Source organism: Galeopterus variegatus, unplaced genomic scaffold (assembly GCF_000696425.1).
Source record: "Galeopterus variegatus unplaced genomic scaffold, G_variegatus-3.0.2 Scaffold10483, whole genome shotgun sequence".
In the NCBI taxonomy this organism is placed as follows: Eukaryota; Metazoa; Chordata; class Mammalia; order Dermoptera; family Cynocephalidae; genus Galeopterus; species Galeopterus variegatus.
This window is the reverse complement of record NW_007736594.1, coordinates 1-62519: the sequence shown is the minus strand read 5'-3', so window position 1 is coordinate 62519 and position 62519 is coordinate 1. Positions and strand designations below refer to the sequence as shown.

The 62519-nt window shown below is 35.3% G+C and overlaps 1 protein-coding gene across 1 annotated transcript; it reads left to right on the top strand.

Moving 5' to 3' along the window:
• Positions 1 to 4713: 4713 nt before the first annotated feature.
• LOC103610023 (BTB/POZ domain-containing protein 10) lies at positions 4714 to 52259 on the top strand (the record flags this gene model as incomplete). Its single annotated transcript, XM_008594263.1, has 5 exons — positions 4714 to 4870; positions 26157 to 26314; positions 47179 to 47375; positions 49233 to 49518; positions 52157 to 52259. Coding segments are annotated over exons 2-5 (687 nt in total), but the record flags the coding sequence as incomplete, so codon positions are not given.
• Positions 52260 to 62519: the final 10260 nt, after the last annotated feature.

Sequence of the window (62519 nt, the reverse complement as noted above, 5' to 3'; positions counted from 1 at the left end):
ATTTGTGGGGTACAGAGTTGACTATCAATACTTGAGTACAATATGGGATGATCAAATCAAGTTAATTAGGACATTCATCATTATAAAACATAATCATTCTTTGTTACCATTAACCAATTTCTTGCTAACCCTCTATATTAGTCCATTTGTGTTGCTTGTAACAAAGTACCTGGAACTGGGTAATTTATGAAGAAAATGAAATTTATTGTTTATAGTTTCTGAGGCTGAGAAGTCCAAAGTCCAGGGGACACAGTTGCTGAAGGCCTTGGTGGTGGCAACAGTGACAGCAGGGTATCACACTGTAGAAACTGGTGGAGCAGAGAGCCTAATCTCCTCATTCACTCTCCTTTTAAAGCCTTCCAAACCACACCCATGACCACCATTTTTAAACCATTCACTAGGCACGGTCCTCAGAATCTAATCACCTCTTCAAGGCCCCACCTTGCAGTTACCATAATAGGATTTCCCACCCTCTTAACAGTCACAGTGGGATTGCTGGATCGTATGGTAATTCTATCTGCAGTTGTTTGAAGAACCTCCATACTGTTTTCCATAATGGCTATACTTACAGTCCCACCAACGGTGTACAAGTGTTCCTCTTTCTTCATGTCATCACTAGAATATGTTGTTCTTTATCTTTTGGGAGGTAACTCAATGTGGTTTTGATTTGCATTTCCCTAAAGATTAGTGATATTGAACATTTTTTAAATACCTGTTGGCCATTTGTATGTATTCATTTGAGAAATGTCTATTCAGATCTTTTGCCCATATTTTAATTGGATTATTTGGTTTTTGTTTGTTTGTTTCTAAGTTGTTTGAGTTCCTTGTATATTCTGGATATTAATCCCTTGTTGAATGTATAGTTTGCAAATATTTCCTCCCATTCTGTAGGCTGTTTTTTCACTCTGTTGATTGTTTCCTTTACTGTGCAGAAGCTTTTTAGCTTGATATAATCCATTTTGTTTCTTTTTTCTTTTGCTGTCTGTGCTTTTGAGGTCTTATTCATAAAGGCATACCAAATTTAGAATTGGGAAATTTCACTTGTACATTTTCAATTTCCAGAATTATTTTTTTAAAGAAAACTAGAACAGAACGATTATCAGAAATGGGATCCAGGTCTGGCTGGTCAGCTCACTTGGGTGCTCACAGGTGCCAGAGGATCAGCCTTTATGTGCACATCCAGGTGGACCAAACAATTACAAATGTTCTTTTTGTCAGTGGAGCCCTATTATCTTATACATGAATCTTATACCTTATGGCCCAGATCAAACATCCTCCTTTGCCTCCTCCTTTCCTGCATCATCTTCATCTCTTCAGTTAGAAGTAATCTTTATCTCTCACCTCCCATAGCACATTACTTCTATCTCCTTATGACCCAACTTGTTTTCCTTCTGTTATTTAATTATACATCTCATTTTTTTTTCAGTAGGATATCTATATTAATAATGTATCTCTCTCTCTTAGTATTCTTCACAGGGTCATGATCAATAAATATGTTTGGTGAACAGGGCTTAGAGTTCTTTTTGTGTATGTGATTTTCCTGTTCCTCCCGTAGGTGGCAGTGCTCAAACTTTGTAGTACAAACAAATTCCAGGCTTTAAAAATCACATAGGATTCTGGGTCTGTGGCTTATCATCAATTTTTCGAGCAAGTATTCAGACAGAAGCTTATCTTATCCTCTGCTTGAAACAATCTTGCCTTAGCATGCTATAATGTAGACAACCAAAGGAACTTATTTGCTCATTACTTCTAGATGAAACCTCTATTTCTGTAATGGCCTCTTTGGTGTGTGGATTGATATTGTGGAGGAAAGACTTTCATTAAAGGTTTGAAACTTAACCCATGCAGTTAGTCAGCTGGCATTTACAAATTATTGTGCAGAGCAGATTTATGGTCTCAATCAATGCCATTACCTATTACACAATATAGCTGTTACCAATACTACCATATTAATATTTGAAAGGTTAATCTCGGGCCAGCCCAGTGGCGCACTGCTACAGTGCGCCGCTTGGGAGCATGGTGGCGCTCCCGCCGAGGGTTCGGATCCCACATACAGACCGGTTCCCGCTCACTGGCTGAGCGAGGTGCGGGAGCAACACTGAGGGTTGCGATCCCATTGCCAGTCCCGGTCCAGTACGAGCANGAGCGAGGTGCGGGAGCAACACTGAGGGTTGCGATCCCATTGCCGGTCCCGGTCCAGTACGAGCGTGACACTGAGGGTTGTGATCCGTTGCCAGACACAAAAAAAGACAAAAAGGAAAAAAAAAAAAAGGTTAATCTTATTTAAGCAAAGTTTAGTGGGAACTTTTATTAGGTTTCTTTCTCTTTTTCTTTCTTTCTTGAAGAATAACAATGAAATGAGCTCCAGGACCTGTCAAAGAAGGGTTTGATGGTTTGAACAGATTCCAGCACGCAACAGTTTTCGTATTTTGTCTGAAATTATTCACTAATATGATTCTTCTATTGTTTCTTGTAAAACTCCTAGAACTTGGACTAGAACTTGTAAATCAGGCTAAACAGAGCATCTGATTGGCCTACAGAAGGATTAGAACCACTTTTTTGTCGTTTTTTATTGTGCTGGGTTTATTTGTAGGGAGAGTAGGGCGAGCCTAATGAAACTATAGAATACACAAATATATGGAATAATATATAAGTAATATGTGTCTAAAGGGAGATCATGGAAACTCTATAGTGAAATACCAGTCTTTCCTTTGAAAGTGACAGCTTCTATTTTGATATAAGAAAATTATTCATGTTTGACAGACCTCATTAACCATAACTTGGATGATAGAATTACCTCCTTTGAGCATAGCTTATGGGACAAAACTTTGATAATAATTCAAGATTGGTGAAGCTTTTGTTGTTGTTTTGTTTTTCGGCCTGAGGTTTTTCTTTAAGTCTCTCCGTGAGATTACCTGTCAGTATCACAAAATCCCTATTAGATTGCTCTTTTTAAACATCTTCAAAGGGTATTGGCAATTTCCAATTTAGCAGAATTTTGGCTATACTAATAACTTGGTATACTAAGACAATAACCTTTGTTTCCCTTAGATCTCTGACACCTAAGTTTTCTTAGAGGAGGAAGAGGATGCTCGCTATCTTTTAATTGTCTAGCTCAACTTGCTCATCTCCTTAGCATAAATATTCGTTAGGAAAACACTTTGAGTATCACACATGGGAGCCAAGGAATTTTCTCTTCCGAACTAAACAGATTAAAGGTTTTTCAAGGGAGTTCTTTCTGCCAGATCTGTTTTCATACCAAATTACTCAAACCAGGTCCTCTTCCTCTTTGCTTCCTCCCCTTGCAACGCCCCTCCCACTCTTCAAAACCGGAGAACTCTTAAATTTCAGCTGAAAAATCACTCCTTGGTGAAGGCTTCCGCAACATGGAAACGTTAGTTAAAAATTATCGGCGGTGATTGCTTTGCACTAACTTCCTGTGCTGGGCCCCAACAGACCAGATTAAAATTAAAATGGAGTCACCCCCGCTAAGTTCCATGTTACTTAGGTTGTGGTCTGACCTTCGGAGAAGTCAGGAGAAAGAGATAGCAGCCAATTTCTCAAGCAGGCCAGTATTCATCTTCTATAGGTATGATAATAAAGTTCCCTCTGCTTTAATTCTTACACAAAATAGCAGGAAGCAATCTGATGTTAACTAGTCAGCCATTTTTCTATTGTTCTGTCTTCCTGCCCCCACTTTACAAGGAAGGTAACTTTGAAATGACCAACCCACTTTTTGTTTCTGCTTTCATCAGTCTTTTTATGTCTATAAATATAATTAACCTCCTCTGCTAGGCTCTTTGGAACACTTATTCTATTATCTGGAATAACATGTTGCCAGATTCTAGAATCACAATAACGCAAATCGAGATCTTTAACTAAATTTGTTGTAATTTTATTCTTTGACAGCAGGTAGAGCCAGCCGGTTCCTCCCTCTCTGTTCCCATAGCTCACTGCCAGCAGCTCGGCTTTTATCACAGAATAATGGGATTATCTATTTTCATGAGGATCTTGCCCCCAGGGTGTGAGTTTGAGGGCGGAGACCATATCTTTTTAATTTCATCCGTTTTTATAATCCAGCATTTGGCACATGGTAGGATCAGTGATGCTGAATGCCTGAAACTCATCCTATCCAGGTTATTCTCGATGTTCCGTAGGCGGCTAACACAGCTGGCACACCTGTTCCCGCCAACCGACAGTTTAAAAATAAGCAGCGGTGGACGCTGAGGAATAGGGAGTGTCTCTCATGACAACCGCCTCTTATCAACCCCAGTCGGTCCATGCCGGCTTGTCGCCGGCAGAGACGACTTTGGAGTCCGCTCAGTTGAGGGAAACGCTTTCCCCGAGCAAACTTGAGTTCCGGAGGTATTTCCCCACCTCTGGGCCACAGACGCTGTCCGCTCGTTTCTAAGGGTGACAGGAAGTCAAGGGGAAAACGTAGGGTCCTAAGGTTTGGGGGTAGGTGCTCGCAGCCACTCAACCTCGAGGCTCACTGTCGATGCGGCGCTGACGTCCGGGAGGAAGGGTGGCGTGGCGCCCCCGACTCAGCCCCGCCAGCCCCCAGGCTGAGCTCACACTCCCGACCGCCGCTCCCTCAGCTGCCCTCGCACTCGGCGCCCCGCCCACCCCGGGCGGAGAGCCGCCGTTCTCGCGAGAACGCAGCTAGCCTTGCCTGTTTGGATTGCGAGTTCTCGCGAGAAGAGTCTGAGGAGCCGGCCTAAAACCTGCTCCGGCGGCTCTGGTAACCGCAGCCGCCTGAGTGGCCTCCTTCCCGGCCACCCCCGCAGGGATCCGGCTGAGGAGGAAGCGGAGGTGTCGCTGGCCTCGGCCTTTGCCTTGATCCTCGCTGGACATTCAAGGGGTACTACAGGTTCGAGGGTGACTGGACTCAGCTTGGGGAAGTCTGTGGGGGCGGCGCAGGAGGCTGGGCTTGGCGGGGGCTGAGGAGGAAAGGGGAGATGGGCGAATCTGGACGTGAGAGCCGGGCAGCTGTGGCGGTGGTCCGGGCGGCTGGACCCTGCTAGAGGAGCGTGGGCGGCGTTTTGGACTGCAGCCACGGGCACTCAGTTTGGACAGGCAGGGATGGGACTTGGGTTTCGAGGGTGGCTGCTTTTGGGTTGGGAGTCCGGAGGCCTTTCCCCAGGCGATACCCTCATCCCTCCTTTCCAGGGCTGAGTATCTCTATGCCTCACCCCTTTCTTGTCATCTTTGGCTAACGCAGCGACATCCTGAGGAGGGCGCATCACAATAGGGGATAAAGTAGTAGGTAGTCTCTCTTTGGGTAAAGAGGCGAAAGACCCCCAACAATGTGCTGCGTGGTTTTATGCTCTAACAGTATCATCTATGGTAAAGCTTTGTTTTCCCAAAACTTTTACAGAAAAGGTTCTGATTTCTTTCTTCAGATGCAGGTCCCCTAACACTCCCGATCTTTGGGGATGGGGAAGGCAGAGGTGAGACCTCGTTTAGTCATTTGTTAGTGTGGGCCATTGTGACCATCCCTGGGCCTCACAGATTTCCTACTTCTCTTTTCTCCTCACTGTTTTGAGTCCGTGATGAAAAGTGACTAGTCCACACATGCTGAAGATAACAGCTTCACTTTCTTGTCACTTTCTGCACTTAGCAAATAAAATTATTTTACAGATGTTTTTATCTTTAAGTCTTCATGATTTTTACTTAAATTATTAATCCGAATGAAGCAGCGCAGTATATTGATTTTCTTTGGACAATTGGGTTTCTTTACCCTTTGTTCCCTCCCCCCCCCCCAGATGTGAACAAAGTTTTTTAGAGAGGGGGTTAGGGATAAATTTTGAAGGAGACTGTAGAAATTGGAGTGAAAGATATAATAAAGAATGCAACCATAAGGGCCAAAAGAGTTTCTGTACTGGAGAGCCCCATCCAGGACTAAAGTCCAGGCCTTGAAACTGAAGGCTCTAGTTGTCATTTGAATATAAAGCAGAAAGCAGGAGAAAATTCGTGGGAAAGAACTTGATAGTGGATTAAGACTGATAAAAATAATGTATGAGGAGAATTATACATACAGAGAAAGTAGGAAGGGAGGTTCTGTAGCATGGAGTGTTGTGAGAAACCACAGAGTAAATATAGTGTTCAAACAGTAGAGCTTTTAGTATCTCAACAATGATTTGAGTTCTTTTACTTTTTTTCTCACTCCTAAAAATACTTTCAGATGAACTTGTTCTGCTCTCCAGTTCAGGAGCTCTGTTATACGTCAGAATTAATAAATTTTACAACTGGAAAAAAAAAAAAGGTTTAAAGCAAGTGTGCTAATTAGTTTGGAATTTCAAACTTTAGGAGTATTTGGGAAAAATATCAAGTCTAATTGAAACCAGTGGTTCAATAGCTTTTAAATACAGTGGAACAAACTGAACTGGTACTTACTATTAATATTTTAACTGTGGAAATGACTGAAGAAAAAACCTCTTCGTATTTATGGTTTAATAACTCAAGAATTCCGAGCAAAGCTGATTTATAGGTATTTTTATAGGGAAATCGATTTATTTAGAAACTCTATTGCACTTGTAGCTACTATGTAAAATTTAATCCAGGAGACACTGTACAGTCCATCTGCGGATTTGAATGTTTATTGTTTGCTATGCCATCCCACATCGTCTTCCCAGGTATTGACTTTTACTGGAAGAAATAGATATCTTGGATTTTATTTCCTGGCAGATGGAGGGTTGGAGGGGTTTGGCAATGGGATGGAAAAAAATGGGATGGAGAAAATGTGATGTGAAGCAGGTAATATTGTACCTCTTCCCTACATTGTCTATTAAAAGGTTGGTTTGGGTTAATTAGTTTTTCTTGTAAAAGGGATAAGTACTTTGATTCTTTTCTTCAATATTTTTAAACTTAGTGCTCTATACATGGTAGAGCATAATGACACTTGTAGAATCGCACCTTGTGGATTAAACCTCATTTTCCCATTAATGTGAAGTACTTTAATCACATAATCTGATTCATCCCTAGTTGGGCTGTGGGGAACGCGAGTTTTAGATGTCAGATCTAAGAAGTGGTTCTTAGGCATATGGAAGGCAAAGTAAGGGTCCTCACTGGAGGTAAGGGTCAGAGAGGAGGTTAGGTGAGGGAGAGAGTTTTGAAAAGGAAGAGGAAATAGTAAGTACCCTTTTGTTTATTGTGCAGTTTTAAAAAGAGGTCTGCCTTTTATAACTAAATTTATCATAACTCATTCAAAGACTACATAGAATAGTAGTTTTTAATCAGGACTGCTTCGGGAGTTTGTAGACTTGATTTTCTTCATTTTAGTCTTGTTTTCTCGGGTCAAGCCAGCTAATACCTTCTTCATCAAATCCTGCTTCTCTGTGGAATAGGAGATGAAAGAGGAGGAGATATGTATTCCGTTTATGAGGTGTTGCTCTTTGAGAGTTTTAAAAACATTTCTGAGGGATTTGTTTTGTATTTGTAGAGATTGTGCTTGTTGAAAGGGGAACCATCAGTTTCCTCTCCCCATGTTTCTACTGTGACTCATAAAGTAGGATGTTGTCTCTTGGAAGTAACTTCCCCCCTTTTTCCAATCCCCTGTGATACCTTTCCAAAGAAGGATTAGGTGAGGCTGGGAGAAGGTATGGAGTATACTTTTGCTCTGTGTCTTCTGGTTCTATCTTTAGAACCAGTTCTTAGTAATAGAGATTCATCTGTATGGTAGCTTATCTGACCGGATTGGACTCCTATGAGGGAGAAGGAAATGAACACTTACAGTTCTAACGGGGTATGCTTAATTTACAATCAATGTAATAAGCTTTTTTAGCCATTAGTTTAAGTTATGTTTTTATCCTCATTCATGTGACTCCTTTATTTTGTTCTTGTTGGTTCTGAACTGAAAAGGGGAAAGAGGTACAGATTTTCATTAATAGAGGAAGAATATTAAAATTTCCCACACTCTTTAATAGAATCTTTATTAGGATTCATGCTAATGTTGTGTTTCCCCAATATGGGTTGCTCTGGTTTACTTTCGGATCTTTGAAACTGACATTTACCTCACTAAGAAGGTAGCAATCTAAAACTCAGAGATGGAAGGTGAGCAAGCAGAGTTCAAGGAAATGCTCTCTAGGAGAGGATTAAGAGGTTGGTAACTGTTAGTTGTAGGCAATGGTGATACAGTGAGCTGAGTATTTGAAATAGTAGAAAGTTGAACATAAAGAGGAGAGATTTTATGTCAAATATGTGACCTTACGTCACAGTAGAATTCTGAAGATTGTAAGATATCTTTGCCAATAAAAGTAACTTTCTTCACCCTGTTAATAGTTTAATTATATTAATTCTGTTTAAAAATGAATGTAAGGTATCTGATTACATGGTACTTATTTTTATCTTCATAGTTGAAATGATCTATTGGTATTTGGTCACAAACTGAAATTGACATTTAGCATTTAGCTGGAATTGAGAGTCTGTCATAGTGAATCACTGAAGTATTTGATTAGAAACTATGAATAATACTTTTCTAAGGATATTTAGGTTCGCTTTTTTTTTTTCCCCCTCTTTGGCGGCTGGCTGGTACAGGGATCCAAACCCTTGATGGGCTTCAGTGTTACAAAGTGGTGCTCTAACCAGGTGAACTAACTGGCCAGCCCCAAAGGTCATTGTATGTTGTAATCATACTTTTCTGCTTAGAATGCCTTATTTGAAATCATTTAAATTTGAGTTTAAAGCCCCCTGTTAGCTCTGTGATATTAAAGTTACTTAAATTCTCTGAGCCTTTGTTTCCTCACATGAAAAATGTATATAGAACACAATTGTCAGGGATTTAAGGATGAGAGGAAATAAAATATTATTAAAAGTGCCATGTAAATAGTAAAATGTTGTATGAATATGAGTTGTTAGTACTTTGTTTTGTGTATATGCTCAGAAAATATCATCTTGGCATTATTTCCTCTTCTCCCCTCTCCCAGTGGTCTTGACATCCATCAGTTAAATTTATGTTCACATTTGGCTGTCTCATTTGGAGGGATCAAATTCAAATAACTATTTACAGCCTTGGAAATATGACTCTTCCACTGAAAATTACAAAGATTTTTTTTGCTCTTTTTAAAATTTATTACAGTAAGCATTGAACAATAGGAAGCTCCCTTTCTTGTTTTTCATCAAGCCCTCTAAAGCACTGAATGCCTAAGAATATTTTATTATGTCCTCACGTTTAAATGACAATTTGATATACTTAATTCTAGGTTCAAACTTCTATTCTTTCAATGCTTTAAAAATATTACTTCATTACCTTCTTGCTTCTAATGTTGCTATTGAGAAGTCTAATGTCAATCTGATTCTTGTTCTCAGTAAATGTTTTCTTCTTTTGCTCTGGAAGCTTTAAAGTTTATTTTTTTTTCTCTGATAGACATACAGTTCTATATGTGGTATCAGGGGTGTTTTTTTTTTTTGTCTTTTGGTCTTTTTCCGTGTCCGGCAACGGATCGCAACCCTCAGTGTTGCCCCCGGACCGGACCAGGACCAGCAACGGTATCGCAACCCTCGGTGTTGCTCCCGTGCCTCGCTCAGCCAGTGAGCGGGAACCAGTCTGTATGTGGGATCCGAACCCTTGGCGGGAGCGCCACCACACTCCCAAGCGGTGCACTGTAGCAGTGCGCCACCGGGCTGGCCCTGATACCTAGTATTCTATGTAATTTGAATGCCAGGTAGAAAAGTAGACAAAAGGGAAGAAAGAGTAGATTGAAGAGAGAGATGGTATGGCTTTTTAAAGATCATCTATTGGGATACTGTTATCTACTTCTAAAAATTTTTTTTTATTTTTATTAATGTGGATTATTTCCCTTTAAGATCTTTGACTATTATTGCTTCTAGGAGATGAGTAGAAAATTATTCTGAATTTTCTAACTGTAGACTACATTAAATGTCCGCTTTAAAATACATTTTAGGGCCGGCCTGGTGGCGCACTGGATAGTGCGCCGCTTGGGAAGCGCGGCGGCTCTCCCGCCCGAGGGTTCGGATCCCACATACAGACCGGTTCCCGCTCACTGGCTGAGCGAGGCGCGGGGGCAACACCGAGGGTTGCGATCCCGTTGCCGGTCCCCGGTCCAGTACGGGGGCAACACTGAGGGTTGCGATCCGTTGCCGGACACGGAAAAAGACAAAAAAATAAAAAGACAAAAAAATAAAAAATGCATTTTAAAGCTCAAGATACCTGAGAAATACTCTCAGGTGCAAAATTATGCAACAAATGTTTTTTATGATTTTCTGATTTTCAGATGGGCATACAAATAATGCTGAATTATTTTAGAGGTAATTATTCCACTCAGGGCAGTTTGTTTTATGCAGTGCAAGCTTGACTTTGATTTTTCTCATGTCTAGAAAAGCAAACAATACAGTCTGTGCTCCTTTCAGCTCTTCATTTGTTCATTTAGAATTTTCCTAAAGAAGATTTATGCAGTGCAAGCTTGACTTTGATTTTTCTCATGTCTAGAAAAGCAAACAATACAGTCTGCGCTCCTTTCAGCTCTTCATTTGTTCATTTAGAATTTTCCTAAAGAAGATTGTAACTTCCTCTAAAATGTTAACTGTGGCACACTCTTGTTTCTTTCCTGTTGAATTTTCCAGAGTGCCTGAGTTTCTATTTTAAAAGAGAATATTTAGTTCTTAGAGACTAGTGGGATTAGAAAACCATAATACTGAAAGTACTTTATTTATTTATTTACTTTGTGGCAGGCCTGTACAGGGATCCAAACCCATGACCTTGGTGTTGTTACCAGCACCAGGCTCTTCCAAGTGAGCTAACTGGCCAGCCCCAGAAACTACTTTAAAATCATTAAAACTTTAAGCTTTGGAAGAGGAAACTGAAGCACAGATCAAACCTCTTAACTGATTTTCATAAAAGGTATTGACTGCTAGTAGTAAGTGTGAGACTAAAATACAGATCCCCAAGTCTCCTGATTCTGAGTGGTTTATTCCAGTAACCCCCCTAGTGGATTGCATGTACTTCTGGGGGTGTATGAAAAATTTGTTCATTGTGCCCTATGAGGTAAACAGTAGAACTTCTACTTATATTTATTTTTTACTGTAACCTTCTTTCATTTTTTGTATATATGTACTATATACATAATACTGTTGTAGTTGTGCATTATTTATAAATGTACTTATATACAGCTGTATGTTATTTGAACTCAAAACATATTAAGAAAGGGAAAAAGTGCTATATTTTAAAAGAAAAGTGGTATGACATCTTTGATCATCTTTGCTTCACTAGTGAATGATGTTATTTGACAGTAGCCTTGAATGGTTGTTAATTTTGAAATCGTTTTACAATTAGTACTTTGAAAAATTTCTCAAAAAATAAATTTCTTTGGAGTAATTTCTTTCTGAATATAAGGGTAATGTACATTGTGTGCAATTTGGGACATTTAGCAAAAGGGCAAAGAAGAAAATGGCACCATAATCCCATGACCCAATGATAGTTGCTTCCAGTCACAAATACAAGGGTACTTCCGAAAATTCATGGAAAGAATCTTATCATCTCTTAATTCTATTTTTCCACAAACTTTTTGAAGTGCCCTTCTATATATATGTACGTACATACATATTACACACACTCAAAATTGGGATCATTCTGTAAGTAATAACTTAAAATTTTTATTTTGAGAGATAGAAAGAGAATTCAAATAAGACACTTAAACCTAGATTTAAAAATCAACATTTTGTTATATGAGTTTGTTATTTATCTTATAATCTACTGTTTTCACTTAAGAATTTATTGAGAACTGTTTTCCATGTCATTATATTCCTCAACACTGCGAGAATATACTATATTATATTTAAATCAGTTCTCTACTGTTTGAAATTCAGTTTCTTTATTTCTCTCTCTTGTGCACTATAAGTAATTGATAAACGTATTTCTTAGGATAATTTTTTGAAAGAGTTCTTGTGTGAAAGTATATGATATCCTCTAAGTTTAACAATTTATATTCTCACAAGCTTGAGTACCCATTTTCCCAATACTTCAGCCATCACTGGTTATCAGTAAAACAAACCTCTGATAGGTTAAATATCTCAGATTTAACTTGGGTTTTTGTATTACTAATGAGGTGGAATGTTTCTTCTTTTCCCCTCGTTTGGCCATTAGTACTCCTTTTATAAATTGCTAGTTTATGAACTTTGCCCATTTTTCCATTATAGTGTTCAGAGTTTTAAATATGGATTTGTAAATATGAGGATTTACATTTTGAATTGTAATATTTTTATAGTTTGCCATTTAAATTTTTATGTGATCTAATCTAGTGCTTCTTGAAAGCTGATCTGCAGTCCTAATTCTAATCCTTAATGAAGTTTTCAGTAATCTTTATTGAAAATGTTAGTATAAGGTGGCTGGCTGCACATTCCTGTTTCTTATACTAACAGTCTGGCTTGAGGGTGTTTTTCTTTAACTTGAAGCTTAGCAGTTCCTTCTCTTCTGAGAATCAGATAAATATTCACCTATATATTTTCTTCTTGACTTTTTATGGTTTTATGCTCTACTTTGAACTTTTTAGCAGTCTGGAATTTGGGGGCTATAAGATGTTAGGAATAAAAGTATCTTCTCCTCAAACAGTTAACCAATTAATGTTTTAGAATCTTACCTATCATCTATTTTTCTCTCAGTAGTTTGAAATGTTACCACTCGCACTTTGCCTTTTCTGTGTATAGCATTTTGATGGGCTGTGTATTAAATTTGAGAAATAATATAATATGGTGGAAAAAACAGTTTGACTGGTAGAGATGTGTGTGTATCTGTGTCTTTGCTTATTTATTGGTTATGTGATGATAAGGCAAGTGTAACATAATCCCTTTAAGCCAGTTTCTCAGTTTTTAAAAAGGGATCATACTTTGTGTCTTGTAGGACGGCTATTCAGATTAGTATAGATAATATATGTGAAAATCCAATTTATTATTAAAGGTCTCCTGAAGTACTTGCTAGCATCAAGCCCATGTGCTTTCATCTGCCTGAAAAATCTTATCAAATATTTTGTTATAGTTCACTTAGTCCTGAAGCACATCTCTAAATCTACCACCAGTCTTGTGGTATGCCTTGACCTTATTCTTAAGAAATCCCTGCTGATACCTATTGGTCATTGCTTCCTATTCCAAATGAAGTATAGGTGGTGAATGGTGAATTTGAGTGACGTGGCAAACCCTTTTCATTGCTATTAAATCTCCAGTTACGCATGTAGTATACATCTACTGTTTCCTTTAAAGCAAATCAAAGAACCATAAAATGGCGCAATTTAGAACATGGTAGTAGTAGGCCTTTTAGTTTTATTTATTTATTTAGAATATGTAAATCATTATGTGGTTCAAATATCAAAATTATATAAAAAGAGTACTCACAAGTCTTGCTTACGTCTCTGTTGCCTTCACCCCAGCCCCACCCTGCTACTACAGATAACCATTTTTATTAGCATCTTATTTATTCTTCTAGTGTTCTTTTTGCAAAAAGAAACAAATCAATATATATTTGTGTTTATGTATATATGTATTTTATTTTCCGTTTATGTCATAAAAGGTAGCAAGCTGTATACTACTTGTTCTGCACCTGTTTTTTTGTTCCACCTGACGATGTATCTTGAACATTAATCTGTATGAGTTACATGGAGATTTTTCTTATTCCTTTTGATGCTTGCATAGTATTCTGTTGTGTGGATGTATTTAGTTTATTTAGTTAGCCCCTTTTGATGCATATTCAGATTGTTTTCAGTCTTTTGCCATTATGAAAATGCCACAGTGAATATGTTTTTGAGTATTTTGTAGAGTATTTGTGGAGTTGTGTCTTCAGGGTAGATTTTTGGAGGTGAGACTGGTAAATGTATGTGTAATATTGCTGGATATTATAAAATTCCTCTCCACAGGGGTTATATCATTTGTACTTTTTATTAGCAGTGTATGAGAGTATAGAGAATTTTTCTCCACAGCTTTACCAACAGAATGTATGGTCAAAATTGTAAGTGTTAATTTGCATTTCTCTTATGAGTGAGGTTGAATATATTTTTATATATTTAAGGCCATTTGCCCTTATTTTTCTGAGAATTTCCCATTTCTTTTGTGCCTTCTCTATTTGGGGGGTGGGGCAGTGAGTTGTCTTTTTCTTTTTAAAAAGCTCGTTATATACTATGGAATTAGCCATTTGTAATATGAGGCAAAAATATATGTTTTTAAATTTTTGTTTGTTGTTTCTGGTGCTTTTTGCAATGCAAAGGTGTTTGTTTATACTTAGTCAAATACTGGCTTTTCCTCCTTCCAGGTTGTAAGAGAAATCACCCAGTTTTTTTCTAGTATTTTTATGATTTCAATTTTTACATTTAGATAGTTGATTCATTTGGAGTATACCCTAGTATGTAGTGTGAGATGTGGATTTGATTTCATGTTTCCCAAGTGTTTATACAGTTGTACCAACACTGTCTTTTCGTGTCTGTCATTGCCTCAAGTAATTTGAGATACCACTTTATCATATGTCACATTTCTTTATGTTTTAGGGGTCTATTTCTGGACCTTTTATTCTATTCTGTTGGTTGGTTTGTCTGTTCATGTACCACAGGCTTTTAGTTATTGAAGTAAGCCTTAATTCAAAGATCTTTGAATATAAGAAAACACTTTTTATTTTATTAAAATGGAACATTACCTGTAATACTAAGATACAAAGATGTGTAAAGTGTTTTTTTGTGAGCAAGTATCTTGTCTCAGGGCAGACTTTAGATTCCTTAAAATGAAACATTTAGAGGAAAAATAACTTCTGTGGTGGAGAAGGTTCTGATATTCTGCATCTAATTATGCTGGCAAATATATAGCTACCAGCCACACGTGGCTACTTAAACTTAAGTTAAATAAAATGGGAAATTAAAAATTCATTTCCTCAGTTGTAGTAGCCACATTTCAAGTGTTTAACAGCTAAATGTGGCTAGTGGCTACTTTTTAGACAGTGCATTGGACAGCATTGCAGTCTAGAACTTGGATCATATTTAGAGCCTTTCTAGCCTATTGACTTGATGACAGACAAGCAAAAATCTAAAAGAAATGGAAGGTAAAGGTAATAATGAATATGTCAAAATGGAGGAGCATAAAGAAGTTTACATGAAAAAATATAACACAAAAAAGCATCATGGAGGGAAAACAAGAAAATATTGTTTAAGAATCTGACTGCTTAAAGGGTGTTGCTTCTTGGGAGATGGATGTAATCTCTCTTTTTTAGGCACTTCATCAGCTTACAAGAGCTTTCCTATATTAGATAATCTTATGTCAAGGTGCTTTGCATTGACTGAAATGTTTCTTGTTTTGAAGCCAGTACTATTTCATCCTACTAGAAAAGGAAAAATTAGGGTCATAAGCACAGAAAGCAAAACATTAAAATATTTCTTTAGAGTATTTAACAAATCATATGCCTTTTAGTGAGTTTTATGAACTTAGCACTATAAACAGTTTCTGGTTATTCACAGTGCTCATCATGTAATGTAGGTACTCTGTAAATGCTTAAGATATGGAAAGATTTTTCAAACATTTATTGAGCTGTTTGAGATGGGGAAGAAAACAAATGAATGAAACATTTCTTGAAGTACTAATGCCTTGATTGAGAAAGAAGTCAGTAAAATTTGAAAAGAAATTCTATAAAACTGACCATCAATTAACACAAAGATTATATATCTAAATCACCTCTGGAAGATCAAGGGCTGAATATGAGTTGACTTTGGAAGTCTTACATTTTGGTGGATTAGATATGGCCCTTTAATAGACAACAGACCCTACTTTCAATGGACATTTCATGCAGTTTTATTAAATCTCTTTGTTAGAGTGTCCCTAGCAGTTACCAGAATGCCTGAAAAAGTACTAAATACTCAATAAATAGATTTCAAATGAAAGAATAAATCAATTAAATTTGATATCATAAAACTAGTTACATAAAAGTCAGTAAAATATAATCTAACATTAAAATATTCTGAATAAAATTCTCAGCTAAGTTACCTTATAACTGCAACAAATCAGAAAAGGACAAACCTTGACAATTGAAAGAATTTTAAACAGGTATCTTTGAGGAGTATTTTGGGGAAGCTTAGGGCTTGTTTGATAATATCTTGAAAAATATTTCCAGGGATGTTATACTTTCTTTCCTTTATCCCCACTTTCTTGATATGTATTTCCTGAGAGCATTTGAAATTGAATTGTTATAATTTTTCCTCATTTGAGAGTGAGAGTCATATGGTTGGTGCTCTTTGCCATAACTAAAATGTGGGTATAGTTATATGATAATATTCTTTTAAAACAAAATAATCAGAATTTATTTATTTATTTCTATTTTTATTTATTTATTTATTTTTCCCCTTTTTGTCTTTTTTCGTGACCGGCAACGGATCGCAACCCTCAGTGTCGCACCCGTACCGGACCGGGACCAGCAATGGGATCGCAACCCTCGGTGTTGCGCCCGCACCTCGCTCAGCCAGTGAGCGGCCGGTCTGTATGTGGGATCCGACCCCTCGGCGGGAGCGCCGCCGTGCTCTCAAGCGGCGCACTGTAGCAGTGCACCACCGGGCTGGCCCAAATAATCAGAATTTAAAGACAACCTACAAATCTTTGTAATTTGTATTTCCTCTGCACTGGTGGGTTATGTTAAATGTACTTCAGTTTCTTTCATTTAATTTTGCTAATTAAAACATTCTGTAAAAGCTTATGTACAAGTTGTACTAAGCTATGGGGATACAAACATGAATCATACTTTGATCTTGTCCTCAAGGATCTTACAGTCTAATGGGCAACATGTGGCAGAAACATTGTACCAATGCATATGTATTGACTATATTTAAGCAACCCTCCCCCGCAAAATACAAAACTACATTTAAGCAATAAAATTAAACAAGGAAGAAAATTTCTATAACAATGCCACCTCCAAATACTTTATTATAGAGACCTTCAATATTATCATTATGAAAACAATATATAGAAAAATTCAAATAATATGAGGGGATACAATGAAAAGTAAGTCCCCTCATTCCAGCATTTCCTCAGAGGAAGCTTGTCATAGTATTATGTGATATTTCTAGACATTATCTTAACATATACGAGCACAATGAGTGTGTTTGTATGTGTGTGTGTATAAATGTGGGAGTCCATAATGCATATCTCTACCTTGCTTTTTAGGTTAGCAATACATTTTGGAATATTTTCCTTATCAGTATATATCTATCTATATGTCCATTTCATTTTTACTGGATGCATGATATATTTTGCAGATTTTTAACCAATTCACTTTTGATGAACATTTAGATTGGTTCCAGATTTTTACTGTGACAAATAGTATTATATATCATTTCAGAGAGAGAAAAGAGATGTATTCATTTTGTGTGTATGTGTGTGTCGGTATAGTGCTATATATAATTAAAAGGGTTGGGCAGAATCTTAAACTTTTAGTGTAATACATACGTACAATGTATTGGGCAATATGGCAGACATACTCTAAGGTGGTTCTCATGATCCCTGCTTCCTGTTGTTTATGCCTTTGAATAATACCCTCCCCTTGTGTGTGAACAGAATCTTGACTTTCTGCTAGCCAAAGAATAGGCAAAGGTGATAAGATGTTAATTCCGTGATTACTTTACATTACATGAGTCCATTTTGCCAGCCGACTTACTATCTCACTTACTATCTCTCTCTTGTTCGCTTTCAGTCCTACTGTTTTAAGGAAATGAATTGTTACAAAGTAAATGACCTTGGAAGTGGATCCTTCCCCATTGGAGCCTCCAAATGAGGACCTTATCCTGGTTGACATCTTGATTGTAGCTTTGTAGAAGACCCAGCTAAGCCAGGCCAGATTCCTGACCCATAGAAACAGAGATAGTATCTGTATGTTGTTTTAAGTCACTGGGTTTGTGGTAATTTGTTACACAGCAAGAAGGCTGTTATGTCCAAAAGAGAGAAAAGTTTTAAACATTTAAGCTCCTGGGACACAGCAATTATATTCTTTTTTTTTTTTTCCTTTTTGTCTTTTTTTGTGTCCGGCAACGGATCGCAACCCTCAGTGTCGCGCCCGTACCGGACCGGGACCGGCAACGGTGATCGCAACCCTCAGTGTTGCGCCCGCACCTCGCTCAGCCAGTGAGCGGGAACCGGTCTGTATGTGGGATCCGAACCCTCGGCAGGAGCGCCACCACGCTTCCCAAGCGGTGCACTGTAGCTGTGCGCCACCGGGCCGGCCCAGCAATTATATTCTTATAAAAATAACTGAAGGAATTTTCACAGAGGTTAGAAACTAGGATGATTGGTCTGTTCTTCCAGAGATTATAGTTTACTTTAATACTAACAATTAAATAATTCTTTTTTAATCATAGTTATTGTAGCAATGATATAACATTTTGATTTAGCTCCCAAAGCTGTTACTAGTGATTGTGTCCAAAGTGCATGACTCTTTGATGATCCTGTAAAAGTTTAGGACGTTTTTGATGTTAAGAATAACAGGGGAGGGTTAGGTGTACTCTGGAGAAATTAGGAAAACTCAAAATGAATTGGAGCCCTACTCCTAATAAGTGTCCCATGTGTTGTTATTATTTTTGCTTTTTTTTTATTAAAAAAAAAAAAAAACAAGGACACGGATGATATTATATTCATTTTTTTTTTATTCCAACCATCTAGCACGTTATAGGTGCTCAATAAATGTTGAGCAGCTAAATAGAGATTTTCATTGTCTTCTGTGACCTCAAAAGACAAATAGAAAATCATGAATGAACTAGTGAAATATTACACAAAATTTGTATTGGGTAACCTACTGGAGAAAGTCAGCAATGTGTTTGGCACTGTGTTATATAATGTGTCCTGTCTAACAATTTTATTGTTACTTGATTGGTGGTTATAGTAGTAACATATTAAATAATGATAATGAGTTGTGTTATTTTCTTCCTTTCACATTTAAGGAATTTGGGGTCTTGAAGGTTAAGAAGCTTTTACAAAGTCGTACAACAAGTTTTTTTTCTGATTCTAGAAACTTTTAGTCACTTGCTATTGTGACAGGAGTGGAAAAGTTCTCACCACTTTTCCTTATCAAAAGTTTATATTATGTTTGTGGCAGTGGGAGGATGACTATTGATTAAGTATGCTTAGGTTGGTAATGAGGCAGTGTGATTTGGAGGTTTTGATCAAAAAGTGGTTTAATTATGCCATGCTAATACGTTTGATGCTTATAAGTGTTAATTAAACATCACTACTGATTTTTTCTTTTTACTTTTAAAGTTTAAATGCAATAAAATTCTTTCTTTTTGATGTACAGTTCTATGAGTTTTGACAAAAGCCTACAGTTGTGTAACCACCACCACCACCACAGTCAAGATACAAAATAGTTCCATCACTTGGAAAAATTACCTTGTGCTGTCGTTGTGTAGTCACTCCAGCCCTCACCCCTGGCTGATCTCTTCTCTGACCCTATAGTTTTGTCTTTTCAAGAATTGTCATGGAAATGAAATCATGTGGTATATAACTTTTGAATCTGTTATCTTTCACTTATAGAATGCTTTTAAGATTCATCCATGTTGTTGTGTGTATCAGTAATAACTCCATTTACTTGTGTGTTGTACTATTAGATGCTGTCCACATGTCTCTGCAGCTCTGTTTAATTTTCTTCAGTCTTTGTAGCTCTCTATCCTATGGATTGGGTAATTTCTATTGATCTATTTTCCAAGTTGCCTGATTTTTTTTTTTTTTTGTCATCTCCATCTGCTGTTGCACCTATCTAATTTTTTATTTAGTCATTGTTCTTTTCAGTTAGAGCTGAATTTCCATTTCTTTTGATAGTTTTCACCTCCCTACTGAGATGCTTTGTCAGTCATCAAGACTGTTTTCTTCTTTTAGTTCTTTGGTTATGCTTTCCTTTAATTGTTTGAATTAATAGGGGCTTTGAAGGTTTTGAGTAGGTTTCTAGTACTTAGAGTTGTTTTTTGTTGTGACTGCCTTTTATTGTCTTATTTCTTTTCATGTCTCATAAATTTTGGTTGAAACATTGAACTGTTCTTATGAGGAATGTATGTGTTTATGTATGTATGTAAGTTGTTCTAGTGACTATTAACTTGCCTGGACTCAAACTGCAAACTTGTTTCCCTGCAGTGTATAGCAACTGCTGTCTGTACTCAGTTCTTACTTTTTCCAGAGACTTATTTTTTAGCTTGGTCTCCTGGGGGGCAGGGTAGAGGGAAGGCACTCCTCCACCTATGTGATTTGGTAGTCAGCCAAGAATTTGGGCACATATTATACTCAGATTTTGGAGTTCACCCTCTGTGTGGGTCCTTTACTTCTGGGAATTCCCTCTTAATATCCAGCTCATCTGCCAGTGGTGGTCTCTGTCCTCTGATACCCCAATCAGTAAGGGTGTCAGCTTTCTGCTGTTTGAGCTGTATATGGGTGGGGAATACATTCCATTAAAAAAGCATCAAACTCAGAGATCTCATGTCATGGGGCTTTCAAGGGTCCATTCCTCTATGGTCTCTGTCTGCATTTTTGCTCGGCTACCTGCCCTCCACTCCCAAACCCCATGCATGTGTAATTCAGCTGTCAGCCAGGAATTTGGGAAGATTTCATGCTTAGATTTTGGGTATCACCTCTGTGGTTCTTTGATACCCAGCGAGTCCACCTTAAATTTCCACCTGCACTTCCAGCCCTGAAGTTTTCTCTGTCACTTTGACCTGTGTGGCTGCCTGGTTTCCTTCAACATGTTTGTAAGGGATGGGGAGGGCACACAGCAAAAATCTTCGAAATGAACCCACAATTCTGTCCCTTCCATTTGTAGGTTTTCAAGAGTTAAACTCTTCTCTCACTACTGTTTTTGGACACTTTTCAGTACTTTTAAATAGTTTTTAATAGTTTATCCAGATTTAAATAATTGTTTGCTGCTGGAGGCTTGCATGATCATTTCACCTGGCTGCATTTCCAAGAATTTCCTTTTCATCCCTCTGATTTCCTTTCTTTTGGAAGTTGCTTTTGCCTATTCTTTGTCCTTCATGATTATCTGTGGTAGTTATTTAGTCCCTCAAGCTCCTGCAGTTCTTGATGTCCCTGTAAATTGCCGTTCAGTTCCTTATCAATTAATTTATGGAGGTTTTTTTAACATTCAGTGGGAAATTTAGAATGGATTAGCAATCATGAGGAAATTATAAACATTTTCTAGAAATTTTTCAAAGCTTTCATGGTGTTTATACCCATATCATATATTTTCTGCTTTTCCAGGTGGTACAATGGCTCCTTTATTCCTGAGGATGAAGGCTTATCAAATGATCTTCATATTTCCAGTCCTTCAGAATTCTTCCTCCATCTAGGCCCCTCTGAAGGCTTTCTGTTTAGTTACAACAGAATTAACTGTGTGGGGGCCGGCCCGGTGGCGCACTGGATAAGTGCGCCGCTTGGGAAGCGCAGCGGCACTCCCGCCCGAGGGTTTGGATCCCACATACAGACCGGTTCCCGCTCACTGGCTGAGCGAGGCACGGGAGCGACACCGAGGGTTGCAATCCCGTTGCCGGTCCCTGGTCCGGTACGGGGGCAACGCTGAGGGTTGCGATCCGTTGCCGGACACGGAAAAAGACAAAAGACAAAAAAAAAAAAGAATTAACTGTGTGAAGATTCAGGTGTTTGCTCATTTGTCTGACAATTACAAGTGATTCTTTTGCTCTAGGGGCACTCCTTCCTTTGTTCCTTTCCACATAGGGAAGGTTACTTTAGGACATCTAGCTGGCTCAGGTGTTTTCTTGGCTACCTCTTGGTTAGTCTTTACACCCACATTTCTGGATATTTGGCTTTCTATCCAGCTGAATGAAGGCAACTCTTGGTTCCTGGTCCTGGGATCACTATGTGTTTCTGCTGTCATTGTTCTCCCTATCTTATCTATCAGGTCTTTGTTTGCAAAGTTTGAGATAAAAATAATTTCATATTAATAGAAAAAAGCTCTTGTGTAATGACACTAGTTAGAGTGTCCTATGTTTTGAATGTGTCCCTTGAAATTCACATGTTGGAAACTTAATCCCCAGTGCAATATTTTTGGGAGGTGGGTCCTAAGAAAAGGTGATTGGCTTATGAGGGCTCAGATTAATGTAGTTTTCGTGGGAGTGGGTCAGTTATTGCAAGAGTGAGTTTTTATAAAAGCAAGCCTGGCCTCTTATGCTTCCTCTTTCCCATGCATCCTCTTGCCCTTCTGCCTTCTGTTCTGGGATGGCTCAGTACGAGGGCCCTTGCCTGGTGCTGGTGACATGCGTGGAGAGGATTTAAAGTATACAGGAGGATGTGCATATGTTATATGCAAATACTACATCATTTTATATAAGGGACTTAAGCATCCACGGATTTTGGTATCCATGTGGGATGCTGGAACCAACCCCTCGCGGATAACTAGCATGACTGTACCCATTTTCAGGTAGCAACAGAAAACAGAGTGAGATCTCAGTAGGATAGACAAAGGCACAAGATGGCTGAGGTTTAAAAAAGACGTCTGTTGGTAATGAGCAAAAGTGTCAATTTCTAGATACCTAGCTTGGTACATTGGAAAGAACATGGGCTTTCTGTTAGACTGGGGTTTTATCTTAGTTCTAAGATTTTCTCATATATGAAACAGGACAATAATATAGGTTTGTTTCAAGCTTTAAATAGGAGAAAGTGTATATACTTCCTAGAACATTGATATATAGTGAGAATATAATAAGTGGTCTTAGTACTTTTTAAAAAATCTTTCTATGAGTCATTGCCATTAATTAATTCTATCTGAAAATAGTGTCCCAGGGAACACTTATTTCTTATGTTACTGTAGTCCTAAAGATTCTGTCATTACCATGTCCTCCCACCCCTAGCTTTTTAGATAGTAATGTCTGAGAGAGGGGAGGTAATTGAATCACCTTTTTCTCAGTTGACCTTTGGCAGTCTCCCAAACACATGTTTCTAACCAACAGACTCACTGGTCCCAGTCGCTGTACAGATGATTTCTAGATTATCTCGAATTTAAATTATTTCTATCATGCCTAAAAATAGCGATGAAAAATGAGATATTCTCTAGGAACTTTGTTTCCACTAGTCCAGTAATTTTTTTTTAATCGAAAGAATTGTTGATTATACATGGATTTGTGGGGTATAGAGTTGACTATTGGTATCTGTGTACAATTCGTGATGATCAAATGAGGATCATTAGCATAATCATCATTACAAAATGTAATCATTCTTGTATCCATTAACCGATTTCTCCTCAGCTCCTCTACTCCTTTCCTATCTCTGGTAACCATCAGTTCTGTTCTCTGCTTCTGAAAGTTCAATGTATTAATGTGATTGTTTCTTCTCTTTTTTTTCCCCTTTCTTTTGGAATTATTTTTTGATGATTACAAAATCCAAACAATAATAAACTTTAGTTGCCTAATATGAAATAGACTTGGGGGATTCGAGTACCAGATTTTGAAGGAACTTTTTATGGTAAGAAATTTTTAAGTTTTTAGGAAGATAGTTCTGATTATAGGAGAGCCAGTATGGAATTGAATGGTGGTAAGGAAATCAGCCAAAAGGCTTCCCTCCCCCACCCCCCACTGGCCAGTACAAGGGATTGAACCCTGGATCTTGTGTCAAAAGCTTATTGATAGGGCCGAGCCCGTGGCGCACTTGGGAGAGTGCGGCACTGGGAGCGCAGCAGCGCTCCTGTGGCGGGTTCGGATCCTATATAGGGATGACCGGTGCGCTCACAGCGCTCACTGGCTGAGCGCGGTGCAGCCGGTCTCAAAAAGGACAAAAAAAAAGCTTATTGATAGATGATAAAGGTTTAAATGAAGGCAGCAGCCTTATGAATGAAAAGGGAAAGAAAGAGCCAAGAAAATTTTGAAGTAGATTTGATATGGGAATTGAGAGATGTAAATAGAGGTGACCCTCGATGATCTGGGAGGCCAAGGTGATGAGACTGGCTTTGTTGAATTTGGGGTGCCTATTGAAGAATTCAGATAACAATAATGAAAACAGATTTTATGTACTGTATAAATTCTGATGTTCTTAAAGATTTGATCCTCATTTCATTTTTGTGTGCTGTTTCCCGGGACCTGGGAGATGGAATCCTAAAGAACACCAAGATTTTTTTTTTTTTTTCCTTTTTGTCTTTTTTTTCGTGTCTGGCAACGGGATCACAACCCTCGGTGTTGCGCCTGCACCTCGCTCAGCCAGTGAGCGGCTGGTCTGTATGTGGGATCCGAACCCTCGGCGGGAGCGCCGCCGCGCTCCCAAGCGGCGCACTGTAGCAGTGCGCCACCGGGCCGGCCCCAGAACACCAAGATTTAATGGAGATGAAGTGTGGGGTAATTATGCAAGAACCTGAGTAGGGGTGCTACAGGTTGCATAGAGATGCAGGAGGAAGTGGACATGGAACCATGAGAGGAGTCTTTTTTTTTTTTTTTCCTTTACTAGGATGAAGTATTTGAGCACAGGAACAATGACTTGCTTTAACAACTTGTAAATTGCTTGGCGTATTGCAGTAGGTGCTCAGTAAGTGCTTGAATGAATGAATGAACAAAAGAAATCAGACAAATGCGATGTCACCGAGTATGGCACAATGATGGTTAAAACTGAAGAGATCATTAGACATTACAGAACAGTAAATAATGTGTGTCAGTTGCTTTTTAACCATTTACAGTTATGTCCATAGCTTATTGATAAAATTTAAAAATATACTAGCATGTGTAGGCTAAGAGGAATATTTTCCCCAAGTATCTCCACTTGAATTTCAATTGTTTTTAGTATACTATGACTTTTGGGAGTGTGAGGGGTAGGGAGAAATCTTTCATGTGGTGATACAGGGTTTTATTGACAAATGAAATGTGAATATGATTTTTCAGTTGACTTTTTGATAGCTTTCATTTGAACATTCTTTACTTTTTTGTGGCTTGATATGAAAACATGTTCACTGATTTAAATAGGATTGATTAGGAAAACATACTGTATACAGAGCGAGTGTCAGGAAACCTGGGTTCTAGTTCAGTTTTTATAACTTTGTTCAAATTGTTAACCTCCTTTGGGTTCTCTTTGGTGTTTGCAATCTCTAAAAGTCAAATCTGATTTATTTCCAAACAAATACTCCAGTCTGAGCATTTTTCAAGATCAAGACTTTATTCCCTATAGTAAATTCTCATTGCTCTTTATAATCCTGCCGTGTATTAGCATTGTGACCTTTGGGAAAGTTACTAAAATTGTGACGCTGTTTTCTATTCTGTATGTGGGGATTATAATGCTTACCTTACAAGGTGATTGTGAAGATTAAATTGGATGGTGAATGTACTTTAATAAAAGTGTTTAGTTCAGATATTCTGTAAAGCTGTTGTTAAGTGAGTTTTCTTATCATTCCTTATGACTATAGTAGAAATAACAGTCAAAGGCTTACAAAGTATATGAATAGTACTGATAAAACATTTTTTTTTTTTTTTTGTCTTTTTTCCGTGTCTGGCAACGGATCGCAACCCTCAGTGTTGCCCCCGTACCGGACCGGGGACCGGCAATGGGATTGCAACCCTCGGTGTTGCTCCCACGCCTCGCTCAGCCAGTGAGCGGGAACCGGTCTGTATGTGGGATCCGAACCCTCGGGCGGGAGCGCTGCCGTGCTTCCCAAGCGGCGCACTATCCAGTGCGCCACCGGGCCGGCCCTGATAAAACATTTTTGTGGTAATTGCACTGTAAGGAAACATCAGGATGTTGTCATAATTTATTTTTGAGCAAAAATTAATTTCTGTTGAGGATTTTTAACTTGATTAAAGAAATAACATTATTTGTTCTTACTAGATGCTTTGTTAAACATCTTAAAGTTTTTTACTAATTAAGAAATGTGTTCTAAGTGCAGTTTTGTCTAAAAGAATCATTCTGTGGTTTCTGCTTTTTTGGTACTATATTGATGTTTGGAAACATGAGTTACCTAGATGGCAGTTGTTGAAGTATATTTATTAAATATAAATAGTACATTATCTCTTTCATAGGAGTAGCAAATTTAATAGACAAATCAAGTGAAAGTACCTAAAAAGACTTCTGGTATTTATTTTAATCTGATTTGTGGCATTTTGTGTGTTTAATATTTTATAATCTATTTATCACTTTTAAAAAGTCACAATAAATGTCAAGTAAATAAAATTTTATGACTATTTTATTCTACATGGAATAGATTTAAAGGTCAACACTACTCTTTTATGTAGGTTATGGGTTCTACATGTGTGCTTTCAGAGCAGTAGTGTGAGGAAGCTTGAAGTGGGATGGCAGGACGGCCTCATCCCTATGACAGTAACTCCAGTGATCCAGAGAACTGGGATCGGAAATTGCATAGTAGACCTCGTAAACTTTATAAACATTCAAGGTAGGTAGAAAATATGTATTTCACATATCAAAGCTCTGCTAAAACTAATTATAAAGACTACTACTGCATTTGATTATGGCGAGTCCTAACAGAGGATGGGGACGGGTTTACAAAATATTATGAATGTTTGTATTTCTCCTTAAATAACTTTAAGAGAAACATTTCTTCCCTTTTAATTTTTTTATATTGGTATGTAGTTGGATATTTATTGCTGTCTCTAAATAACGTTAAAATCTCCTTAGTTGACTCCATGAGTACATGCTATAATTGACTTATTTGGGAATTCTGGCAAGACAGTTTAGCTCTTTGTATTTAAAACTCTCTAATAGGAATTTATTTCGTGCTCTAAATACATGTGTGTTTAGATTACACAGGATAATTTATAGGTTTATGTCAATGTATACCTTCATACATTTTTAACTATGTGAATGTATATTGTGTTGTCATCTTGATGCTAATAGAAAATTAATCTTTCTGAAATGACTCTACTGGTTCATTTAAAGTTTGATGCATGAAATGAAATTCATTTAATAAGTTTCAGCTCATCTATATATTGTTTTTAAAATTTTCATTTTGTGCTGTGAGACTTAATGAGGAATACCTCACTTAAAATACTTTGTGGTCTGATAATTTAAGGTATTCATTGACAGCTCATAAACTTCACATATTACAGGTATGTAAAGCATGTTTTCATAGAGGATTTTGCTTTATGAATGTTACTTAGGGGATGTTATTGAATATTTAACTTACTTGAATGTAAAATTCTCATGATCACTGATAATGAATACCAGCTTCCTTAAGTACCATAATATGAAATTCTTTTTGTAATTTTAAAGAAATAGTTCAGGTACTTTAAAACTATGTGCATATGCTATAGCCAGAAAATAGGAGTAACTGGTACTTTTTAAGTCTCCTCACAAGATGTTCTCCTTTATCATGAACTTTTAATGTGATGTGATCTAAAATGTTAAACGTTAAATTGAATTTACTAATTTTTAAGGACATACCAAATGGTATGAATGTTTTTTGTTTTGTTTTGTTCATTTTGCGTGTGCGTGTATGTGTGTAAGTATCTATGTATGTCAGTGTCCTTCAACTGGGGCTCTAGTTCTTTTTCTCTACTTAATGGATAATTATCTCGTCTTTGAGATTAAAAAGGTATTGGTTTTATCACATTAAGTGTGGAGCTATATTATATCTACACTGTTGTATATATATATTTTTCAGGTAAATTATATATTATCCTTCCTAGTTCTTGATATTTTTCTGCTGATGTACAATACTGCATTACATAATGAAGAGGTGACAAAGGTGAAAATAAGTCATCATTTGCTTTATAAAAGCTATACACATACAGGGGGAAAATTTTATAAAAACTAATAGTACTTTTCTCATTGCTGTTGTTTCATTTCAGTAATGAATGCCATAGCTCTTCTTGATAGCTGTAGCATCAAGAACTTTTTGGTGCTGTTTTCAGGTAGACTGTAGCAGTATTTAGGGTTATTTGAATGAAAAATATTAAAGTGAAATAGAAAATAAATACTAATAAGTGGGGGTTTTTTGGTTGTTTTTTTTTGTTTTGTTTTGTTTTAGTGGAAAGACCAAGAAATCCTTTGAGTTTATTTTAGCCTCATTCATAGAAAACCTGTGGAAGGAAGAACTTTTAGATATTTCTTGTTCTTATGTGCTTAGGAATGCATAACTTAGGACACTTAAAGTATGGCTTGACTTCTTACAAATGGTTATTTTATTTAATTTATTTTTTTCCTTTTTGTCTTTTTTTGTGTCCGGCAATGGATCGCAACCCTCAGTGTCGCGCCCGTACCGGACCGGGACCGGCAACGGGATCGCAACCCTCGGTGCTGCGCCCGCACCTCGCTCAGCCAGTGAGCGGGAACCGGTCTGTATGTGGGATCCGAACCCTCAGCGGGAGCGCCGCTGCACTCCCAAGCGGCGCACTGTAGCAGTGTGCCACCTGGCCGGCCCGAAATGGTTATTTTTTGAATTGATAGTAAATTAATTGGCTGAGAGGCTTTAAAATCTAACAGTCAGGAAGCATTATTGAGAACCTACCCTCAGTTCAGGAGAGATTTGCAAAAGTGTGTCAGGATATTGTTATGAAATGCTTTAATATCCACATATGGAACAACTAGAGGACTACAGGGCATTTAAACTGTGGTACTGAGTTGAAAAATAAGAGCTCAGAGAAGGAATCATTATCAGCTTGAGTAGGTGAAAATGAGACTTGAGGTAATCCTTGGATGATTAGAGTATTAAGTAGATGGAGGACATTTCTGGCAGGGACCTTCAGGAGCTGACCTTGACTGGATCTGAAGGTAGAGCTCTGTAGATAGTATTAATGTTCCCATTTGGTAGATGAAAAAATGAAATTAGTAAAATTGCTCAAGGTCATCCAACTTGTAAATGGCAGAGCTAGGATTTATAAACAAGTTTCTTATTCCTTTTCAAATTTTAAATAACTTACTTTGATACATGCAAAATACAGCAGGTATAATGAACCCCTGCTACCCATCAACCAGCTTCAAGTTACCAATTCATGGCTAATTATATTTCATCTGTGCCTCTGCCTACTCTCATCTCTTTTTTGAGTCTTGTGTATTTTATTTAAGGATGTTTGAGTGAAAAAAACAGGTTAAATACTGGCTTAAGTGTTGGGTTTATTTTTCTTGTACATAGAAGTGCAGGCAGGGGCCGATGTGTGTTTAGTGTCTTAAGGATATTAGGGTCAAAAATCTCTGATTTTCTTGGAATAAGAAACTTTCCCCTCATGATCACAAGGTGGATATTGTAGCTCTGGCCATCAAGTCCACCTTCTAGACAAGAAGGAGGAGGAAGGGAGCAGCGGAGAATGAGAAAGGACTTCATTTATATCAGGAAATTAAATTTCTCAGAAATTCCCAGCAGATATCTTCTTATAAATCATTGGCTAGACCCCTGCTATATGGCCATCTCTGTATCAGGGACACTGAGAAATATAGTTTTTGAACTGGGCACATTGCCACCTCAAACAGAATTGGGGATTTAAATTTATAAGAAGTAAAGAAATAATATACTTTTCTTTATTGGTTCAATTTTTGTAGGTAATCTAAAAGTCATCTTACTTAAAAATTTGTGTTTTGTTTTGTTCTATTTATATTTTGGAATAGACTGATATTTTTAGTCTTTTACTTTTGATTTTTTTCCCTACTGGTTAGAATAAAAATAAATTTTTCTACTTATAAAAGTAACAATAGTAGTTACTATCTTATTTCTGCTTACCATTGACATTTGAGTGTTTGGTGGTCATTGCCTTATAGTTTCTGTTCTATCTAATACAACTTTACGGTACTTTTCTTAACTTTCTTTCAAATGTAGATTTGGTATGTGTAACACTCTGTGATATAAAAGACAAGACCTAACAGAGAAGCTAGTCTGGACATGGATGGACTTTCAGGGTGTGTATGATCTCTCTGCAGATGGATACAAATGAATTAGGTAGTGTAAATTACTGAACTTTGTTTCTGTGTAAGTAGTTATACAGTTAATAACTATGTAGAGGGGGTTGGTAGCTATGCTGAAGATGTTAAAGATCATTTCGGTTGAAATGTATTTGGCCTGACTTGTGACACCTCTTTAAATTGGAGGAGTTTTTGCTATTTAAAAAAGAATAAAAGAAAGAACACTTTTCCTGTATACGGTTAAAATAGACAATATGATAAAAGCTACTGAATATTTGAATTGGGTAGAATACAGCTATATAAAAATCAAATCTGCAATCTGCTCATGTTACTAAAGATAAATGCATCATACATTCTATATAGACTATACGGCAAGAAATCATTCCAACATAGGAAGAAATACGCATGCTCATTTCTTCTGAGACTGCATGAAGTCTGAGTTTTCCAGTTTCCTTTTTAAGTCACTCCATAGTCTCAGCAGCAGTTCAGAAATGGAAAAGTTTGGTTGCTTTAAAGAATAGTTCTTGAGTGGATTCTTAAAGTACAAATAATATTTTCTCTTTGGTTTTAAAGAGAAGCTTTACTGCCCAGAATGGATACACAGTAAAATGATAGGAAAAAAAAAGAGTTAGCTGCATCCTAGTTTTCTAAAACCTGGCAAGCTGGCAGAGCTAGAATTAGCTTTACAGATGGCATTTGGCAACATATCTACATATCTCTAAGCCCTCCTGCGTTTTCTTCCAACTGTCTATCAATTACAATATCCAATCACTGCTCAGAGATGGAGAAATGGGATGATCGCAGCTCACACGATGCTGTTTGGTTAGAAACGTCAGTGCTGCACAACCCACGGCTGAGTCAGTGTCTGAGAAAATGAACTGAATTAATATATAAAGGGGTTTGTATCTCTGAACATTTAAAGCCTAAATAACCGCAACAGCATTAGTACACAGGAGAGGGAGGAAAGCTAAAGGAAGTCTTTGGATAGTTGAGGTAGGGGGAGACTGGGAAATTTTCTCATTATTCAGAGGATTCTTGAAGATGATGGAAATATCAGATGTGCTAAAGTTTCCTAGTAATGCCCAAGGATGCTGACCTGGCTTTCAGTGCTGCATTGTTTGAAAGAGCAGAGTCCCTTTATACTCTGGTTTTAAATTTTTTTTCTTGTTTTTGTGTGTCTACCTTGGCATATACTAAAGGAAGGTGTGTATTCGTTTACTCATGATATCTCTGGGTTATAATTATATACATATGCAAATATGAGAGAAAGATTGAGAGAGATATGTTTGGCCTTTGTTTCATTATGATCATTTACATTTCTAGATACGAAAGATCATATATGTGATTGTCAGTTTAATGGCAAGTTATTTAAAAGAAATAGAATGTGTTTTCATGTGTTTGATGCTTTGTTTTTTATTTCATGTAACTTGAGAATGCATTATGTGTGGTATTTTTTATAAATATCTTTAAAAAATTATTTAAGGAAAGACTAATTCTGAAATAATATTTTTTATATATTTGAAAATAAAATTCAAGATAGAGAAATGAAATAATTGAAATAATTTTCTAAAGAAGGAGTTGAATATCTTTTGAATGAATTAAGGATTAATTGAACCACTTAATTATATTAGTATTTCACAGGACTGAATATATTTGAATGATAATGCTCTAATGGTTAAAATGACTTACTTTCTAGTCTTATAGAACCTAGCCTTTGAATAGATGATCTAGATACTGTCACTGAAACAGAGAGTAAGCCAGACAAATTTGGGGATTAGTACAAATTGATTTTCAATGAGACAAAATTTCTAAATAAAGATAATTGTCCTTACTATGAGATTTTAAATCTTAACAAATGACATTGCTTACTTTATTAGGAAATTTTAGCACAATTTAAAACATTATGACTGATGGTTTTTTCCCTACAGCTGATCCTTCTGTAGGGCCATTTGGCATATACAGCATCTTAAAATTATTTTGAATATATTTAAATAGTTTGTAACATCCTTTCCTTGAAATGTGGGGAAGTTCTTGTGATATGCCCAATTTAATTTCTAAAAGTTTGAATGGTCATCTTAATGGTTTCTATGACTTATTTATGTGTATAGTTAGATTTGTGGTATCTTTTATTAGCTTTTTTTGTGGCTTTGGGTCCAGAAATATTTTTCTAAGCTTGTTTTAGTAATAGAGTTATAAAAGCAGAATTTCTATATAAAATATACTTCATATAGTTTATACTATACTTTATATACTATACTATACTTTATAGAATACTTTCCTCTGATTCTGCTGATTCTTTTAATGTAATAATGCCTATCTTATTGTAAAAGTGGTACATATTCATTATATAAATTTGGTAAGCATAGAAAAGCATATAGAAGAAAATGAAAATGTTATTTTATTACTTAAAAAATTTATATGCCAAAATATTTTTTAAAAAATTTCTGTATATATACAAAAATATAAAAGCACACATAGACACTTAAAAATGCTTTTTAGATATTATTGTTTGTATTGTTATATAACCTATCCTTTTTTAAAGAAAAAATTATGAACATCCTCTGTGTCATGAAATGGTTTTCTGTAGCATAATTTTTAAGGATTACATAGTGTTTTGTGAATATATATTTTATAATTTATTTTACCAATGTGAGTTCTTCTGGTAATTGATCAGAGAAAAGATCAGTGTGATTCCACAACATAAACTTATCCAAAAAGGAAGAATGTATTAGGGAGTTAAATAAAAATGTAATTTTGATATCTTTCTGACAGAAAAAGATCCTTAATGTGATTACACAGTTAACTTTTTAAAGATATGCACACTACTTTTAAAACAAAGTAGCTAAGGTTGCCATGATAAAGTATAAGAAGTAAATCCTTTAAAAAAATCAGGAAGACTAGGGCTCATACCAACTGGAGACTTTAAAAAAATGCTAAAACCAACCAAAAGGGTTTCTTTTATTACATTTAATTCAAGAAGGTAATCAAGGAAAGTGTAATAATAATAATACATGACAATGAGGGAAGGAAAAATTTTTTAGCTCTTATTTTGAAGTTTCTTTGTTAAAGAGGAAGAACAAACCACCACCACCACCACTACCAATAAAAATAACAAAGCAAACATTGCTAGGAAGGACATAAAAACCAATATGGGTATAGAGGTAAAGAATGCAACTAGTTAAATGAGTTGTCTTCTCAGCCATTTGAAATGTCTTACAGTTATAAAAGGAACTTCATATAGTATCTTAAAATTATTGGTATTACTTGTGGTCTTTGAAAGTTTTATGAGAATATGAAAACTTCTGAAAGATGAGAGATTCTGGGCCTGATTTTCAAACAGGTAGATGATTTTGGAACAAAAAATGAAAAGGATTAATTTATGACTAATGTGAAGAAAAACAGATTAAAAATAATCTGGAGTGGGTGTGTTAAAAATAGATTGTCAGACCAACTTTGGTCTGATGCAGTTAGTAGACTAAGCTTAGCTTTTGATAAAGTCTTTCTTGATACCCTTGGGTGTAAAATGAGGGAACAATGAATTAGCCACTAGTTGATTATGTTAACTAATTAACACAATTTTGGTTTTGAGTGACCCTGTCCAAAGGTCAATTGATCTTGGAAGGTGGCTTTATTCTTTGCTTGTTTTATTGCTCATTTAGCGGAAGCAAATTAGGAAATTTATAGGTGACAGTGATGAAAGAAAGATAGTAAAAAATATACTAAATGATTCAAAATGCTCTCTGAGGCTGGATTGTTTGACTAAATTTAAATGAATTACATCACCTGAAAAACACCACCATACATTAAGGTGGCATGGCTTTACAACATTAGGAAAGAAAAAGACCTGAGGGGGGGTGGTTGTCAGTAATCTTGATATAAAACAAAAGTACGATTTGGCTGTCATCATCCCAACTTCTTTCTCACCTCCTCCTCCCCCCTGTCCCAAACTATCTCAATTAATAGAAAAGAAAAGTAGACCCACTCTGCTATACACCAAAGTATTATTGTCTTTAGTTCTGTGTATATTCAGGAGGAAGGATGTGAAGAAGTTGGATGTCTTGTCAACTTAAGAAACGAAGAATTTAAGAGAAATCTTGGGGCAGCTCTGGGTGGATATTAGGAATCTCACAATAAGAGCTATCATCAAGTATTTGAAGAACTGTCCTTTGGAAAAGGAATTAGTCTTGGTTTGAGTCCAACTTGTTTGAAGTTAGGAGCATGAGCTCTAAAATTGAACTCCTTGGGTCACACCTCAGACCCATCACTTAATTAACTCTATGATTTCAGGTAAGTTGCTTAGCCTCTACACTGTCATTTTCTCAATTGTAAAATGGGGATAGTTTTGAGGGTTAGAGTGCTTAGTATTTGTGCCTGGTATGTACTAAATGCTCAAATGTTAAAATTATGTTGTTTTTCTTATTGTTTGGTCCCAGCAGGTAGAGCTAGGGCATTTATTTGTTCTCAGCCCTGGGTGATTATGCCCTGTAGTGGGCATTGACAATGTCTAGAGACATCTTTGGTTGTTATAACTGGGGGTAAAGGGCACTACTAGCATTTAGTGGTTGGAGGCCAGGGATGTAAATATCCTACAGTGCACAGGACAGCCTCCCTACAACAAAGAATTACTTGGTGTAAAACCCTGTGCTAGGGTCATGTAAAAAAGTTTGAACCTTAATGTTAAGGAAAAACTGCCTAAAAGTCAGAGTTTTCCAAAACTATTACAAAACTGTTTAAGAAAAAACAAGTTACCCTTCCTTGTTAGTAGCAGCAATAGGTCGGCCTATTCATGGGGACTTTATAGATGAGATTCAGGAATTAGATAGGTGTTTGGACTAGATTTTCTAAAAGGTTTTTCCTAAACTTAGATTCTGTGTTTCTATAGATATTTCTTAGAATAGTTAGACATAATGGAATTATCACCACCAAAGGGCATCTGATGGAAATTCTCTTAGTCCTTAATTTTATCAGTCGAATTGCAGTGTAGTTTAGATTTTTAATTTTCATTTTTTTAATGTTTGGGATTTTAGTGTGAGGCATAGGGGAGGGAATTTATTTATTTATTTAGGGGGGGACTTTTATTTTTTAACATTTATTTGTATGTATTTGTGGGGCACAGTGTGTGTTGTTTAAATACATGTGTATACTGCACAATGATTCACTTAGGGTAAATAGCATAGTTTTGTACCCATTGGCCCACCATTTTTCCTCTGTACCCACCCCCCCCACATCTTGTCATCTTATAACCGTTTATTCTACTCTCCTTCTATGAGAACCACTTTTCTCTCTCTTTTTTTTTTTTTTAGATTCCACCTGAGTGTGGAATATATCATGCAATATTTGCCTTTTTCTGCCTGACTTAGGTAACATGGTTTCCAGTTCCATCCATGTTGGTGCAAATTTACCTTCCCACAATTTACCACCCTTAGAAACCCAAACCCCTTTTCACAAACTTATCACCTTTATTAAAATAGTATATATTCTCCTGTGTCTAACTTCCTTTTTGGGTCTTCACTTCTTTTCTCTGAAGGTGCATGTAAAAAATTTTCTTCATGTGTGTAAAAATAAATAAGATATTGACATAAATAAAATATTGACATCAAAGTTCAGGAGACCCTTCTCCTGAACTTTGGACATACTATATATTCAGCTTCTTATTTGATATCTCCACTCAGATGTGTAATAAGCATCTCACTCTTAACCTGTCTAAGATATACCTACACTTTCCAAACCTAGTTCTCCCACTCTCATTCCCATTCAGTAAGTGGAACTTCCGTTCTTCCAGTTGCTCAGGCAAAAATAATGGAGTCATCCTTGACTCCTCTCTTTCTGTCACCTCCTACATTTAATTAATCAGCAAATTTCAGAGGCTTATTTCTTCAAAATATATTTAGAATCTAGTCCATTCTTTACCATGTACTATAACTGTGGTCCTAGTCACTTTTAGCTCTCATCTAGATAATTTTCAGTAGCTTCTGAAATGGTATCTTTATTTTACCTTTGCCTCCTTTATTCTTTTGTCCACTTTGCAGCCGGAGTGATCCTGTTAAAACATAAGTTAGATCATGTGACTCATACTTTGGTGGTACCCATTCCACTTAGATCAAAAGCAGAAACACTTTAAACGTTCTTTCAAAGCCCTTCATAATCTTGTTCTAATTTTGTCTGTCTAAGCTCACCTTTTTAACACCTTCTTTGCTTTCTGTGATCCAGCTATCCTGGCCTTCTTGAATGTCTTGAGAAAGCCAAAGACAACTCTTGCCATGGGGCCTTTGCACTTACTCTTCTCTCATATATCATCATAGTTCTATTTCTTACTTCTTTAGGTCTTTGCTCAGACATCTCCCCCTCAGAGGGTTCTTCCTTGACCACTCAAAATGGTGATTTTCTGCCCTCTTTATTTACCCCAGCTTTATTTTCCCTAATAGCACTTATCACCATAATATGATTTTTAATGCATATGTTCTATGTTTCTCTGCACTAGAATGTATTTATTTTGAGGGCAGGGACTTTCTCAGTTATACTCACCAGGACTAGAACAGTACATGGCAGATGATAGGTGTTCAGTGAATATATTAAAAGCTTTATTTAGAGACTCCTCAGTTTGGAGAGGTGCTTGCCTACCAACATCTTTCTTTATTTAAAGAAGTTCATAAAGCCAGAAACAAAGTAATAAACGTTTTAAAATCAGAAGAAACCTCCAGCTCCTTTGCTTTTCACATAAAAATTTTTATCATTTGAGAAAACCTTACCCTGTAGTACAATGTTAAAGTTTGACCATTAAGGGATACTTTTCTGTCAGAATTGTTAGTATCTAGGTCTTCATATGACTTCAGCTGAAATTTGGAAAGATACTCTGAGAGCAGTCATATAACAGTTTATCATGCTGTGCTGCTGCTACTGCTTTTGCCTCACTATGGTTGCTGACATATCTGGCGATAGGATTTTAGGAAGAAGAGAAAGATGTCAGGATTTAGAACTAGGATTAAAATTATCATCGGGCCATATTTCCTGCTAAAGTTGTCTTTTGTAGGGTAGTCTGAGATTTAGGTATCATTTAAAATATCTCTGTGGCAAAAAAATGTCTCAAACAATAAACTTATTGATGACCTTTAAGAGCTTAGCCCATTCTTCAGTTGAGAACTTCCCTTTTCAGTAATTAGCTGTTGTTTCTTGGGAAACAGACCATATAGCAAGCAGAAGAGCAAGCAGAAACTTTATAGCTGGCTAATTAAACCCAAAAATGAAACGATGAGAAATTGTCATTAAATCTGTTGCAAATGACTTTTTCTGTAAAGGGCTGGATAGTAAATATTTTTGTTTGAAAGCAGCCATAAACAATAATAAAGAATAGATATGGCTGTGTTCTAAAAAAACTATTTACAAAACCAGGTAATGGGTTGAATTTGGCCCATGAGACATAGTTGGCCAACTCCTGATTTAACTCCTGATTTAGGTAAAATACTTATAAAAAGGATATGCAAATCAGTTCCTTAAAAAATATATTTAATGTAAAATCGTTTAAAAGCTTTAGTTTAAAAAACTAGAACATAGGATATGAAATTTGTTAGAGTAATAAAAGCAGTTTATTCCCCTCCCCCCAAATAAAAATAGGATTTAAAGAATTGCTTCTTTATTGAGGGCAGACTAATTCAAATGGATAGGGACATCTAATCAGAAATTTACAAGGATGCACATATCATCTTTAAGAAAAAATGTTCTTAAAAGTTTGATTAAATATTTAAGAAATCTTGTAAATTGTAAAGCTTCGTATCTATATCTCTACACATTCACACACATATGTTATTGTTTGACAGAGAATAAACAGTTTACAAAGGGAAATGCTTAGATATTATGTGTTCTCTGAAACTTAAGCTGAATTTAACAAACATTAATAAGATGTACCAGTTTTGATGCTAGTTGCTAGAAGTGTTTAAACATAAGTAAGATAATTCCTCAAACCAGGAGTTAGTGCTATCACATATGGTTGTGCCAGGTATATACAGCATAATGGTGCCAGGTATGAGTACCATTCACATTATAGATACAGTTTTGTGTATTTGTCAACATCTTTCTAATATGAGTACTACTTATATCAGCTAGTACTGGAAATTTTTCTTGTATTATTTCTTTGGTAATATACTCCCCTCTTTTTCTGTTCTCTCTGGAACATATATTAGTTGAATGTTGACCTCCTTCATTAGTTCTGTAATTTTTTTTAATCCTTTCTCTCATATACCATTTCTTTGTCTTTTTGTTCTTTTGAGGATATTCCCAGTATTTTCTTTCAATTTCTGATAACCTTTTAAAATTTTCTGTTATTGTGTTTTGAATTTCTAGGAACTATTTTCTATTCTTTAATTTTAAAAAATAGAATCCCTGTCCTTGTTTTATAGATACAATTTTTTTAAATCGAATTTATTGATTGTAGTTTTGCTTTTACTTCTGTCTCTACATTGTCTGTTGCCTTTTTGTTATATCTATTAAACTTTTTCATTATGAAATAATTTTAGATGTACAAGAAAATTGTACAGTGAGTTCCCAGATGCTCTACCTGGTTTCCATTGATGATGTCTTTCGTAAGTGTAGTACATTATAGAAACCAGGAAATTGACATTGGTACAATGCTATTAACTAAGTTAATGACTTTTTCTTTTATTTCATTAGATTTTTACATGCACTCTTTCCTTTTTCTGGTACATAGTTCTGAATTCTGTAATGTTTCATCACGTGTATGGATTCATGTAGCCTTCACCACAATCAGGATACAGAACTGTCCATCAGCACGAAGAAACTCTATGGTGCCACCCCTTTGCAGTTACACCATCTCTCCAACTCTAACCTCTGGCAACCCCTGATTTGTTCCTTTATCACTATAATTTTGTCATTTTGAGAGCATTATATAAATGGAATCATATAGTATATAAACATAGGTTTGGTTTTTTTCATTCAGCATAATGCCCTTGAGATCCATTCATATTGTTGCACATATCAATAATTTGTTCTTTTTTATTGTCCTTAAGTATTTCCGTTTTTTGATGTTATTGTAAATGGTGTTTTTAAAAATTTCATTTTCAGATTGTTCTTTACCTAGTATATAGAAATATAGTTGATTTTAAAATACTGATTTTATATTCTTCAACCTTGCTAATAAACTCATTAATTCTATTACCTTTTTTTATTAGAGTCTGCAATAGATGATCATGTTGTCTGCAAAGAAGGACAGTTTTACTCCTTTACCAAAGTGAATGTCTTTTCTTGCCATTTTGTACTGGGTAGAATCTTCAGTACGTTGTTGAAGAAAAGTGGTGAGAGTAGACATCCTTGTCTTGTTTCTGATCCTTGTTTCTGATCTTAGGAGTGTGCATTTGGTCTTTGCCCACTAAGTATGATGTTGGCTGTAGGTTTTCCATAGATATTCTGTATCTGGTTGATGAAGTTCCATGGTATTGCCACATTGCTGAGGGTATCTTTCTTTTTTTTTAAAATTCAGAAATGAGTTTTGGATTTTGTCAGATGCATTTCTTGTATCTATTGAGATACATGTATTTTCTTTATTAACCAGTTAATATGGTAGTTAGATGGATTGGCCTTTGAATATTCAATGAATCTTGTCTTTTTAGGATAAACCCCTTTAGGTAATGATGTTATTATCCTTTTTATATGTTGCTGGGTTTGATTTATTAAAATTTTGTTTAGAATTTTGCATCTGTTCTAAGGTTTGTAGTTTTTTTTTTCTAAGATGTTTTTGTCAGATGTTGGTGTCTGGGTAAGTTGGCTTCATAGAATGAGTTAAGAAATACTATCTTCTCTTCAATTTTCTGGAAGAGTTGTGTAGGGTTGGTATTATTTCTATGTTAAAGGCTTGGTATAATTCATCAGTGAAGCCATCTGGGCCTGGAGTTTTATTGGAGGGAATTTTTTAACTACAAATTCTATTTCTTTAATAGATACAGAACTGTTCAGTTTATCTATTTCTTCTTGAGTGAGCTTTTGTAGGTTTGAATTTGTTCAGTTCTTCTAAGTTGTTGAATTTATTGGCATAAAGTTGTTTGTAATTTTTTAATTGTTCTTTTATTTATTTTTTATTGGATCATAGTTGATTATACATATTTTTGGGATTCAGTGTTGACATATGTTGATCAAATCAATATTACTAGTGTATATATTGTTACAAATTGTATTTATTCTTTGTGCCCCTTGTCCAGTCTCTCCCTCCCCACTCCCACCACTGATAACCCTAGATTTCTTCTCTCCCTCTGAAAGAGTCATGGTTACTCTGTTGATTTGTTGCCTAGATGATCTGTCCAATGCTGAGAGGTGTGTTCATGTCCCCCAGTATTATCATAGAGCAGTAGTCTGTCACTCGGGAATGGGCTTTGTGGAGAGAGACATCCTCTTCTTTTCTTTGGTCTCTGGTGGTAACTTTCCTTGTGTTAGTGCACTCCAGTGGCTGGTGGACCATCTGTATGGTGGTCGTGATGTCTAGCCACTTTGGCAGCAGCTGTGGTTATTGTAGTGGCTGTGGTGGGCCACCTACATGGAGGTGATGTTCTTGGCATGCTCTTTGGTGCTGGCGATGTGCCTGGTTGTGGGTGGGGGGGGTCCAGTCCCTGGCTTCATGCTCTGGGCCCTTTTTATTACTCTTTTAATATTTGTAGTCTTTGTAGTGATGCCAACTCTCTTCATTTCTGATATCAGTAATTTGTATCTTCTTGACTTTTTCCCCCAACCATTCTGGCTATAGGTTTATCAGTTTTATTGATCTTCTAAAGAATCAGCTTTTGTTTTCATTAATTTTTCTCTATTTTTTTTTCTGATTATGTTTATTACCACTCTGCCTTTCTTCTTTTCCAAGATAGGAATTTAATTTTTTAATTTGCTTCTTTAAGTACTGCTGTAATGTCAGGTCATGCTGCAAATATTGATATATTGCTTCCCCCCCCTCACTTTCTTTCTGTTTAAACTTTTCTGATTTCCCTTTTTATTTCTTCTTTGCCCCATGAGTTATTTAGATAAAAGTTTTATTTAATTTCCAAATATTTGGGAATTTTCTGTATATCTCTCAGTTATTGAATTTTAATTTAATTCCATTGTAATCAGAGGACTCTTTTATGATTAAATTCTTTTAAGTTTGTTGTGACTTGTTTTATTGCCCAGAATATGCCCTGTCTTGGTATTCTGTGTGCTAATGAAAATAATGAGTTTTCTGCCTTTGGATAGAAATGTCAATGAGGTCAAGTCAGTTGATAAGTTCTGGCTATTTTTGGTTCCCTCATGGGTTATGTGTTCCTGCTTCTTTTGTATGCCTGGTAATTTTTTATTTGATGCCGTACACTGTAAATTTTTTTTTTAATTTCTTTTAAAAATTATTTTAATTTATCAATATACAATATAGTTGATTTCATGTCCCTTTGACAATTCCTCCCTCCCCCATCAACATCATATCTGTTCACTTGTCTTAACAAGATCAAAGAACAGTTGTGATTGTTGTATTCTTCCCTCATTCCCCCTGTTTGTTTGTATATTTACTTATTTTTATTAGCTCCCACAAATAAGTGAGAACATGTGGTATTTCTCTTTCTGTGCCTGGCTTAATTGGCTTAATATAATTTTCTCTAAGTCTATCTATGTTGCTGTGAATGGTAGTATTTCTTTCTTTCTTTCTTTTTTTTTTTTTTAATAGAAGAGTAGTATTCCATTATGTAGATAATACTACATTTTCCTTATCCACTCATCTGATGATTGGCATTTAAGCTGGTTCCAATTCTTGGCTATTGTAAATAGCACTGCAGTAAACATGAGAGTACAGGTATCCCTTCAACATGATGATTTCCTTTCCTCTGGCTATATACCCAGCAGTGGAATAGTTGGGTCATATGATAAATCTATCTGTAATTGTTTGAGGAACCTCCATACCATTTTCCATAAAGGATCCACCATTTTGCAGTCCCACCAACAGTGTAGGATGTTTCCTTTTTTCTGTGTATCCTTGCCAGCATTTGTCATTCTCAGTCGTTGGGATATTAGCCATCCTCACTGGAGTGAGATGGTATCTCAAAGTGGTTTTGATTTGCATTTCCTGAATGCTGAGTGATGTTGAGCATTTTTTCATGTGTCTGTTGGCCATCATATATCTTCCTTTGAGAAATGCTTATTCAGCTCCTTTACCCATTTTTTAATTGGTGTACTTTTTTTTGCTGTTGTTTGTGAGTTCCTTGTATATTCTGGATATTAATCCTTTGTCAGATGTATATTTTGCAAATATTTTCTCCCACTCTTTTGGTTGTCTTTTTGCTCTGTTAAGTGTTTCTTTTGCTGTGTGGAATATTTTTAGTTTGATATAATCCCATTTGTTTATTTTTCCTTTGGTTGCCTGTGCTTTTGGGGTCGTATTCATGAAGTTTGTATCCAATTCTACTTCCTGGAGTGTTTCCCCTATGTTTTCTTTAAGGAGTTTTATTGTTTCAGGAACAATAACAATTGTAATTGTTTCAGGAGCAATAAGAAGAACAATCCAAACCCAAAGTTAGTAGATGGAAAGAAATAATTAAGATCAGAGCAGAACTAAATTAAATAGAAACCCAACAAATGATACAACAGATTAATGAAACAAAAAGTTGGTTTTTTGAAAAGAAATAAAATTGACAAACCATTAGCAAGGCTAACTAAAAAAAGAAGAGAGAAGACACAAATAACAAAAATTATAAATGAAAATGGTGATATTACAACTGATACCTCAGAAATGCAAGGCATCATTAGAGAATATGATAAATGACTATATGCCAACAAATTTGAAAATCTGGAGGACATGGAAAAATTATTGGACACACAAACTACCAAGGCTGTGCCAAGAAGACGTAGAAAATCTGAATAGACCAATAACAATCAAAGAGATTGAAGCTGTTATCAGCAGTCTCCCAACAAAGAAAAGCCCAAGAACAGGTGGCTTTACTGCAGAATTCTATCAAACCTTTAAAGAAGAATTAATACCAATTCTCTTCCAAAAAAATTGAAACAGAGTCCCCTCTCCCAAACTCATTCTATGAGGAAAAGATTAACCTGATATAAAACTAGACAAAGATACAACAAAAAAAGAAAACTACAGGCCAATATCTTTGATGAATATAAGTGCAAAAATCTTCAATAAAATACTAGCTAATACAATATGGCAACACATATATAAAATTATACACCATTATCAAGTGGGATGCAAGTTTGGTTCAATATATGCAAATTAATAAATGTGATACACCACATCAATAAAATCAAACACAAAAACCGTATGATCATCTCTATAGATGCTGAAAAAGTATTTGACAAAATTCAACATTCATTCATGGTAAAGACTATAAGTTGGGTATAGAAGTGATACACCACATCAATAAAATCAAACACAAAAACCGTATGATCATCTCTATAGATGCTGAGAAAGTATTTGACAAAATTCAACATTCATTCATGGTAAAGACTATAAGTTGGGTATAGAAGGAAAGTATCTCAATATAATTAAAGCCATATATGACAAACCCACTGCCAATATCATCCTGAATGGAGAAAAATTGAAAGCTTTTTCATTTAAGAACAGGAACAAGACAAGGATGCCCACTCTCGCCACTCCTATTCAGCACAGTGTTGGAGGTACTAGCCAGAGCAATCAGGGAAGAAAAGGAAATAAAGGTCATCCAGATTGGAAAAGCTGAGGTCAAAATATCTCTGTTTGCAGAGACATGATCCCGTATGATCCTATATATTACGAACAGCCTAAAGACTCTACAAAAAAGCTCTTAGAGTTAATAAATGATTTCATCAAAGTTGCAGGATACCAAATCAACACACAAAAATCAGTAGCATTTCTATATTCTAACAATGAACGGGCAGAAAAATCAAGATAGCTAACCCATTTACAATAGCCACCAAAAAAAAAAAAAATATATGCCTAGGAATAAATTTAACCAAAGATGTGAAAAATCTCTACGACGAGAACTACAAAACACTGTTGAGAGGAATTACAGAGGACACAAGAAGATTTAAAGATATCCTATGCTTTTGGATTGGAAGAATTAACTTTGTGAAAATGTCAATACTACCCAAAGTGATCTACAGATTCAGTACAATCCCCATCAAAATTCCAATGACATTTTTCTCAGAATTGGAAAAAACAATCCTAACATTCATATGGAAGAACAAAAGGCTACGAATAGCCAAAGCAATTCCGCCTCCCCCCCCAAATGCCAGGGGCATAACAGCACCTGACTTTAAACTATACTATAAAGCTATAGTAACCAAAACAGCATGGTACTGCCATAAAAATACACTGTGAATTTTCCCTTGTTTGTGTGTTTGGTATTTCTTATTCTTATAAATATTCTTGAGCTTTGTTTTAGAATTCAATTATTTGGAAACAGTTTGATGCTTTTAGGTCTCACTGTTAAATTTGTTAGGCAAGACAAGCAGTGCTCAGTCTAGGTCTCATTATTTCCTATTTCAGAGTCAAGTCCTTTCTGATCCTCTCCCCAATGCCCTATACGTTATGAGGTTTGTCATTCTGACTGGTGGGAACAGACCCTATTCCTGGCCTCATTTTCTCTAATCCTTCGAGTTGGTTATTTCCTGACATGTATGTACTGACTGGTACTCAGCTCAGTACTCAAGGAAGGCTCTGCACGTTGAAGTTTTCTCTTTGTGCTGCTCTTCCCTTTCTGGTACTTTTTCCTGAGAACTCTAGCCACCTATTCTAATGTCTCAGCTCATTATCTTTCACTCAAGAGTCTACTGGGTTTTGCCTGGGTTTTCCTTCTCTGCATTTACTCTTAAGATAGTAATTTGGGGCAGTTGTTGGGCTTATCTCATTTGCTTTCCATCTTTCAGGTTTTACTCCTTGATTGTCTGATGTACTGTGTTTTGCAAACCATTGTTTTATATATTCTCTCTGTTTTTTTGGTTGTTTCAGACAGTAAACTCAGTCCATGCTATTCTATCTTGGCTGGAAGTAGGTGTTGGGGCTGATTTACTCTTCATCTTCTTACCTGTCTGTCCTCAATTCATGTATCTCAGACTCTTTTAAATGTAACCTGAGGTTCAGAGCTGTCACCTCTGAACTTTGCCCTCATTTTCTTTTGTAGATAACTGTTTTTGCTTTGGAGTGCTTTCCTGATCTAAAATTATTGAATTAAATAGAGTAGGACATAATTAGTCTTCCATGACATTTGATATCGAAGGTCTCATTCAGGGTACATTCTATTTGCTTATGAAAAGAAAAGATAGAATCATATTATGACACCTTTTGTATTTGTTTAAAAACTAAGTAGTTTACAAATGAAGCCAATATTTCAGCTGTGTCTAATTTTTCAGCTACTGAAATGTCTGAAGGAAATGCTTTTTCAATTAATCAGTCTGCTTGGCCCTTTCTCAAACTGAACATTTAGCCTACATTTGCCTTGTCCATTATATTATCAGACTCACATTTAGACAGTGTACTTTCTTACAGTTGAAAATGACTAAAATTTAGCAGCCCAAATAATTTCAATTTGAAGAGGTTTCTTTTAAATATATGATCTTTGTTCTATTTAGTATGAATTTCTTTCATTTTCCCACTTTAGAAAATGAGCCAGAAATTTCAGTGTTCCTACTCTAAGGTTTTTGTTTTTTTTTTTAAATATGCAGTAGGATCTTTTAATTAGCTGTATTTGAAAAAAAAGATTATGTTCCAAGGATGCAATCATCCTTTGATTTTTTTTTCACTAGAAAGAAGGTGGGAGTAGAATTTTTTTTTCTTTGTAGGCTTATGAGAGTTAAATGACTGATAAAGGCTGATAGGTTACCTTTATTTCCCTAGAAGTAACTTTAAGAGTAATACAAATCAACTCTATCTTCTGTCCTTGTAGTCTATGTTATAGTCTGGTGATAACTGATTTTCATAATGAAAGACTGTTTAGTAGTTCTTAGTCTAGTTAGTTCAGTAGGTTTATATTTGAAAGTTAACTCTTGGGATAAATCTTGAATTGTTTAAATTTCTCCATGTTCATATATCACTGCTCCTCCTCAATCATAAGCTCCTGAGGGAGCGTCTCTTTCTATTGGCATTCAGCACAGAACTGTGCACATAGTAAAATAACTTAGTAAATAATTATGTGAATGAATTTGGTCCTAGAATTCATTCTGAATTCTGTTCTGAACTAGACTATGTTAGTTAATCAGCAGTTTCAGTTATTTACTTCTTGTGGACAAATTTATTCTATATAAGATGTTTTAAACATTTTTAAAACTCTTTGACTTTACATAGTGTAGTTAAGTTTTTCAGAGAAATGATTTTTTAAAAAATCTTTTTAATCATAGTGTTTTGAGAAGAGTTCTCAAAGCAAGTTGATTGACGTTAGCATGTAGACTTGTTTTATTTGGCAGGGATACCAGTTACTTTGCCTCATACCTCAGTTTTTTAAGAATTCTAAAAGTTCTTTCTTTTTGTTTTTCCCCACAATGAAAGAAATCAAGAGAACGTTTGAGTAATATTTAGGCTATCTGGGTGATCTGCTATCATTACTACTACTACTACTACTACTTTTACTACAAATTCAAAAGTCAGTTAACATTTCTGGGCTTTAGTTTTCTAATCTGTTGCTTTGCCTCCCATGGATTTGTCACCCCTTTTCCCCTGGGTGATGGAGCCACCAAAGATTACTCAAAGCCCATCTCTTCTGAGCAATGAGAAGCCCTGAAAAGGGGTTAATGTCCTGGAACCCTCAAGAGAGAGGCATTCCTTCCATTTGGGAAATTAACCACGAATTGGGGTTCTCTTCCCACATTTATTCTCCAGATCAGGAAGTTACAGGAAGAGAACATAGGTGGGATTTTTTTCTAAGTACAGTTTAACACATTTAACAATAGAAGCTGGTAACATTCAGTAAGACAAGCAAGGTGACATTCTATAATGCAATTAAGTAGATCCACTAACAAAAGCTCGATTTTAGCAGGCATTTTACAGCAATTTCCTATTATCTTTACATATCAATCAGTAACCTGTCTGTCTTTGAGCCAGCAACCTTGCTGTGTTACAATTCTTTATCTTACAACAGAGACTAGGGGGAAAATTTCCTTCCCTTTGCAAGGTCAATATTTGAAACTGCAAGGCTTTGGAAAACCGGGTCCTGTGAAGTCCATTTGCTTTATGCATACTCTACACTCATCCATGAAAAAACTGCCTTTTTTTATGCAATCTTTAAAGACACATTGTTCCACAATTTATAAAATCTACAAGTTTTAAGGTAACTTAGATTTCAGAACTCGAAAGTAGCATATGATTTTTGCACTTCAAAATATTAGTTTTATGTTAATCAGATTTTTCTTTAAAAAGTGTTTTGTGATCTTATGTTCTACTTTTATTGTTAATTATCTTTTCTAACTTACCAGTACTCCCTCACGTGTTGCTAAAGGAGGAGTTGACCACACCAGAATGAGTCTACATGGTGCTAGTGGGGGACATGAGAGATCTAGAGATAGACGAAGGTCAAGTGACAGATCACGAGATTCATCTCATGAAAGAACAGAGTCTCAACTCACTCCTTGTATTAGAAATGTTACTTCTCCAACACGACAGCACCATGTTGGTATGTAAAATCAACTAACCTTTGCAGTAGTTTTTAAAAGTGTGCATTTACCTTTTTAAGTACGAGTGACATTCAGTTGTGCCTAATACTTAACAGAGTAAAATCAGCTTCTTATATCCATTTACTTGTTTATATTTTAGTTGAGCTTGGTTCTTGCTGTGAAAAAAGTTTATTAAGTGCAACTTAAAGATGAATTTTTTTAAGAGTCTAAAACAATCTTATAAAAGAAGTAACTTGAAAAGCTTTTGAAACTGACATTTTTCACATTTTTCAAGTTAATTTTTATTTTATGAAATATATAGCAGTGGTTTATTTTTAAATAGTTTGTAGTGAATTATTGATAGAAATCTTTGGCTAATCTTGCTAACAAAGAAAAAGTGAAAGCTAGAATAACCATCATGCAGTTATTTATTCTGATTTTTGACAGTATTTCAAATTCAATAATAAAAATGGAACAAGGAAAGGTCTGTGAAGTGTTTTACTTTCTTAGCTGCTAGCTCAGGTCTTTTCACTCCTTCCTACTCACTATAAATGAACATTATTACCCTAGGGGAACATATTGTGTGACTAAAAGCATCAGTCTGAAGCAGAGGGGTGAGCAATGTGAGCTTGCTGATTTTCATTTTCCATTGGGAAAGGGACAAATTAAATTCTTTGACTTATTATATGAGCTAGTTTCTGATGGTCTGTTGTAAATCTAAATCATTTATATTAGGGTCTAATTATGCAGAGTTGTCAATATCTAAGTAGGTCCAGAAGCCAGAAATCACAAATGTTGTTACATGCAAAGTTCAGTATCTGAAAGTAGAATAGCAGGATATAATAAATTATTTTATTACTTTAGCAAATTTTGCTTTTAGGATGCTACCAGCATTGTAGAAACAGGCTGTAAAAGGGAGGTGTCGGTATCTCTGGAGATTCAGCAAGCCTAATTATATAATCAGGAATGCTGCACAGAGTGTTCTAAGTAGCTTGAGTCATGGAGGAATTTGGCAAAAGCTGATGAAACTGATAAGATGGAGGTACATTTTTAGGTCACCTTTAAACCTTAGTAATCTAGCCTCTAAATGAAACTTATTGCAAAATCTTAATGTATTTCTCCCCTTTGTAGAATATTGGAACATCTAAAGAACATTTTCTGAATTTTAACAATATTTTCTACCTATGAAAATTGTAGACAATAATTATGGATCCTATAAGATTTATAGCAGTGCTTTTATTCAGTAGACATGAGAGAGAAGCAGTATATCATTAGTTACTAAAGCCACTTTCTTTGGTAGAAATTAAAAGTCATTTGAAAAAATAAATATTTTTTGCTCTCTTCGGTGAATTTTCTTTTCTTTCTTTTAGACTTTTCTTTTGTGAGATAAATTGCTGGTTTCAGAATGCCCTTATTAACACAGGAAGATTCCAAAGTTTTTACTTTGTGTCCTCAGAATACTGTTTTCCATTTTAGTAATAAGGATGGCTTAAATTGGTATTCTTATTAATGTTTTACTAAACGTTCAGCTTATTTATTTGACTTGTGAGAATATTTGGTTTCTTGGGTTTCTATATATTTTTAAGTGGAGTGATAATGTAAAATTTACTTTAATTTTGATCTTAAGTTTGGGTCAACATTATTAGTCAGCTATATATCTTTTAAAAATTCTACAAAGATTTTAAAAGGAAGCATTTTGATGTTTGGGGTTTTATTTATGGGAAATAAATTAATGTTTATTTCAAAATTAATGTGTAATAAAAAAGCAGAAAAAGTGTGGTTTAAAACAACTGTTCTAAGTTAAACATTTAAAAAGATATATATGGATCTTGAATGTTTTAAAGAAAATTTTCATAACTTTAACATCTCTATTTCAGAACGAGAAAAAGATCACAGTTCTTCTCGTCCAAGCAGTCCTCGTCCTCAAAAGGCATCCCCAAATGGTTCCATTAGTAGCACTGGGAACGGCAGCAGAAACAGTAGTCAGTCAAGTTCAGATGGTAGCTGTAAGACATCTGGGGAGATGGTGTTTGTATATGAAAACGCAAAAGAAGGAGCTCGGAATCTAAGAACATCAGAACGAGTGACACTAATAGTGGATAACACTAGATTTGTTGTAGACCCATCCATTTTTACTGCACAGCCAAATACCATGTTGGGCAGGTTTGTATTATTGCAATTCTTTGTATTACTGATTATAAAGCACTTTCACAGCCATTATTTTTTTATTTAAATTTTACAGTAATTCTCTGTTGTAATGTAGCAATTTTGTTTTACAGATGAAAAAACTGAGCTTTGGAGGTTAAATTATTTGTCCAAGTTAATACCAGCTAGAAAGTGGTAGAGTAAGAGCATGAACTTGGCTTTATTTCTAACATTCTTTGCAGTATCACTGGAAACATCAAATATATTAGTGATTGAAACCAGGATACTAAAAGATCTCTACAGATTGAAACCATGGATTGAATCTAATCACGTGAATTTAGCAGTGATAATGTTTCCTGCACTTGGGTCCTCAAATTCAGTCACGAAATATAGAAGGTTATCAGCATTGTTTAAAGGAAAAAAAACCAGTTTGCTTATCTGTAAAGTCAACAAGACTTGTCAGTTTGATGTAGATATTTTTTTTTTAAAAAAAGGAATGACATTAACAGGTAGTTAGTAGAATGAAGGAGATAATAAGAGTCGACATCTTCTGATTTGTTCTGGTCCAGAGTTATAAATCAATTTAAAGTTTGCAGTTATAGGAATCACAATCTAAAAAAGACATAGACAATATAGACTTGAATTTTTAATATGTCCAAAACTAGGATCAAATACCTTTTAATTGTAAAATCAGTATCATATATGTTCATGTTGATATAAAATGAAGGGGCATACATATGAAGTAGAAGTTTACCTGAGGTAAAAACTTGTGGTATTTTTCTAGATTGCATATGGCGTGTGCGTGTGTGTGTGTGTGTGTGTGTGTGAGATTTGTCAGTGTGTCAGAATAAGTGCTGGAACTGTGATACTGTATACATTCTGAATAGCCAAATATTTTCTTTTGACATTGACACTAGACTTTTTATCCATGAGAAAAAAAACACACTAGGCTTTTATGTATTTTTAGTATCATACGGGAAGATTATTGAATCCAGTAGGAGAATGACTTGACACTGTTAATACTTTGTATTTTTATGTAAGATTTATAGGAACAGTAAAAAATTAGATATGTGGGATTTTGCTTTAGTTGTTGGGCTGCATTTTCTTTTTTTAAAAAGTGGCTTTTTTTGAGTGTCCATGTCAGTTTGAAAAGAATAGCTTTTTCCTTTTGTAAGAAGTTCAAGTATTGCACGACATTTGATTCCTGAAAGACTGTTTTCTTTTTATTTTTCCTCCCTATCAGTGAAGGATTCTTTTCATGTTGGTGGACTAAAGCATATCTTTGGGGATGAAAATTAATATTCATGGGAACTGTAAAAAGCAGTTGGCATTCTTTTGGAAACTTCAAAATAAAAAAGCCTTGTTCATAGATTTCTGTATTACGACAAAAGAGGAAACTACTTACATTAGGGAACTGTTGAGTATAGAATACTTTGTTCAACTGTATTTACTTTGAGAATAGTGGTACCCTCAAATTCAGAGATTCAGCTTTCAATTTTCTTTTTTTTTTTGTCTTTTGTCTTTTTCCGTGTCCGGCAACAGATCGCAACCCTCAGTGTTGCCCCCGTACCGGACCGGGGACCGGCAACGGGATCGCAACCCTCGGTGTTGCTCCCGTGCCTCACTCGGCCAGTGAGCGGGAACCGGTCTGTATGTGGGATCTGAACCCTCGGGCGGGAGCGCCGCCGCGCTTCCCAAGCAGTGCACTATCCAGTGCGCCACCGGGCTGGCCCTCAGCTTTCAATTTTCTTGAGAGTACTGCATTCAGTTTTTCATTGCAAAGAACATATTTTGCAAATTGCCCCTTCTCTAAATCGTTACTATGACAGAGCCAACAACATGACTTGAAGAAACATAAATTCATTTGTATTTTTCTAATATAATAAATTGATATTTACTCATTTAAGAAAAAAGCATTTTATTCTCTTCACTTTATTCCCATCTATCTCAGCATTTGATTGCTTGTTTTTCTGTTCTAATATGCAAGTCTGGGAATTTAGAGCAGGATTTCTTATGTTTATGGTTAAGATAGTAAAATATAAAGCAACCTGACTTGCTTGTCTTATCTTACTTTATTCCCAGTTTTGCTTGCTGTATATGCTGAATTATAGCATTAACTTTAAAATGAAAATAGCAGTTTTAAGGAAAAGGTACAGATAACGTGGTTGCCCTTTTTTCTTTATTTTTCTGTCTGGAAAGCTTAGTATAAAAATTACCTTTTCCCCTAGATTGATTGTTATTGTTTGTTTTTCTCAAGAGTAGGGGTTGGAAAGTTCTTTAGCTTCTGAATTTTGTCATTTAGTTTTATTATTGCTTATAGGGAATCTGTACTACTGTTCCCTTCTATCAAAAAGAAAATATTTTTAAGGGTTGGCCAGGTAGCTCTGTTGGTTAGAGCACAGTATTAATAACACCAACGTCAAGGGTTTGGGTCCCAGCACTGGCCACCTGCCAAACAAAAAAAGAGAAAATGTTTTAATATTTCTTTATTTTTAATGTTTGCCAGAGTAAATTTCTGATAAAAATCCTTGAACTAATTTAATGATGTTATTTAACACTTAAATTACAATTCCTTTTTACTTTTGTACATGAAATTGATTTTCCCTTTTAAAGGAAGTATCATATCAATATATTTCTCAATTATTTGCTATCATAGGATGTTTGGATCTGGCCGAGAACATAACTTCACACGTCCTAATGAGAAGGGAGAGTATGAGGTGGCAGAAGGAATTGGTTCTACTGTGTTTCGAGCTATTCTGGTGAGTGTTTGTTTCTTATGTGTATTGACTTAACCGTATGGGCCCTTCTTGGTAGGTACTTGGATTGGAAACAGAGTTCTATTTGGATATCTCTTTGGAGGTATGCAAGATATTGTTTTTCTTTATATACCATTTAATCTTTATTTTACTAGATAAAGATAGCGTGGTATAAACAGATAAATTTTATGAACTTTGGGAAGATAGGATAGAGGATGATTTATTTCTTAGGTCTGAATAAGCAGTTCTTTCAAGTATTTATTAGTAACATATCTGGAGTCATTTAATCTTCCCTCCTAAATTCTCCTGGAATACAGTAAGTTTATCATTTTTGCTACCTGTGAATGAATGTGGCTCCTTGATTTCTAATATTTTATTGCATGTAATCAGCAATATGTAAACTTATGAGCATTAAAAAATCACCCTAAAATGTATTTGTTAGCATCTTTGTTTTAAACTTTTTTTTGAGGCTTAAACCTTTTGTTTGATGAATATTTAAATTTATCTTACAAAGTTCGTACTTGTAATTTCAATTCAGTGATAAAGATTTGATTTATAGTATGTGACAGTTTATGCAATAGTCAAAAATATAGTTTTCTTTAATCGTTTTGGGAGAAGAGGGGAAGGAAAATTCTGAGATGGAAGACAGATAAAGTAGTTGATCTTGATCAGGTTGTTAGTACTTGGAAAAGTACCAGAGATATTTTACTTCCATTGGTACGGCAACCTTAGAAATTGTGTTATTGGTTACTGTGGTTCTGAATGTCAAGAAGCTTGAGAAAGGTCCTAATTTGGGGGAAGTGCTTTTTCAGCTGTTCATACATTGACCTGCTATAGAGTTGACAAGAAGATATTTTATAACTCAACTATGGAGTAATTTATAATTCCAGGGCCAGCTCCTAAAAACTTTTTAAGTAGATTTTGGAAATAATTAATATTGATTGTATTAATATGGAAACACCAAAGGATAGAATTTAGAAGAAGGATGTCAAATTGGGCATTTTGTTTTGCATATTTTAGTACTTGGGTATGATTTTGCAATTATTTACTAAAACCTTAAATTTTGTTAAATTCTGTGCGTGATATAATATTTAAAGTAACTTAGAATATATCATTTAACAACTTTACTTTTAAAAGAGTTTAAAGTTTTATAGTACTTGTATAGAAAAGTAACTTGTAGGAGGAAAAAACATGTGAATTGGTACTATGTAGTAGAGAGAAGAGATAAACTAGGTAATGGAGTGACCCAGGTCCTAATCTTACCCCTGCTGTTAAATAATTATATGGCTGGCAAATTGACCCTGTTTGCAAATGACATGATCCTATTTATAGAACATCTCAAAATCTCTACAAAAAAACTCTTAGAATTGATAAACAATTTTAGTAAAGTTGCAGAATACAAAATCAGCCACAGAAATCTGTAGTGCTTTTAAACTCCAACAACAAACTAGCAGAAGAAGAAATCAAGAAAGCAAACCCATTTACAGTAATCACACACAAAAAATAAGTAACCTAGGAATCAAGTTAACCAAGGAGGTGAAAGATCTCTACAACAAGAACTACAAGTCAGTGTCGAAAGAAATTAAAGAGGACACAAAAAGGTGGAAAGACGTTCCTTGCTTTTGGATTGGAAGAATTAACATTGTGAAAATGTCCATACTACCCAAAGCGATCTACAGATTCAGTGCAATTCCCATCAAAATCCCAATGACATTCTTCACAGAAATAGAAAAAACAATCCTAATGTTCACATAGAACAACAAAAGACCCTGAATAGCCAAAGCAATCTTTAGCAAAAAAAAAGGGCTGGAAGCATAACACTATCTGACTTCAAACTATACTACAAAGCTGTAGTAACCAAAACAGCATGGTATTGGCATAAAGACAGACACTCAGACAAACAGAACACAATAGAGAACTCAGAAATCAACTCACATCCAGCCAACTGATCTTTGACAGAGGCAACAAGAACATACATTGGGAAAAGACTGCCTCTTCAATAAATGGTGCTGGGAAAAGTGGACCATCCCTATGTAGAAGAATGAAACTAGAACTGTACCTCTCACCATATATCAAAATCTACTCAAAATGGACTAAAGACTTAAATATAAGACCTGAAACCATAAGACTCCTAAAAGAAAACACAGGGGAAACACTTCAGGATTTTGGACTGGGCAAAGACTTTGTGAACATGACCCCAAAGCACAGACAACAAAAATAAAAATAAATGAATTGGATTATGTCAAACTATAAAGCTTCTGCACAGCAAAAGATACAACAGCAAAAAGACAACCTGTAGAGTGGGAGGAAATATTTGCAGACTATGCAACTGACAAAGGATTAATATCCAGAATGTACAAGGAACTCAAACAACTTTAACAGTAAAAAACCAAAAATAACCTGATTAAAAAAGATGGGCAAAGGAACTGAATGGGCATTTCTCAAAGGAAGATATACAAAGACCAACAGACACATGAGAAAATGTTCAACATTAATCTGCATCAGGGAAATGCAAATCAAAATCACATTAAGATACCATCTCACCCCAGTTAGGCTGGCTATTATCAAAAAGACAGAACAACAAATGCTGGTGAGGATGTGGTGAAAGGGGAGCCATCCTATACTGTTGGTGGGACTGTAAGTTGGTGCAGCCATTATGGAAAACGGTATGGAGATTCTTTAAACAACTTCAGATAGAACTGCCATATGATCCAGCAATTCCACTGCTGGGTATATATCCAAAGGAATGGAAAGCATTATGTTGAAGAGATACCTGCACCTCCATGTTTATCGCAGCTCTATTTATAATAGCCTAGAGTTGGAACCAACCTAAATGTCCATCATCAGACAGCTCAATAAGGAAAATGTGGTATATATGCAAAATAGAATATTACTTTGCCATTAAAAAGAATGAAATATTGCCATTCACAGCAACATGGATAAACTTAGGGAAAATCATATTAGGTGAAATAAGCCAAACACAGAAAGAAATACCATATGTTCTTTAGTGGGAGCTAAAATAATAAACATGTAAATAAAAGAAAGAAAGATATAGCATTCACAATAATACATTGAACTTTCAAAAGGAGAACTGAGGTTTAGAAGTAGGAAGGGGGGTAGGGAGGATACGGGCGCGACACTGAGGGTTGCGATCCATTGCCGGACATGAAAAAAGACAAAAAAGGAAAAATAAAAAAAATAATAATTTATTTTTTTTATGAACTCTCCCAGATTTCTTCCTTGACTATTTCCTATTTCATTTGTTATCAGTCTTTATCTCCTAGCTTGAAAGTCCTTGCTTTGGTCAAGTGTGATAATTTGGCCTCATTCCTCAGACTACATTATCCAAAAACTTATAAATTTTTTGTATTACCATGTAAAATAATATCTGGGGCACTATGGAAGATACAAATAATTCTCAAAAACAATGCTTGTCATCAAAGATCCTAGATTGAATCCCTTGCCCTCATTTATATATAGGGTGAAGTGATTTCATCCAAGAACTTCTAATATGGTCTCAGAGCAGGGTCTAGAACTTTGGAATCTCAGCTCTTTGATGGGTATTCTTCTCTTACCGCTTCCCCAGCACCCCACCCCCTTATTCCATGCCTGAGAAAAGATATGATTATACACAAAGAAGTCAAAATAGTATATGAGAAGTATCAAATGTTGAATATTTAATGGTTGAAGTTCAGAGGAAGGGGAAATTATTGTGGGCTAGAGAGATTGGGAAAGAGCTCAGAAGAGGAGGAGACAGGTAGTAAGAAATGAATAGGAATGATTTAGAAAGAGTAGACTAGGGAAGTATTCTAAGAGCTGAGATTTTTAGAGTAAAGATGCAACAGGTATACTTTGGATATAACCTAGTTGAAGCAGAGGCTTTATATCACGACCAGAAGGAGATGGGGAATAAATAGATAAGCTAGATTATGGAAGGTCTTTAATACCAAACTAATGTTCTTACATTTTATCCTGTATACAGTGGCAAGCCATTTAAAAGTTATATACATGTGGTTTATAGCCTTATGCTAGCTCTGTGCATTTGGTTATTTTTACTTCGTTATCTAAGCTCAACCCTACCTTGGCAGAGTGGTGTCATACTTTCTCAGAGATAGGTGTGTTAGAAACTCTGTGAATGGGACATTCTTAAGGCACCTACTATAGACCTAAATACAACCACGTTCAGTTATGATATAACTCCTAGAAAATCAGTGGCATTGTTCAGTCTGTCACTAAGCACCGTGTTTTTTTCCAAACATTTTTTAAGTCTCCATAAAAACATTGATAAGGTGGGAAAAGGAAGTGGATGGTCCATCTCTGAGTCTTTTTCTCTATAAATGATATTTATTTATTTATTTACTTACTTATTTAAACTTCTTTTTTGGTGGTTGGCCAGTACAGAGATATGAACCTTTGACCTTGGTGTTGCTACTCTGCACTCTAACCAACATAGCTAACTAGCCAGCCCGCTATAAATGATATTTAAGAGTTTAAAGTCAAATTGTTAGACAGCTGGAACATACAACTGTAAATGTAAACAAAGTTACTGTTTTTTTTTCCATATCTCAAAAAATGGGTTTAGTTGATACCATGAGCACTATGGATCCTTGATTTCAAGTTTTGTGTCTTTTTATTCATGGGAACATTTTAATTAAGCGTTATATATTCAGATACTGAATTTTGGTGACTGTCAGATTTTTTAAAACACTAGAATTTCTTATAGGTGATGTGAATTTTAGTTTTGCAATCCTTTAGACATAGTCTATTTTATCATCACTATTAAGTATCTTTTATTTATTATGGAATTAAAGGTAAGAATTTCTATGTAAAATATATAACATACAATTTTCCTAGACTTTTGCTTTTTCAATAATATTTATAATTGTTTCTAGATTACTCGTAATGTGTTACTAAAAATTTAGATATTCCCAAAGACCTTAAAAAAACTATCTAAAATTTGAAGAGATAAAGGTGGTTTTATAAAAATATAAAAAAAAGAATACTTTAGGTATAGACTTCAGTCCAAAAATAATTTTTTTTCCCTGCAAATCTGTACCTTTACTTAATATTCAGAATGACACTTTGCACTAAAATGTCTTGGCTTGTCTCTTAACTTAAGAAGAAATTATATGAGTACTAAATGTTTGTTGAATAAGAGAAACCTGGGTTTCTTGGGCAAGTTACCTAAAACCCTGTTTCTTTAAAATGGAGATAATAATATTACCTCACAGAGTTGCTGTGAAGGCTATGTGAATAGTGCCTAACACAGTGTTAAATAAGAGTTTGCTTTTTAAAAAAAATAGCAAAATTAAGAAATAAGGATGAATGAAAAGAAAAAAATATTAAAGGGTCATATTGTATATTCTGTTTTATAATATTTCCACGTGGAAATATATTGTGAATAAGTTTATATTAGTAAATATCCTTTAATAACTTGTTTAATGATTGCATAGTGATCAGTCATTTATTCTGTATTTTTATTGAGCACTCACTTTATAGTAGGTATTATGTGTAAAAAAGGCAACGAAAAAGGGCAAGGTCCTGCTTGCAATATAGTAGGGAAGTCAGACAATTAAATTGTATTATGGTGTTAGAGGAAGAATATCCAGGGTGCTAAATGAGCATAAGGGCTGTACTTAACTCAGTTGTGGGGTTTGGGGAAGCTTTTTGGAGGAAAGGAAGGAGGAAGTGTGTTCTAGATAGAATGAATGGCATGTTCAGAGGAAGGAAGGTTGGTATAGGGACAAACTGTCTTCTCAATCTCCTATCATAGAACTTATGTATAGTGAAGGAAATATGGTAATTAGTAGCTCCCAGCTAGGCATCAGTGTCCACATTCTCTTCATAGGCCAGCATTGTAATCCAGAAGGAGTTTTGAGAGCCAGGGCTGAACTCATGCTAAGAGAAATGAAAAATACAGTGTCCTTGGGTGAAAGTGGAATGAAAAATGAAATTTAAAGTCTGGATAAAACAACAGTTCAGTGGGCCCAGGAAGAAGGGCATTATCCATGTAGGAGACAATGGTAGGGACTTCAACCAAAGACCAAAAAACTGAATTTACATTCAAGCCTAGTGAGAAAGGAAATTACAGGAACAGCCTGCCTCAAGTCAAAATGTAGAGACAGAATTTGCTTATGTGCTCCCCCTCAGCACACACACACTTCTCTCTCTAGTTCTTGCTCTGTTTTTCAGTTTGTGGCATTAAACCAGTTTGGACTTGAGGACAGGGACTATACCTTTTTGACTTTGTGTCCATAGTGTCTGGCACATAGTAAGGACTCAATATTTGTTGAATTAATAAATAATTTTATCCCCTCATTCATTTTTAGGACCCTATTCCACTTGTACCCTCTGGCATCATTAGTTTTTCCCTGTCTATCTATAGTACTCGTCAGGCTCAAACATGCTCAGATCTGAACTATATCTATTCCAGACATTCAAAATATTCTCCTGGTAATGCCACAGTCATGGATTTGAATCCCCATACTAGCCACCTGACAAAAAAAACATCATTAGTTTTTCCCTGTCTATCTATAGTACTCGTCAGGCTCAAACATGCTCAGATCTGAGCTATATCTATTCCAGACATTCAAAATATTCTCCTGGTAATGCCACAGTCATGGATTTGAATCCCCATACTAGCCACCTGACAAAAAAACCCCCACCAAAACCCAAAAAAGAAACCAAAAAAGTACTCATTTAAAAAAACTTCAGGTTTTTATTGGAATTCTTTCAAGTTAAGTTTTTAGAATTAACATATTTACAATATTGACTCTTGCTCCAAATGCTGTGTTTTTCCATTCATTCACACTTTTATGTCTTTAGGTAGAGTTTTGTTATTTTTTAAAAAAATAGTTTCTGCTCTGGTCAAGTTAATATTGATATTTTGTGTTTTTATTATTCTTATGTGTGGAATATGTTTAAATTTTTAGTTGCTAACATGTATATATGAGAAAGTTACTGAATTTTATACATTTATATTTAGCCACCTCATAGAACCCTGCTTGTTTCTAATAGTTTTTTAGCTGATTCTCATATATTCTGGCTAGGTAATTGACCCTCTTATAAAACACTTTTTATATCATTTTTGTCTTCTTAAATTGGCTACAAGATTTTGAAAATGTTAAAGTTAATGGTAACTATGGCATCCCTGTCTTTAAAGGCATTTCCTTTAGGTTTCACTGCTAAGTCACCCATTACTTTTTTTTTTTTTCAATTTTTATGTATTTATTTTAACTTACACATTTTAAAAAAATTAACAAATGAATTGTATTTCTACACACCAGAAATGAACAATCCAAAAGTGAAATTGAGAAAAAAAATTTCTTTTACAGTAACGTCAAAGTAATAAAATGCTTAGGAATAAATTTAACCAAAGAAATGCAAAGTTTATACTCTGAAAACTATAAAACTGTGTTCATAGAAATTAAATGGAAAGATTTTACATGATTGTGGATTGGAAAACTAATATTATTAAGATGGAAGTGCTCCCAAGTTGATATACTTATTCAATGAAATGTCTATAAAAATTCCACTTGCACTATTTTACATTCTCACTGGAAATGTATGTGGGTTTCAGTTTCTCCAAAAGCTCAGTAACACTTGTTATTGTTTGTCTTTTTGATTATAGCCATCCTAGTAGGTTATGGTCTAATTTGTATTTCTCCAGTGACCAATGATGCTGAGCACCCTTTCATGTACCCATTCACCACATTTACATCCTCTCTGAATCAGCAACCTTCACTGAAATCTGTTGCCCACCTTTAAATTGGTTAAATATTTTTATTATTGATTTTTAAAAGTTCTCTATACACTCTAGGCACAAGACTTATCAGATATATGATTTGCAAAATTCTCTCCTACCCTTTGGGCTGCTTTTTCTTATTCTTAATAGCATCCTATAAAACATACAAGTTCTTAATTTTGAAGAAGTCCAACTTATCCATTTTATTTTTATTTTCTGTAGTTTTTGTTTGTTTGTTTGGTATTCTAATATAAGAGATCATTACGGTAATCCAATTCAAGGTCATAAAAATTTCCCCCAATGCTTTCTGGGATTATATATTTGCAAGCCATGTATCTGGTGAAAGACTAGTACCTTAAAATTTTAACAATACTGTAATTTAAGAAAGCAATCTATTTTCAATAGTATCTAAAAGAATAAAATACTCCTATGTAAGAGTAAATTTAATCAAAGAGGTTAAAGACTAGTACACTGAAACTATAAATCATTTTTGAAAGTAATTATAGGAGGTCTGAATAAATGGAAAACATTCCATGTTCGTGGGTTGAAAGACTTAATATTGTTAAGATGTCAGTATTACCCAAAAATAATCTACAGATTTAATTCAATCCTCATCAAAATACCAACAGACTTTTTGCAGAAATAGAAAAGCTGATCCTCAAATTCATATGGAATTATAATGGGCCATGCATAGCCAAAACAATCTTTAAAAAGAAAAAGTTGGAGGACTAACATTTCCCAATTTTAAACCTTACAACAAAGCTACAGTAATCAAAACAATGTGGAAAAGCCATAAGAGTAGACATATAGACTAATGAAATAGAACTGAAAATCTAGAAATAAACTATGTATTTATGGCTAATTGGTTTTTGACAGTGGTTCCAGGACCATTCAGTAGAACAAGAATAGTATCTTCAACAAATGTTTCAGGACAACTGATTTCCATGTGCAAAAAAATGAAGTTGGATCCTTATTTTACTCAGTATTTACACACTCATTCAAAATGGATCATCAACCTAAATATAAGAGCTTAAACAATAAAACTATTGGAAGAAAATATCAAGGTAAATCTTCATGACTTCAGACTTGGCAAGGAATTCCTAGATTTGACACAGAATCACAAGCAGTAAAAGAAAAAATAGATAAATTTGAACTTCATAAAAATTTAAAACTTTTGAATGTCAAATTCATTATTAATCATGTGAAAAAACAACACACAGAATGCAAATCATATATCTGACAAGGATTTTATATCCAGAATATAAAAAGAACTCTTAAAATTCAATGACAAAAGGACAAAGAACCAAATCAAAATATGAGCAAAGGACCTGAGCAGACACCTCCCCAGAGAAGACACACAAATGACAAAATGCATATGAAAAGATTCTCAACATCACTGATCACCAAGGAAATGCAAATCAAAACCAAAATGAGATACTATTTTACACTGACTAGGATGGCAATATTCAAAAATTTGAAAATAACAATTGCTGACAAGGATATAAAGAAATAGGAGCCCTCATACATAGCTGGTAGAAATGTTAAATGGTGCATCTGCCAGGGAAAACAGTTTTATACTTCCTCAAAAAGTAAAAACAGACTTAACATAGGACCCAGCAATTCCGCTCCTAGATATACACCCCAAAATTTTTAAAACAGGTATTCAAACACTTTTCACAAATATATATAGCAGCACTATTTAAGATATCCAGAATGTATAAACACCCAAATTTCTTTCAACAGATGAATGGAAAACTGTTATAATATACACACAATGAAACACCACTCAGCCATAAAAGGAAATGAAGTACTAACACATGCTACAACTTAGAGGAACCTTGAAAACACTATGCTAAAAGAAGCCAGACACAAAAGTTCACATATTGTATAATTCTCTTCTTTTTTTAAAAAATGGGAATGCACATTTTATTTATTTATTTACTTACTTACTTATTTAAACATAATTGATTGTACATGTCTGTGGGGTACAGAGTTGCACATCAACACTTATGTGAAATATGTGATCCTCAAGTCAGGATAATTAGTGTATTCAGTATTACACAACGTTAATCTTTCTTTCTTTCTTTCTTTTTTTTTTTTTTTTTTTTTTTGGCCCTTTATCAATTCCTCCATTTACACCTGCCCCCCTCTTCCTGTTTCCCACCTCTGGTAACCTCAGTTTTGTTTTCTCCTTTGGAAAGATTAATGTATTGTTATGATTGTTGTCTTTTTAAAAAAATTTTATGTTTTTAGTTCCCACTTATGAGTGAGGAAATGGAGTATTTCTCTTTCTGTGCCTGGCTTATTTCACTTAACATAATTTTCTCTAAGTTCATCCATTTTGCTACAAATAGCAGGAGCTCATTCTCCTTTATGGAAGAGCAGCATTGCATTGCTTTAAGTGTGCCACAATTTCCTCATCCATTCATCAGACAATGGATACCTAGGCTGGTCCCAACTCTTGGCTGTTGTAAATAGAGCTGCAGTAAACATGGGAGTGCGGGTATCCCTTTGACATG